Consider the following 71656-nt stretch of genomic DNA (forward strand, 5'->3'; position numbering starts at 1 on the left):
GCACTTTTCTGCATATGGAGAATAAAACTCTCCAAAAAAGCTACTTTTTATGAAATTCGCCAATTTTAAAATTCTATGCTCTCTGCATGAGGCCCAAAATATGAAGACACCCTACATGAGTGATTATTTTAGCATATATATTAGAACTGAATTATGTTCGTGTTCACTTTTATTCCCTCTTTGTGTTAGACTAAAGTAATAACTTACAACAGGTTGAGAAACATGCAGTATATAAAAACTTTAAAGCCAATACATTTGAGCACTGCTAAATTATAATTCCCCGTAAAGTCCTGTGCATTTAGCAGGAGGTTGCTGCCCTCTAGTGGTAAATAGCAAAAATTTGCCAGTATAAAAGACCCAGCTGACTCAATTAAATGTAGAACAATTAAACCCTTTTTATAAACTATTTTTAACTACATAATAGACTACTGCTGCGGTGCATTATCTTAAAGTGCGATCACACCTAAAAATTAACTTTAAAGCAAACCTATGAAAAACTGATTGTGTGAAAAACTAAATTACCCAAATTAAATGTACTTCATTACAAAACTCAACATTGTTTTAGGCAGGGGTAATGTACTCCAGAGCTACCAATATCCCTACTTCAGCACAGGTGATTCAATCAGTGGCTCAGTCAGACTGAGGCACCTGTGCTGAAGCTGGGATATCCTTAAAGCCTGACACGGGCATGGGGTGTGTTTCAGATTTACTTTGTATTTGCGAGGCGACACTTACCTCTCTCCTTAGTAGGGGAAGCGATATTATTATACAGGAGTCAGTGTATATAAAAAAGGAAAATATTGCTCTGCTTAAGTCAGTTTTAAGGCTTAATGTACAGTCACCTAGCCAAGAGGTACGCAAACGGGGGTGTGCAAGATTTTCCAAGGAGAGACGCTGGGCCCACGCTCTTCCGAGGCAATTAAATGCCGGGGGAATCGCGTGAGGCCTCTGCAACTTCCCTTAGGTGAAGTGTTGCCATGGCAACGCAGCATCAAATGATGCATGACCCCACAGAGTCATTTGACGCCGAAGACAAGGTAAGGAGGTGGGGGGAGGGGGAGAGCAAGAAAGAGCAGACAGGGGGTGCAGACTGAAAAGTTCTCTAGATCAGGAGTGTGGAGAAGTAAATAAGGTTTCTACAGGCTTTTTGCCTCTGACTAGATAATTTGGATAAGTTTTATACAGACTATAAAACCTGGAACCAAACTTTTGTAGCCATGCCATCTGCTTCCCTCCTGGTACAATCAGGCTGCCGGTAGTTGATATGGGGTTTTCCCCCCTCCGAGGAGCTGCACTTGAGTGACAGCGGGAGGCAGTGACATCCAGCCTGGGCATGACCAATCATGAGCCAGACCTGGTGCCCTACCCCTGGCAGTACTACTCCAAATTCAGTAGTGCCTCTACCCACGAGAGGCAGGTCACACAGCCAAGAGCTGAGTATTGGGCCTTCTCTGGTCCTCTTCCCTTCGGTGGAGAGAGCATGGACCATACCTCTGCTAGAGGGGCAGGGAAGAGCTAGGACTGCTGTGGGTGCCCTTGGCTTGTAGTGAAGGTCCAGGGACCATCCTTCAGTGGTAGCGGAGAGTGACTGTTTTGGGCAGAACCTGCCATGTACTGTGTTGCACAGAGACAGTTTGCATATACCTCCGGCCTGGTTTGTGATCTTGGGGGGCGAAGAGGTAAATCGGTTCTACCATGGGAGATAATCTTCAGTTCCCTTGAGCCTACAGAGGCACTGCACTGGCTAATGAATACATAGGGTATGAACCCCAGTCCTGTGTCTCCACTACCATCGGCGGACAACTCAGCCCTTCAGTTACCAGCAGGTATCATGCACCCCACGATCCGTAATGGCCAAATCTCCCACCGGGTGGGGGAAACACGGTTACACTTTGAATAGACAAATGTGTGGGATTAGCAATATTAAAATGAACAGCTGTGTTGAATGAATCCCTATGGTGGAAGAGATTAAACAAAAACACAAGAATGACAGAACAAAATTTCAGTACTGTACAAAAGTGCTTTATGGATATCAAAATGTTTCAAAAAAGTATCAGGCCATAGAAAAAAAATACAAATTTAAATGTTACAAAAAATGTCGCATCAGGAAGCCAAAATATTTCCTAGCAATATCAACATGTGTAGGAGCATTATACAAGTTATGATCTTGGTTTGGGTCAGTCTCAACCATATATAGCTCTCCTCCATGCAAGTCCTCGAAATTGGGTTTAAAGGTTGCAGGGTCAAAGGCCGCCCATAAAGTATATCTATAATCGATGGTGCGGATGGAATAGCCCATGATTTTAATATCTTTCAGATCGGGCAGATCGGAGTTCCACTGAGGAATGTCGGAAGGTCGGGGGTAACAGCTATATGCAACAGATTCCACAATGTCACAGTCATTGGCATCCGAGATATTGAAGTGCGAAGCAATGCTCCGCCCCTCCGTGCAGAGCGCCGTACCAAACGAGGGCTGTGGGCACGCAGGAGGGGCGGGGAGCCCGGCCAGTTCAGCGATGGTGGAAAACAGAGAAACCAATTCAACAACAATTTTCCTGGATTTTCCTGTGCAGAAAAAAAAATAAAATAAATTGGACTTGTCATTCAGATTTGGCTTTCCAACAATACTATTTACATCTTGAGGCCTTGTATAGTAGTCTTTAAAATGGACTCACTTTGGTCATAACTGTTGGTATGCGATTTCTTACCAACACACAACTGCTTGGATAAGTAGTATTGGAGCACAAGGATTATGCATGTAGAATACCTTTACAAATTTGCTTTAAAACCCCCATAAGTAGGAATTGCTGACAGGTTTCAAGTGTGACAATCACAGATACAATACTATAAAAATGGTTTTTAAGATTTACAAAAAAAAAAAAAAAAAAAAAAAAAAGTGTATGTGGCGAGCACGCACGTTCTAAATGAAACTTGTGTTGTCACTGAAATTGTATTTTGATGGAATGAAAGGCTTGAGTATAATTACAATTTCAGCAACACAACAGAAAGAAGAACACACACACACACACACACACACACACACACACTTTTTGGTATGCTTGACATCCACACCCGAACTACAACTCCCAGCAGGCAGCCAACGAATTACAATGATGTCACTTCCGGTACTGCGCATGCGAAGTCACTCACTCCGTTATCAGTTCCGTTCAGAGTTATTTCCCCTATGAGATTTTTGCAGGCGCAGTGCCAAAGAAGTTTCACTTCAAAAGTGAAGTGCAAATCTAGCACCGAGTCATACATTGCAGAGCAAAGGCGTTTAAAAGCAGAGAAGGGTTGATTTAATACAGGTTGAGAAAAAGTAGAACGATACAGATACAATTAGAAGACTATAATCTTATAATGCAGGAGTAACCAACTTCCGTCAGTCAAGGGACCACCAACAGGTCAGGTTAAGGATATCCCTGCGTCAGCACAGGTGGCTCAGTCTTCAATTGAGCCACCTGTGCTGAAGCAGGGATATCCCCAATACATAGCCTGTTGGTGGCCACTCCTGCTATAATGGAAGAGTGTTGGGGAGAAAGTTTGCTATAGAAGATGTTACACCTCACCTGGAAGTCTCCTCCCTGGGTTGTAGCTAAAAGGGTCCCTGTACGTAAAAACAGACTGCTCTGGTTGAGGAATAGTATCAGTCACTCCTGGTACATAGAACATCAGGGGCACCCGAGTAGCTACGTCGAAGTTGCTGTACTTTGCCCATTCTCCATGCTCTCCCAATGACCACCCTGGGAGAAATAAGCAAGGAGGGTAAGAACATAATAAATGCATAGTATGTATGGTAAGAATGTGCCACTAAAGGTTTACCATGATCGGAAGCGAACACAATGATGGTATTATTAGAAAGCGCGAGGTGATCCAATGTACTCAACAACTCTCCAATCTGGGTGTCTAGGTAAGAAACGGAGGCAAAATAACTCTGGCGCATCAGAAGCTGCAAAAAAACAAGCAAAACCCCACGCCATTAGTGACGTTACACCATCAAGTGTTAAAAAACAAGCTATATTTTATGTGCAAATATATATGGTAAAGAGAAGAAATACAAGAGTACTTCAGTTTAAAGGGCTGTTTACTTTAGCAGATTCTGCCCATGCTTATTTAACCATGAAAAACAAGACCACATTCAACAAAACAGGCAACATGCAAAGAACAGTTAAAATAAATATTTTTCTTAACATAGGACTATACAACTATCAGGTCATTTAACTAATTACACTCACCTCCCTAAAGCTTTGAGAGGGGAGGAAAAAAAAAAAAAAAAAAACATCTCAAAAGGATTTGAAAATGACCCAAAGTGGCATTTCCTGACTCAATTTACAATTAAGAGCCGCGTGAGCTTGTGCTGTTATAACTGTATGCACTAGTCATACACCTTAAAGCATTCACTCGCAGTTCAGGAATGCCCTTCCCATGAACATGTTGCAGTCTGTAAACACCAAAGACAGAATAGAGAGAGTGTTGAAAGAGCCATTAGGAGTACCTGGAAATGCGTCGGAATAGGACCATATGGAACGCTGATATTTAATGCTTGCACATCCTCCCGCTCACGAATATCCATCCATGGATTGTAAGCAACAGTAGGTAGTTTCTTCGGAACGTCCGGGTCAGATGCCAACGAAATGTTTTCTATGGGATATAACTTTAGGAACTCCTTAAAAAAATTAAATAATAATAATATTTAACACATACAACAATAGACTAAGATGATCATTACAGTTAATTGTGCTTCTAAAATGGTTCCTTATTAATAGAATAGATGGTTTATAAACAAGGAACATCCAAAAAGGCCCTGGCACCATTTGACTTTGTATTAAAGAAAACCAGGTAACGTGTACCCGGGCAAAATCAATTATTGTACCCGGCCGGGTACCCAGTTATCCGGATGGCATTTACCTGCAAGGTGAGGAAGACCGTGGCAACATGTGGATGCCGCAGCAGTTCTGGTGGCAGCAACAGAATCCGTGTTCAGCCGGTGGGAGCAGCAGGAATACAGCACACAGCTGATACCAGTGTGAGCTGGGGAACCATGTGGCAGGAGTGTTCCTATTGGATAGTCGGCTCCTCCCCGGCTATCCAACAGGAATGCTCCGATCACATGGTTCTCCGGCTCCCACTGGTGTCAGCTGTGTGCGGTCTTCCTGCTGCTCCTGCTGGCTGAATGTTGACTTCTGTTGCTGCTCTCAGATGTCACTGCGGTCTTCCTCACCGTCTACACCTTCCGCTGCCTGCAAGTGATGAAGTATTTTAATTTAGTGACAATACCCGGCACTGGGCCAGCCCCCTGCTGCCGGGTTCGGGTAATGTCCAGGTAGCTGAAGTGCCGGGTACCAGGTAATTTCCGGGGGACACACGCACACACTAAAGTAAAGTAAACTTTCTTACTTTAGGAAATCTGAATGGGATATGTGGCTTATGATAGCCAACAGCGAGGAAAAAGGGGGCGTCCTGCCGTTTCACAGTCTGCAACAGTCTGATGGCTTCTTGCGTGCTTTGTATATCAGGTAAGGTTCCCTCGGGGACCTCTGAGACATCCACGGGACAAACCAGGTTGGCATGAAGGTCACCAGCTTTACCCTTACAAGTCTACGAAAAGCAAACATCACACGGTAATCAGGATATAATATGGCAGAAAGACAATCATATACACTGGATGGAAAATCCTCACCTTCGTGTTCTCGTACTTTTCAGAAGAGGGGTGGAATGCACGAGTTGACCAACTGTATGGATAGTCATCGCTATGATTCGATGAAATACCTGGGACGGAAGAGGAGGGTAAGAAGAATTATATGGGACTGGTTTAAAAAGCATCACATCTTCGGTATGCTGATTCAACACAATCATGTCAGTGACTGCTGCAGTATAATGGATTACCTGCAAACCCACTTATTTCACACAGCTAACAGCAAACAGCAAACATTGGTTGCCAAGATTTCATTGTTATAGAAACACCATTGAATTTACCCTTCTAGGTTTTTGCCACCATTTACAAAAAAAACATTTCTACAAAGAAAATAGTATAATTTCAGTTACATAGTAGATGAGGTTGAAACAATAATAAAAAAAAAGCGACATCCATCAAGTTCAACCTATACTAAATGTGATCAATTTTCATAGGAAAACAAAAACACTGCACGCCAAGGTGGCAAACAGCTGGTCACTAACAACCCAGTGTTTAGGATTTAGAATGAATTGGGAACGTAAGGTAATGTGTGTCCTGTTTTCAAGTCTCACAGTTTAGGGTTTAAGTGGGGGGTTAGTACATGCTCAAAAAAATAAAATTATTGAGTAGCAAATTTACTATATTTGGGGCCACAAGACATTTTCTGGTGCAAGAACACCTTACTGTCAATTTCTGCATGTCCTCCTCCCTAGCAAAAGCCGAAGAAGAAACCACATCACATGAATAAGTTGCTACAGGAAGTTCGAAGTCTCCCAAATCAGTGAAACGACTCAATCCAACGTTAGGCTGGGAAAAAGTCCAGGCCAGAATAGCGATAAGTGGGGTAACAGCAACTCCCCTTTATGTGATACCAGTGGGCATTTAGTAAGGTTTTCCTCAGCCATGTTCGTGACCATTTTCCCCCGACCTCTGGCCGACATGGAACTGGCTAAAAATGTGACCATAACACTTGATTGACCACTGTCCCTTCCCCAGCTGCCAAGGTAAAGGACAAACTTTTATAAAGAACAGAAAGATTTACAAGAACCTTTTTTTCAGCCACGTGGGACCAAAGTGCGAACATCCTTGCAATGTAGTTTTCAAAGAAGGTGCTAAACACCACATCAAATCGCTCACATTTACCTGGGTGGAACACTTTCCCGACAGACATGGTGACATAACCGTGTTCTTTAAAGTACTGAGGCATGGTTGAGAAGTTCCCTGCATGCTGCCTCCAGTAGGAATTAAAGTCAAAAAGCCGAGTCGTGTCGGGCCTTCGGCCGGTTAGGAAGGACACCCTGCTCGGAGCACACACCGCTTGCTACAACAAAGAACAGGACAGCAAGGATGTTATGGTGACTCATCACAGAAGATGACACCCATGGCAGGCTCAATTTGTTCATTTTCTGCAAAATATCAAGTTCTGTAACACAGTGTCACCTCAGCCATTAAGCAGTAATAAGGACACAGCCACTTTTTAAATTGCTAGCTTTGTTGGTGACACCATCCGTCTTTTTTTTTAACTATATTATTATTCTCCATTTCAAATCAAATCATAATTTTATTTTTATTGCACAGCGCCTGGGAGTGAAGATTGACTCTGCAGGTGGCTTACCTGTGCATAAGCGTTAGTAAATAGCACACTTTTAGACGCCAGCTGATCAATGTTCGGGGATTTCACCACGCTGTCACCATAACAGCCAAGACTCGGGCGCAGATCATCAACAATTAAGAGAAGTACATTGAGACCACCTGAATTCACAAATGCAAGTACCTTTTGTTACAATACAGGCAGATATGGAGCTAGCGGACAAGGGTCTTAAAAAAAAAAAAAGTGCTAGATTGTATATTTAAAAAACAGTGAAACAAAGATCTCCTAATCTTACATAGCAAGAAAAAAAAATGTTCTCATTTTGAATAGAAACAGATTAAAAATATGTATACAGGCATACCCCAGTTTAAGGACACTCACTTTAAGTACGCGAGTAAGGACAAATCGCCCAATAACAAACCTCAGCTCACGCATGCGCCTGTCAGCACGTCCTGAACAGCAATACCGGCTCCCTACCTGTACCAGAGCCTGTTACAAATGCGTTATTTACATCAGTTATGTACGTATTGGACGATTGCAGTACAGTACATGCATCGATAAGTGGGGAAAAGGTAGTGCTTCACTTAAAGTACATTTTCGCTTTACATACATGCTCTGGACCTATTACGTACGTTAATGTGGGGTATGCCTGTACTGTACATTAGTGCAGGGGTGTTCAACTCCAAACCTGAAGCCCCAGTCAGGTTTTCAGGATATCCCAGCTTCAGCACAGGTGGCTCAATCAGTGGCTCTGTCAAAACCACCTGTGCTGAAGCAGGGACATCCTGAACAACTGACCTGTTGGAGGAGAGCACACCCCTGCATTAGGGTTTCATCATGACAGGTACTGTAACCAACGCAATTGTATTTGCGCACACACACACAACTTTAAAAAAAAATCACCAGTGTACAGTTACCACAAACCAATGAGATCAGCTTTTTGATTTTAAAAAAAAGAGACTGTCCTTTTATATTGCTCCAGCAACAGAGAAAGGGCAAAGCAGAATATTATGTTAATTAGCTACTCCATACATGAATTAAATACAATAGAAATAGCCTGCTCAGGTGCTTGCTCACACTGGCCACACACATTGCCGCATTGTGTTTCATCGTGGCCAGCGTGAGCGCACCCGCCCAGCGTCACCCTGGACAAGGCCTAAATAAAGCTTGTCCTATTATATCAATTGTTAGTCCAAATTTAAAAATAAAAAAAAAAGTGGTTATCACCCAATACTGAAGTACTCATTTACCCAGCAATATTACTCAATAAAGAAACACTGCAGCTACATAAAAATCAAACCAACTGATAATTATTTAGCAATCAGCTTCCTAAGCATAATAAACCCGCACAGTAATAACCAACATCATAATAAGGGGCAACATGACCTGGCTGAGACTCCTTTCTCTGATCGTGCTGTTCACATGTAGCAAACCCAGCAACAAAGCAGCAAGTGACAAGCAGACTAACGATGGGGATTCCTGGGGTGAACCCTCTCAGCAGCGTCCAGGCCATGCTTGTTTTAATAACTTCATGCAGCAACACTCCCAGGAGGGCCTGTCTCTGCCAGCCACACTCTCTCACTGCTCAGCTGATACAAAGCATGGGACCGCTGCTTATTTATAACCTGCTTCCTGCAGCACACATGTGACTTTCCCTCTTACTGGTTCAATGTAACAGGATCTTGATTGGATCTTGTATGTGACCCAGTGATTGGTTAGTTGATCTGGACCAGAGCTTTTGCAGTTTATGTGTGGTAGTAATTATTGGGCAGGGTCTTTTAAAGTCAGGGTTTAGTTATTGAAAGCATCCCAGGGTTCTGTGACATTAAAGCCACAGATACAGACTGTTCTGCAGATATGTCTTAGGAATCTGTTGGTTTCAAACGCAGGGTGGCTGTAATAGAGTGTTCTTCAGGGCTTGTGCTGAATAAGTATATGTCCAGCAGCCCATATACTGTAGAATTATATAAAATGAAATATAATATTGTTATATGCAGCCCCACATACACTGCAGAACGGTATAGAAAATAATTTTTATATGTACAGCCCCACATACACTGCAGAACTATATAAAATATAATATTGTTATATGCAGCCCCACATACACTGCAGAACTGTATAGAGAATAATGTTTATATATGACGCCCCACATACACTGCAGAACTATATACAATATAATAGTGTTATATGCAGCCCCACATACACTGCAGAACTGTATAGAGAATAATGTTTATAGATGACGCCCCACATACACTGCAGAACTATATACAATATAATAGTGTTATATGCAGCCCCACATACACTGCAGAATGGTATACAATATATGTTCAGCACTATATACACTGCAGAACTATATAATATTAACAACATTACATATTAGAATAATAATTGTATAACTCTTATTAACTCATTCCATCCCCTTCCAGGGGTACCATGCTGGTTCTGCAGTAGTGATGATAATAGAGGCGCAGCAGTGGTATGGCCAGTCTGTTTGCAAAGGAAGGCTTGCGCATTGTTTGGTGTATTTACGGCCGCGGGATGCTGGGAGTTGTAGTCCGGAAGTTGCCGTGCTGTGTCCGCTCCGTACAGAGAGCAGAGGCCGGCGGGTGACAGCATGAACCTCAGGGGTCTCTTTCAGGACTTTAACCCCAGGTGAGGGGGCGGGAGGGGGTCTGCGCCGGCTGCACAGATCCTGCCGGAATAGGGGAGGCCGGGGAGATGAGGCCTAGGAGAGGGGGAGAGAGGATAGGAGAGGCCGAGGAGATGAGGCCTAGGAGAGGGGGGATAGGGGAGACCGGGGAGATGAGGCCTGCGGGAGGCTGGGGAGATGAGGCCTAGGAGAGGGGGGGATAGGGGAGATGAGGCCGAGAAGAGGGGGAGGATAGGAGAGAATGGAGCAGACCAGTGAGATGGGTTGTCTTTAAGCAGCATTCCTCATTGCCATTTTTATTTAGTATTTTTTCCTCATCTTGCCTTTTTTTCAACTCTGTTTTTATTTTTAAATCTGATGCTTCGTAGTGGAGATAACGTGTTTTCAAACATTAAGTGTCCGGGAGGTTAAAATGGAGCTCCCCATAGAGCCCAGTGAAGTCTAAAGGTTATATAAGGTGAAAGAACAAGCGCAAAAAAACGGTGAACTGGAAGGATACGTAATAGTCCAACTACGTAGATTTCCTTGATGGGTGCCGCACCGGACCGCAAATGGGTTCGTTCAGAGCCACTTGTGTGGTTTGAGGAAGGAGGTTCCAAATGCACACAAGCTCATCAAAATGGGAAATATATAGAGAAAAAGTGGAAAAAACACAATAGTATAATACTGTATAAAACAGTCAAGGTAAGAAAGTAATGCACTCACATTGGGCGAGGTTAAGCGAGCATTTCGGTTGTTAAGTAAACCACACTGATGTTCAGGAATCTCCGCTGGCAGGATATATCTGGTGGTGTAGACCTTCTCCAATAGCAGGACTCGCAGCGTTAGTGCAGGATCCTCAGCAGCAGGATATTCCTTTGGTTGAAAGAGATAGTTGGGAAATCCACGTTATGTGAGCTGCTAGCCAGAAGGATTTCCCAACTAACTCTTTCAACCAAAGGAATATCCTGCTGCTGAGGATCCTGCACTAACGCTGCGAGTCCTGCTATTGGAGAAGGTCTACACCACCAGATATATCCTGCCAGCGGAGATTCCTGAACATCAGTGGGGTTTACTTAACAACCGAAATGCTCGCTTAACCTCGCCCAATGTGAGTGCATTACTTTCTTTCCTTGACTGTTTTGTACAGTATTATACTATTGGGTTTGTTACCCTTTTTCTCTATATATTTCCCATTTTGATGAGCTTGTGCGCATTTGGAACGTCCTTCCTCAGTCTAAAGGTTACCATGGTAACATCTGACTAAAAAAGAGCAGGGCATTCTAAGGGGGACAAGATACTCATTATATGTGTTTAACTCATAGGCGTGTGGGGAGATTGCTGCTTTAAACCGTGTGTATATATATGTATAACTGTATTTATGTAGCTGCAACAATGTATGCAGCACTTTACAAAATACAATACAGGGTAAATAAATCACAAACAATGGATGTACGGGCAACAGGTAAATGACAGCATAAGGCAAAGGGAACCCTTCCCCAAAGACCTTCCGATCTAAGTGATGTGATGGAAGACTTACAGACACCGTAGGAGTAAAAATTCATTATTAGAAGTGCAGTCAGGTGAGGTCGAGTGCATCTAGAGTTTGGGGTGGAGGCGCAGAAAGTTTAATGATGTGCTTCTTTTAAGAGGTGGGTTATCAGCTGGGCTTTAAATGTGGAAAGTGGAGGTGCTTGATGAATAGTAAGTGGACGAGCGTTCCATATGTAGGGAGAGATTAGTGAGAGAGGTTTAAGACGGGGGAGGGCTGCAGAGTAAAAAGGTGTAGAGATAAGACAACCTTGGCTTGAGAGTGAGACCAGTAGGGGTGTAACAAGAGATCTGAGTTAAGATATATGGAGGTGTAAAGCCTTAAAAGAAAGGAGGAGGATTTTGACGTTTATATAGAAGTTTATAGCAAGCCAATAGAGAGTGTTCAGGGGTCTAAAGCAGATACGCACCTAGATGGATGGATTGTAAAGGAGAGCGGTTTGAGGCATGTAGGCCAGATACTATTTTTTTGTAGTTATCAATACAGGAGAGAATAAGGGCATTCATTCATTAGTGTTTTAGTAGTAAAACATTGGAAGGGGCGTATCTATTCTCTGATGTGACAGGTTAACACTTTAGACCCAGGCTAGCCTGTAATACATTGCTCTGCAATATGTTGCTTGCCACTTGGGATGATTGTAAACATTCATGCTTTGAGATGTCCATATTGTATAATTTATTTCTAAATCAAACCTGTAAATCAGAATGAACAAATCACTGTATATTAGCATGTATACAGTGTAACATTTTTCTCCCGTTTGCCATTTTGCAGTAAATTTCTGATCTACGCGTGCTCGTTGCTGTTTTCCGTTCTCCTGTCCCTGCGTCTGGATGGTATTATTCAGTGGAGTTACTGGGCAGTGTTTGCGCCAGTATGGCTCTGGAAGCTAATGGTCATTATAGGGGCCACAGTGGGCACCGGTGTGTGGGCACGAAACCCTCAATACAGGTATGATGCAGAAATTACTACAACATAACCCATCAGCATAGATTTAGAAAGGCTGAATATACACAGATTACCATAAAACAGATATTTTCTGTTTTGTCAGGTAACAGCAGATTTATAATTTTTTCCGTGTCCACCTTTGCTTCTACAGGCAATTCTGTCATTACGTCTTGGAAGCCCAGATGTTTGTGGCACTTTGTGTAACATTAGACTTTTTGCCACTCCGTTACGCTCAGAACGTTTTTACTTCGACATACATACTCCTTTGTCCGTTTTCTAAATGTGAGCGTTTGAAATAACATTACAGGTATATCCTTTTATAAATGTACATTACTCCTCTCTGCAGCATATTGTATTGTGCCAACTGGTTTAGGGAACAAGGAAGTCGTACAGGTTGGCCCACTGCATGTAAGTGGTTCAGATGTACCGTGTACCATGTTGATGCAGTTCTACATTTTAACAAGTCTGCTGCTTTTCTGTGCTGATTACTAACGACTCAATCTTTGTTCTTTTCTGTCTTCATACTATAGGGCAGAAGGTGAAACCTGTGTGGAGTTTAAAGCGATGCTCATTGCAGTTGGAATCCACTTGTTGCTGCTTATGTTTGAAGTTCTTGTCTGCGACAGAATTGAAAGAGAGAACCACTATTTTTGGCTGTTGGTCTTCATGCCATTGTTCTTTGTGTCTCCAGTGTCCGTAGCAGCTTGTGTGTGGGGCTTTCGGCACGACAGATCTTTGGAGGTAAGTAAAGCGGATCTATTCTCGAAAGGTGGAAGCCGCAATCGCACCCAATTTGGCTATTGCGTTTTTCGCAGAGTTAAAACCACGAAGTCCTCCGGGGGTGAACTGTGCTGTTCTTCACTACGGGTACTCCCTCATTCCAAAGATACTTACCGGTTTAGTTACTAGTCCCCCTCGTGGACATTTAAACTTCATGTTGGACTGCGGGAATCGCAAGATCCGACGGCCAGTTTTGATTTCCCTAAAGGGGAGAAAAAAGCAGGCAACTTAATCATTAAGTATCCTGGGAATTGAGGGAACCCTGGAGATAGAAATAGCACGGCTCAGCTCGAGGGCATAAAAAGGTGAGGCGGGATTGCTGCTTTTACTGCTCCTATTTAATTGTCTGTGAAGACATCAGCCCCATATACCAGAAGAACGCAGAAAAATAGGACTAGAATCTTCTCCAACACGAGACGACAACGGCATGGTATATTGAGTAATGGTCAAAGAGTGAGAACTTACAGGAGAAATCTCAGTGCTCAGACGGCCCTTCTTTGCCTTTTCACTCTTACCCTGAAGAAGTTACTCTGTGCATTTTTAATGTGACAATGGCCTTTTGCCTAAAATCTGTAGGTTGGGGCAGTTTTCATGCGTTTTTGTTTTTTTATTTGGGTTCCTAGACATGTAGATTCTCTGTATCATCAAACACATTGAAACACTTTTTGTTTTCAATATCTTTAACCTGGCCTGTTGGTGGCCCTTGAGGACTGGAGTTGGCCAGCCCTGATGTATTCTATTTTGAGAGAGGGGTTGTCACCTATGGCCCAACTGAGAGCACGTGACCTGTATACGGGACCAAGGTTAATACTTCGCTTGCAAGCGGTCCCACTTATCACCTCCACAAAGGTTCCTCAAATGAGTAACATCTCCCCTTTATATAACATTATATAAAAATACTGTGCTTAGGTTACAGAAAAACAGATCATAAGAACATACAGTTACAATAAATGCAGAACAGTTTCTCAAAATATAAAGGATCAAATATCAAATAGAAATCCCTATACTGTACCTTACCCAAGTGCCATAGGTTTTCTCCCAGAGAGGTCACTGGCGCAGGAAGATGAGATATCACGTATTTGGTCCCAAATACATCTTTGGTGAAATCTAATTTTCATAATCTTTTCCCAGACTTAAACACATTCTTTCCTCGTGGAAACAGAATAAGCTCATCCCCCATCGTAAATCGGCTGTTAGATTGACAGTTCTATAATAGCATAACAACAAAAAAAACCTTTTACAAACAAAGTTAAACTCTTCAATATCTAAATGTACTTATTATGCAGAGGAGATGGCGTTGCATGATATTCTCATTTTTAATAAACACACTCTTGGGTTGAATACTTTCTTAGCTACGCCTTTTTACCGTTTTAAAATTTGAAAGGTAATTTTAGCCATTATCTTTTAATATAAGCAAGTGAAAAGAGTAACAAAAACCCACTCTCATATTCCTCCTCTTGTAAGTAAGCACATCTGAGAATCGCAGCGTATTCTTCCTGAGTCCTGCACTCGTAGTGTAACCAGAGAAAGATGATATATCATTATCCATCATCCCTTTGTCAATCCACTGCTGGATCAAGGCCTTCCCAATGGTCTTATAGGTACTGCGGTGGCAAGCCACTCTTCTCCACGTTGCTCCAACAAATGTATATATTGCGATAATTGGAACAAGTGGTCCCCTGGAACTGAAATGCGGTGCTCCAAGCAACACATGGATACCCCAGTTCTGAGATATTTAATTTTGAAATTCCTTTTCTTGTTCTGGAGAAACAATTTGGCCATTGGGGCAGTCTTAGCAAGGCTCTGGCAGTCAGTTGAAAGATGAGATTCCATCTCCCAATTGGGTGACCCTGTTACTGATAAAGGTCTAAAAAAAAATCAAAAACGAATAGACAATGCCGTTCTGTCGCTAACGAAATGGTTTTATTTGTGCAAGCTATCGAGATTCTTCCGGCGGTGTTACAATGGATAAAGCAAGAAAGGTTTTTACTTAAAAACAGTGCATCCTAGAATGTATCTGACTGAGGCCTATCCCTCCCCTTGTGCAGTATGCGATTTATGACTTACGGTGTTAAAAGGCCTGTGTGTGTGTGTGTGTGTGTGTGTGTGTGTGTGTGTGTGTGTGTGTGTGTGTGTGTGTGTGTGTGTGTGTGTGTGTGTGTGTGTGTGTGTATATATATAAATTATAAAGCGCCCACAGTGTATACAGCGCTTTACAAAAGGTGTGCGTGGGAGTGTATACCAATGGTGTGGGTAGGTGTTGAAATGTAAGAGGGTGTTGCATTACTATTAATGTGTGTAGATACTATGTGGTCCCTATTGATAAATAGGGATAGAATTACATTGTACATATGTATGTGTAAGAGACAGCTGTGTGCTCATTCATATAGCGCAGTATGTATAGACATGGACCCTATATAAAGAAGTTTGCCAAAGAGCACATAAATGATCCACAAGACTTCTGGAACAGTGTTCTCTGGACAGAAGAGTAGAACTTCTTGGTCTCAATGAGAAATGTTATGTTTGGGGAAAACCAAACGCTGTGTTCGAACAGAAGAACCTCATTCCAACCGTCAAGTATAGTGGTGGGAGTGTGACGGTTTAGGGCTGCTTTGCTGCCTCAGGACCTGGACTACTTTCCATCATTGACACAACCATGAATTCTGCATTGTATCAGATGAGAATGTCAGGCCATCCGTACATAAGCTGAAGCCAAAGTGGGTCAGGATTTGAAACAGTTCTGTAAGGAGGAATGGGCCAAAATAGTTACAGGAAACACTTAGTTGAAGTCATTGCTACTCAAGGTGGCGCCACCAGGTGCTGAATCTAAAGGTTCACATACTTTTTCACACGTGGATATTGAATGTTGCATCATTTGTGGATAAATAAATGTTGACAAAGTATCATGGTTTTTGTGTCATTTGTTTGATCATATTATCTTTATTATTAGGATTTAGATTAAAATCTAATTACATTTTAAGTTTGAAAAATGAGAAAATCCTAAGGGGTTCACAAACATTTTTTCGCCACTGTAACGATTTCCCTTTTTTTTTTTTTTGCAGTTGGAAATCTTGTGCTCTGTAAATATCTTGCAGTTCATATTCATTGCACTAAGGCTTGACGGCATCATCAAGTGGCCATGGCTTGTAAGTCTTCCCTTTCTATTCTGCTCAAGGTGTTTATGGGGTTTATACAATGTTATCAGTAATAATCTCAATTACAACTGAAATATTTGCACTGCCATTAAATAACTATTGCACAAACTGAAATGACAAAGTTACCGTCCTAATATTTAACTTTACACGGGCGGGCTTTTGTGTCGGACGTTTAACCCCGTTGTTCCTGTTTGTTTAGGTGGTGTGTGTCCCGTTGTGGATCTTGATGTCCTTTCTGTGCTTGGTAGTGCTGTACTACATCGTGTGGTCTGTTCTGTTCTTACGCTCTATGGATGTAATCGCAGAGCAAAGAAGAACACACATTACTATGGCAGTCAGCTGGATGGCTATCGTGGTGCCATTGCTCACTTTTGAGGTATAGCCCAAGCTTTCTTTTCTACGTATACCTTTATTTATATAGCGCATCCATGTACATAGCACTTTGTTTCAGTAAAACATGGGACATAATATAAGGGTCTTGGCTCCTTCGGGATGCCTACTTACAGTGTACAGGCGAATAAGATAATAGCCAGGTTCTTGGATCAGGATATGCTGTTCGTGGAAATTTCTTAGAGCCTCCCAGCTCTCACCTGGCTGGGGTAGTGGGGCGAGAGCTGGGAGGCTCTAAGAAATTTCCACGAACAGCATATCCTGATCCAAGAACCTGGCTATTATCTTATTCGCCTGTACACTGTAAGTAGGCATCCTGAAGGAGCCAAGACCCCTACCCTTATCAAGATTATATGACAATATTGCACTATATTCTTTTTCTTCCTTTTTGAGGTGATCCTGATATATACGCTCCCTCTTGATCCTGGACAAATCTATACGCTTAAAGCGAATCCTAAACAGTTCCCACCAGAGGTTGAGATTTTATCTATCGCCTAACATTTACCTATTCTCAATTTCACTTCCCTCTATTTGGGATTTTTATTTATACTCTGTTGGTGAACTAAATCACTTTGATCTATTTAGTTCAAGTGGGTTTGAGCGCCTGTCAAATCACTTTGGTGTCTGCACATAATAATATAACACATCATGGAAATAAATGCTTCCGACATAAAGGTAACATTACGAAAAGAAGTCCCTGTTCCCAAAGAGCTTGCGATCGAAGTGGTAAGTAGGGAGAACTTGGACACAGTAGGAGAAACATTGAATATTTTACAACTGCCCTTCAAATCCATATTAAACCCGTATTTTCATGGGAAGATTCCACGAGTCTTGCAAAGTATTTAATGTAATTTTTGTCAATGTTTCATTCCCTCAGAGTTTTTGTATTTTTTTTTTTGTGGATATAAGCGACATGAAAACTATCGATTTTTTTTTTTTTAAATCTCTTTATTGGGTTTCCAAACATTATATTAAACAACAATATAACATTATAATACAATGCATGACATTGAAATACAGAAAATAAACATTTTACTCTAAATAGTTTTTTAGTATTTCACATCATACTGTTAATCTCCAAGTTATACGCAATAACACAATAATAAATAAATAAAACCAGACATAAATGTTTTCCTACAATTATATTTACAGCGATAATCATACACTTTCCAATCATAACTGGTTATGAGGTGATCCAATTGTCATCTCGCACTATCTAGAAAACGACATTTTTAATGCGTGCTGCTTCCACGTGCCTAATATCCCATGAGCTATTCTGCAATAAGAACGCCTACTGTTGGTAGTTAGGACAAGCGGGGCGTCATGCTGGCCACTTTGTCTCTTTACATTGGTAATCTTAACCCTAGTACTTACCAAAGTAAAGTACCACACACCAGTACCACTCAGCAGGGTTAGTGGCTGAGTATGTGGCAAACCTGTTCACGTCTAGAAACCATCTTTTTGGCGTGCCTTATATATACACTGTGTGACCCCTGAGCTATCTCTATCACAATGATGGTACGTTACTGCAGCAGTTAGTTTGTCTATAATGTGGCATGTAAGTAATTCCTATGTAATGTCCGTTACTTCTTTGCAGCTGTAATATAATATATATATAATATATATTATATTACAACCTTGAGGAAGGTTCCGTTTGCAGGAACCGAAATGTTGTTTTTTTGTGTTTCAATACACCTTTTTTGAAATTTCAACCCGTGTGTGCTGTCTCTCCTTACTGGACCATCATCTGGATATATATATATATATATATATATATATATATATATCCCAAATAAAGCACTCTGATCATGAAAAAGATATATATGGAATAAAAAAGGTTTATTAATCATGGACTGTGAAAACAAATAAAACACAATAAAAAACATACATATAAAAACAATACCAGACAGGGTAGATGCAATCTCAGATCCCAAATATCATATGATTCCATATATATCTTTTTCATGACCAGAGTGCTTTATTTGGGATTTCCTTCTTTTTGTGTATGTTTCTATTTCTCTTCCCATAGCACCGCCACTTTCCCTTATTTTGGGTTTATTTGTGGTTTTTGATCATAATTATAGTTTTTAGGTTTTGATGCGGTTATATGTGTGGTTTTATATATATATATATATATATATATATATATATACACGATACCGGTTGCAACACGACATCAAGGGACAGCACGCAGGTATGTAAATCATAAATTTTCTATATTTGATAAAAGACACAAAAAACGACGTTTCGGTCCCCCAGTGGGACCTTTGCACCACCTTGAGAAAGGTCCCACTGGGGGACCGACATGTCGGTTTTTGTGTCTTCTATCAAATATAGAAAATTTATGATTTACTTACCTGCGTGCTGTCCCTTGATGTCGTGTTGCAACCGGTATCGTATGGTCTGTTATTGCTTTATGGGATAAGCACCAAAACTTATTTATATATTATATATATATATATATATATATATATATATATATATATATTACATAACCCACATAAAAGCTGGTCGAACAAACAGAAATAATTTTTAGGGCGGGTTTACCGCAGAGCACAGATTGTATTTATATAAATCATTGAAAAAGTGAATGTCGATAACTTAAAGCTGTAAATTTAATATTTCTTTTTTTTTAATAAATAATATTTCTTTTATAGATATTACTTGTTCACCGTCTGGATGATCATAATGTATTCTCCTATATCCCCATATTTGTCCCTCTGTGGCTTTCATTAATAACTTTGATGGCGACAACATTTGGACAGAAAGGAGGTAATCACTGTAAGTATTGTACTAAAATAATGTCCTATATTAAAGTGCTGATATTTTGTAACTGAAAGTTACTCTCAAAATGATGGCGCCGCCAGAAGTCGTGTCTGCAGTGGGCCACATTTTGATAGGGCAACGGTGCTCATCGTCAGTCCTCAAGACCCCCCCCCCCCCTGATTAATCCACCAATGCTGAAGCAGGGATATCCTCAAAACCTGACCCTTTTTTGGGTGGGGGGGGGGGTCCTGCGGACTGGAGTTGAGCCCCAGAGGATTAATGCTGCAGGAGATCCCATATGGAAGAATGGCCACCCGCAGCGTGATCACGGCACACAACGTCTCCGGTGCGCAGACTTTTGCTTCATCGCCCACGGTGCCAGAGGCGGTGAGCCTTGCTACATCTGTGTATTGGTGTAATCCTGACGCACAAGGAAACACGTGAATCTGACAAACGCAGATCAAGAGTTACTCGCCCACGATTGTTCGATATATTCACATTCTGTTTGTATATTAAAGAGTATCAGAAAGATTTCCCCCTCTATTGAGCACTCAATCCTATATATGGTCTAGAGTTTGGACCAAAAATAGCCCTGCAGTATAATTCTGCAAAAATAACTGGTAAGTTTCCCAGAATTACCGTGGAAATCAAAAATAATAAAATTTTATTAATTCTACATAGAAGTTAAAAACACATATACATTATTAAAAATCCCCATACATATCTACCATACTCACGCTATTGTGCGACCTAACACTCATCTGCCACATTAGCATGGGGATTTTTAATAATGTATATGTGTTTTTAACTTCTATGTAGAATTAATAAAATGTTATTATTTTTTATTTCCGCGGTGATTCTGGGAAACTTACCAGTTATTTTTGCAGAATTATACTGCAGGGCTATTTTCGGTCCAAACTCTAGACCATATATAGGATTGAGTGCTCAATAGAGGGGGGAATCTTTCTGATCATCCTTTTGATCAACACTGTTAATACCATAACATTATCCTCCAGAGCACCTATCACTTTACTTCATTGTATTACCTATGGTGATGCGGTCTCACTCACTTATTTTCTGTATATTAAAGAGACATGACAAGGCGGCAGTTTTAAAAACATATATATAGGGTTGAAGCAGGGGGTCTTCGGAGCGGAACCCCGTTAATTTCAGCTATGGGAACCCCCTGCTTCCGGACATACTTGGCTCTGAATTAGGTGCCGGTACCTGCTCTCTGCTACCAGGGTTCACACTGTGTCCTCTGTTCAGAGCTCTCAAGACCTGCGGGCCAATAGGAAGCCGTCACATCATCGGTGAGACTTCCTATTGGCCCATGAGACGCGGGAGCATCAAACTTGAAAGTTCTGCTTGCTGAGCCGGAGCAGCCACCGGCACCAACTTCAGAGGTAAGTATCTCCGGAAGTAGGGGGTCCCCAGAGCTGAAATTAATGGGGTTCAGCTCCAGAGACCATGCATTACTTCTATATTTTTAAAAAATATATAATTTCCAGCTTGGATTGCTCCTTTAAACAGAGCAGTACTACTTACAGTCTTACTTTACAGATATAGGGATAACATGTAATAATAAAGTAGATGAGGGGGTACTGGCTAGGAGATATAGATCTATCGTAGCGTCAAAACGAAGAGACATTACGGATCTTCCTGCGCTCCTCGTTGCGATTCTGTTTGTATATGTTATAGGAATTTTCCTAGATGAGATTTCAGCACTTCGTCGATTGTGTGACAATGTTTGCGTGTGACATCACAATTATGAAGTCATAAGCATGTCATATTTTTTTTTTAAATCTGGCACATACTGTAAATAACGAACGTGTAATATTATACAGGGTGGTTTGGGATTCGCAAAGACTTCTGCCAGTTCCTATTAGAGATCTTCCCTTTCTTGCGAGAATATGGAAACATCTCTTACGATATTCATCACGAGGACAGCGAAGAAGCCGAAGAAACGCCCATCCCAGAACCTCCGAAGGTCGCGCCGATGTTTCGTAAAAAGGCCGGCGTTGTCATCACGCAGAGTCCAGGAAAGTATGTGGTTCCGCCTCCCAAGTTAAACATAGACATGCCGGATTAAGGAGAATTTACACGGCTCGCAGACTGGTTCACGGAAGGATTCGATGTTCTCGTGCAGAACCGATTTGAAGGGAAAAGCAGCTCATCCCTGCAATATGAGACCTTAAACGCTACTGACCTCATTTCCTTTTTAATTTCCTTTGTAGCCCTGTTTTGCAGCCTACAAATACTCATTGCAGTGTTTTTTATTTTGGTGGGGTTTTTTTTACATGAACCCCAATTATTTCACTTGGTTTGAGATTATGTAGCATTCATTTCAATCATTTCATCCTTGTTTTCCTTGAAGTATAGATATTTTAATGTCAATTGTTTGAATGCCCTTTTGCATCTCTGTATAGTGCAGCTATTGTATGTAGGAAAAGATCATGTGCTAGAAACGTTAGCACGTGAGTTCGGAGACATGTTTTGCATCTTATACCACTACGAACACTACAGTGTTTCTCCTTCATTCTGATCTCCGGCACAATATTGGTACATTTCCTTTGATCAATGATGTTTGAGCAACGTGGGTAGTCTTCTTTATAGATGGGGTGCTCAAATCCAGTCCTCAAGACCCCAACCCCCCAACAGGTCAGGTTTTCAGGATATCCCAGCTTCAGCACAGGTGCTGAATCAGGGACTGATTGTGCCACCTGTGCTGAAGCAGGGACTGATTGAGCCACCTATGCTGAAGCTGGAATATACTGAAAACAAGACCCTCCAACAGGTCAGGAGAACTGGAGTTGAGAACCCCTGCTTTAAAGCATGGGGCATACCTAATTTGCAGGGTTTTTTTCTCTAGATGTTAATCCATGCTTGTTTGTATAGTATTTATATGAACATTTTAGCAGTGTAATATATTCTGTTCAAAGTTATATTTCTGTACAGTATAAATTGATAAATACAAAGTATTTTTTTTTAAGTAAAGTTTGTAAAAATGCATATACATTATTTTTATTTTGTAAAAGTCATTTATTATTTACATTTTAAATGCAAGCATGTGGATGCTCCAGTGAAATGTAAAATCAAATAAGCCAGTAGGTATTTTGTTCCACACTGATAATCCAAGAATCACTTTTTAAGGAAAATGTTATATTTGACATAATGCATTGAAATAATTGATAAAACATTTTTAGGCTATAATAAAAATTAAGTTGTAACTCGGTTAATAATGAGAATTTTGATCTGTTATGTGTTCAGTAAATTATTTTGGTGCCTATATAATGGGATGGTGTTTTGACTGAATTAATAAGGTTAAATCTATCACATTTGTAACACACAGCTGTTTTATCCTGGGACACAAATTGACTTCTAAAGCAGGGGTGCTCAACTCCAGTCTTCAAGCCCCTCCCCCTCCCCCCAACAGGTGGCTCACTCAGAGACTCAGTCTTCGATAGAAGGACCCCCCTAAACCTAGTCTCTTGCGTTTCTAGCATGTACTAGAAAATAAAAGATATACTGCTTTCAGGGTGGCTGTATACAGGGGCGAGAACAAGTTTGTGAACCTGTAAGAGACATGTGCAAAGGTGCAACCAGGGAGACAGATTTGGGGAAATTAAACCATGGTTTTTATTCAGCCCGTCACTTTAAACAATGCAGGAAACACAAAATAAATAAACATCCTATCCATTTGTAAGGGCTGACTCACTTTCCCAGTCCCTGTCTGAAGGGCTGGGAGGCTAGGCCTCTTTCCAACCTATAACCCAAAAGTCCAAAGAAGCTACCTGTAAGGGAGCCCTTTATTTCAGTCTCTAGATCTGGGTTGGTGTCCCTTGAGGGGCCAGCCTCTAGCGGGTTCCAGGGTCCACTGTGTCCTGTAATAGAGGTATGGGTCTTGATGTCAGCACACAGTCCTTCTGTGCTCAGGAGTTCAAACAGGAGGTTTTTCTACAAGTCTGATTAGCCAGGTGGAGACTGGTTAATTGTCTTTAGCTGCAATTAACCATCTCCCTGCTGGAAGTATGTAAGTATGTATGTCTTTTTATTTATATAGCACCATTAATGTACATAGCGCTGCACAGTAGTAATACACGTGACAAAATAAAATAACAGATCATGGGAATATGTGCTTCAGGCACAAAAGTAAAATTTCTGAAGAGAAGCCCCTGCTTCGAAGAGCTTACAATCTAATTGGTAGGTAGGGAGAATGTACAGAGACAGTAGGAGGGCATTCTGGTAAGTGCGTCTGCTGGAGGCCAAGCTTTATGTACGGTATCATGTGTATAGTATTAGCCACAGTGCTACTCATATGCTTCTTTAAGCAAGTGGGTCTTAAGATGGGTCTTAAAGATGGATATTGAGGAGGGCATTCCAGAGGTGTAGGGCAGTCAGTGAGAAAGGTTTAAGGCAAGAGAGAGCTTTAGATATAAAGGGGGTAGAGAGAAGGCATCCTTGAGCAGAACGCAAGAGTCGGGATGGTGCATAGCGAGAAATTAGGGCTGAGATGTAGGGAGGGGCAGAAGAGTGTAACGCTTTAAAAGTGAGGAGGAGAATTGAGTGCGAGATGCATGATTTGATAGGAAGACAGGAGAGTGATTTGAGCAAGGGAGACGCTGAGACAGATTTAGGAAAGAGTAGAGTGATTCTGGCAGCAGCGTTTAGGATAGATTGTAGGGGAGACAGGAGAGGGCAGGAAGACCGGACAGCAGGAGGCTCCAGTAATCGAGATGGGAGAGAATGAGGGCCTGAGTCAGAGTTTTAGCAGTCGAGCAACAGAGGAAAAGACATATGTTTGTAATATTGCAGAGGAAAAAGTGACAGGTTTTAGAAACGTAAGTGCGTCTGCAAGGGGCCAAAGTTAATGTAAGAGGTGTTAATTATCAGCCATCGAGCTACTCATATGCTTCCTTAAGCAGGTGGGGTTTAAAGGTGGATAAGAGAGGGTGCTAGTCATATTGAGGGGAAGGGCATTCCAGAGGTGTGGGGCACTTGAGCTGTATGCAAATCACTCATCAGTGATTGCTACAGTGTCGCAACGGAACTGTGAAATGTGTAAAGATCCTCCTCTGGGGTTGTTTGGGATTCCTCCACTGTGCAGACCACGTGATGGCGTCAGTGATGTCATCCCTACGCGTTTCGTCACAGCGTGTGACTTCATCAGGGGTTGGGCTAGCTGCATGCTGAACACTGTTTTATAGCCTGTAAATGTCTTAACAGGTGATTATTAACCATGTGAGTGGTATAATCAGTGGAATTGGGAAGAAGGTTTTTGCAACTAAACAGAGGCTGCTGAGTATTTAAAAATCACAGTGTTCATACGTGTATAATAAAACTTTAAACATGACATGATAAAATTGTTAAAATTATTTCACCACATTTGTGTAAGAGCTTGCTGAAGGCAGCCTTAAACTTACATACATATACATATATATATATATATATATATATATATATATATATATATATATATACACACACACACACACATAATGTGAATGTACACATTCTATAAGTGGGTGAGTATTCATTAAAACCATAAATAATTCAAATTGACATGGAATATGTAACCGTAAGAACTAATACCAGATTAATAACTTTGAGAGATATTTGACATTTGTAGGCAAAAGAGCAGTACATAATGACATAGCAGGAAAACAAGAATGCTAGTGTCCAGACACTCATTTAGCCGCCTACGTTCCAGAGTATCCAGCTCATAGATCCAAAAAGATTAATTCTTACACAGGGATTTGAATCTATCACCCCCTAGTAACGTGGGTGGAATTTGTTCTAACCCCATTATTTGACGTGTTGTGGGATCTTTGTTGTGTACAGCTGCAGAGTGTCTAGAAACAGTGTGTGATTAACACTTATATTGCATTGCGCCTGTATTTAAAAAAAAAAATACGTGCACCCATGGTTCTCCTGGTACATACCATGTATTGTGGTCCACAGGCACGATACAACATGTGGGTGATATAAGTGCTAAGGCAGTTTATTCTACCTTTAACCACGTGCCCTTTATTTGTGAATGAGGTGAAGCTATTCACATCTTTGAGATGTTTACATGTTGTACATCTGCTTCTACCGCATTTGTAGTTGCCAGGTAGAGACAACAGAGATGTGGAAGAAGAATATTTTAGAAAAGACTAGTTTTGATTGAAGAAGGTTATCGTGGGAAAACTATGGAATTTCCATCATTATCATTGGGGTTCACCAACTTTCTTGTCATATATATATATAATTTGCAACATGATAAAGATAAGAATATAGGATGCAGCAATACTTATGAAAAAGGTGTTTCAGCTAAATGTGGAAATGTTGGCTTACAATTTCCTAGCAAACCAAATCCTTTATGATGTCAGTCATGTAAAACCTACCTATTGTGATGTTCTAGAATTTTTCATTGATGTCCACTGCAAGCTAACATTTAGTATGCTCCCAGGAAATCATAAGCATTAGAGATTCTGAGCGATGACCAGCTATGATAACAGTAATCCATGTGGACAAGGACATTTTGAACAGGAGTCTTCCAACGAAGAAACACCATGCGGCTCAGATCAGACACGAATGGTTAACTCACTAAACTCAACATTTTCTTCAGTATCTCCAGGATGTGCTCAGACAGGAGTGGGGTACTCTGATCTCCAGTCTGCAATAGAAGAAAGGACTTTCCAAGCTCTTACAGAAGAAAGTGCCGTAGATAACAATGAATTTTTGTCCCTTACCTTTCCAAAAAAGCTCTGGAAAATTGTGGAAAGCGAGCAGTTCAAGTCCATTTGGTGGGATGATGGTGGCACCTGTGTTGTTATTGATGAGAAACTGTTCAAAAGAGAGGTTCTGGAAAGAAGAGGTCCTTTCAGAATTTTTGAAACCGATTGTATGAAGAGTTTCATTCGCCAGCTTAATCTTTACGGCTTCAGCAAAGTACGACAAGAGTTTCAAAGATCTGCCTCTCTTACTGAATTTCTAGCTGAAGAGAAAGCAGTCACAGAGTATAGCAAGGTAAAAAATGATTTTATTAAAATATGTGTTTTTAAAAAGCACGGACAGGGTTTGCTACAATCTACCTTAAATATAAAACAATAATTCCAAATGCCACAAATTGGGTTGTTTTGTTTCGTAGACTGTCATTACAAGGCCACACTCAATGTTGAAGATGTATTCATATTAAGTTGTGCATTGAAATCTATTTTCATTTACAAACGTACAACCAGGGAAAAATGGGGAGGGGGGGGGGAAGGAGAAGGGGACCCTCGCTACTGCCTAGACTCAGGTGCTACAATCAGGGGAAATCAATGAACAGCTAATGGAAAGAACCCCTATGTTGAGAGCATTCTGAACGGCTGGTGAACTGATATAACTGGACCAGGGGCCTGGAGATAAAGGTAAGTAGGATAAACTAATTGTAATGATGTATACATTAAAATGAACTTTATTAGGAGGTATCCTCAATTAAAATATAGATCAGTGAATACACCTCTGTGTGAGGTATGCCTCACACAGATGTGCATTCACTGATCTATATTTTAATTGAGGATACCTCCTAATAAAGTTCATTTTAATGTATACATAATTACAATTAGTTTAGCCTACTTACCTTTATCTCCAGGCCCCTGGTCCAGTTATATCAGTTCACCAGCCGTTCAGAGTGCTCTCAACATAGGGGTTCTTTCCTTTCATTTACATACGTGCAGCTATTTTTATTGCATGGATAAATGTCTTTGTATGAACCCACACCAATATTTTCCAAAAGGTACGACATCTTAGCCTTGTAACATGTAAGTGAAGAGATCAAAATATGGAAACAAAAGCATGAATTCTGGTTGACGTGGGGAAACCTGGTGGTTCATAGTGCAAATATGCAATAAACTAACCTCAGATTTTAAGTGTATTTGCACAGTACTAAATAGCAACATCCAAGCTTCATTGGACCTTATTATTAGAAAATAAATATATTATATGATTCACTTTTATAGTGAACACTTGTTTAAAAGGAGCTTGGTCTCCCTGGTTTCTTATGACAAAGTGTGTATTAAACATGTTATTGTGTTTTTAGTTACAGTTCTACCGCAACTCAAATTTTAGAAGAGATTATCCCCAACTGTTAGGACGAATGAAGAGAAGAGTTGGAATAAAAAAAGAGTTGGGTAAATGTGGTAGCCCTCAAAACTGGGAAAGCTCTGAAACTGAAGCGCAGAACAGCACCCTGGAAAACTTTAGCAGTGAGCAGCAAAATCCCGAAGAAACAACAACAACCAGCGAAAGACCCTCCAGTTCAACAGCGCGAATCAGAAGTGGCTACACAGCATCACCAACTTCAGGGAGACCGTCAGAGAATGGTGCAGTGCAGCAAAATGCCAGGTTAAATGTACTGGCTCCATTCCACCCAGCACCACATAATTGCCATAACCATGTTAACGCCCATGGAATAGATGCCACTACAACCACTTCTTCCACCTCTCTGTATCACGTTATACCTCCAGTACCAAATAACCCATTTAGTCCTGTGATGGGGCCTCCTCCTTTCCAAACCATGTACCCAGATTTCACAGCCATGCAGGCTCATCTGACAAGTTTGCTCCCATTTTGTAACCCCTGGCTTTCAATGCCTATGATTGCAGCGGCATCTGCAATTTCCATGTCTCGATCTTTCCATCATCGAGCAGCTCCATCATACCATCATTGCCCCAACTGCAACTGCTCTGTTAGGAGCTCGTCGCCTGCAACAGGGGGAGCGAATCCGCCAGAATACATGGGATTCCATAGATGAACTTAGATCATCTTCCACATCGTATACAATTACCAGCCAAATAAAGTATTTTTTTCTCATTATTCCATTTTTCCCATCTCACTCTAAAGCATGTATCTTTAATGTTGGTTTTACAATCAGGCATACACACCTTTTTGAAGATGGTTTGGTCTATGTTTTATAAATATAATGTATTGTAGCAGTTTCTTTAACTTCTCACGGCCGGAGTGATTCAGGCCCTGGGTAATTTTAATAAGGGGCAGCTTCACCTGTGTGATAAAATGCAGAACTTGTTCCTGCTCTACTGTCTTCATTCATTTTCACTACATCTTGCTGTTAGAAACCCCACAATTATATGCTATTACTAATCTGATGACCAAATCCTTCACTCAAAGGTAAAGCAATGCATTGCCAAACAATGTGATACCTCCCCCTCTAGCAGCAGAGATGGGTCTTAGCTGCCTTCAACTTCATGCTTCTATGTAAATATAATTAGAAAATTATAGAAGCATAATTAGTCAAAATCTGTATTTCTTCTATTGATGGAATTGCAGTTACTGAAAGCCTCATATCACAATTTCTGTCCAGATGCAGCCCCCACATTTTGTGTTTTGCTGTCAAAAGGGGGTCATTTACAGATTGGGGTTTAATACGGATTACATTGTATTTTAGGTCTTGTAACATGTGCTGATCTAGCAGATCTTAAAGGTTATTAATGAAACATTACTCTTTGTTTTCACCCCGGCCTGTAATGCCCCATCTTTGCACTCTCCTGCCCTCTCTTTGCACTTCCTGCCTTACTGAGTCTGCTCCTCTCTGTGCACACTACACTCCTTCATCTCCTACTCCTCTCATTGGTCTCCTCTCCTTGCTGTCTCTCTGTTTCCTCTTACTCACCTTGCTGGCTCTCCTCTTCTCTCTTCGCACTCCCTCCTGCCCCATGTACACACTGCTCTCCAATCCCTCCTCCTCGTCATCCATCTGTCTCCTCCGCTCCTTGCTGTCTCTCTCTCTCTCTCTCTCCTCCCCTCCATGCTGTAACAGCTGAACCTTTCTACGGAAATATACCTATGAGATATTATTTATATATATATACATTTTAAAATTGTATCTAATACGGAAGAATTTACAGTGCCTCTGATCTCAGACATGCTATTAGAGAAGGTTGGGGTTCCTTACAATGCATCTGATCTCAGACGCGCTATTACAGAGGGTCGGGGTTCCTTACAATTTATCTGATCTCAGATGCGCTATTAGAGAGGGTTGGGGTTCCTCAGAATTTCACATAGGTTTCCTTAACCAAAAAAAAGGTTGGAAACCACTGATCCAGTTACTGAGATATTTAATTTTGAAATTCCGTTACAAAATGTTTTGCCCTGAAGAAACAGTGTGGCTACTGGGGTCCTAGTCTGGCAGCCAATGTAATTATTTCTTTATTTATAAAATGTTTTACCAGGAAGTAATACATTGCGAGTATGTCCTGGGCACAGAGATATAATGCCGTGACATCATTGTGAGATGGCATTGCAGCTTCTGATTGGCCGATTCCACAGCTATCTTTGTTTTTCTTGGCAAGTACTGGAAACAGTTTTTTTTTTTTTAAAGGTTAATATCTCAGCAATCTGGAGCGTTAAGGGCTACAGTGCAGCTGCGGAGAACTCATGGGTTCACATAAGAGGTTATACAGTCGATATCTGTAAACAAATCCCCTAATACAGGGGTGAGCATACTTTTTACACCTAGCCCCCCTTTTCATCCGTGATGTTAGTTGGCCCCTCTGCTTGATGTAATCCAAATGACATGATTTTTTTTTTATTAATGGGTATAACATTTTTTAAACTGTAAAACTCCATTACCATGGAGGTTCTTCTGTTCGAACGCAGTGTTTGGTTTTCTCCAAACATAATGTTTCTCATTGAGGCCAAGAAGCTCTACCTTTGACTTGTCTGTCCAGAGAACATAGTTCCAGAACTCTTGTGGATCATCTATGTGCTCTTTGGCGAACTTCAGACGGGCAGCAATATTCTTTTAAGAGAGTAGTGGTTTCCTCCTGGCTATCCTTCCATGAACACCATTCTGTTTCAGTCTTTTTCCGATAGTCGAGTCATGAACACTCACTTTAGCTAAGACGAGAGTGACCTGCAGATCCTAGGATGTTACTCTGGGGTTCTTTGTGACGACCTGGATAATTTGCCTGTTTATTCTTGGAGAAATTTTGGCAGGACCGACTGCTTCTGGGTAGAGTGACTGTGGTCTTGAACTTTCTCCATTTGTAGACTGTCTGAGAGTGGATTGGTGGAGCCCCAAATCTTTAGAAATTGTTTTGCAATTGTTTCTATACTGGGGATTAGCATCAATAACTGCTCTTCTGCTTTTGAGATTTCTTTTGCTCATGGCATGACGTGTTTCCACATACCAGAATAATTAAGAAGAAACTCACAAAGTTTTCCATCTTTATATAGTGTGGGGCCTCCGAAACTCGCACCTGAAGATCTACCTTATTATTTAGATACCTGATTCTAATTTTCCCCTTTAATTTTGTCGATAAAACCAGGCTTTCACTTACATTTGCACATACCTGACTCTTAATTACTCATTTTTTGTCCAATTCATACATCATTGTGTTTCAAAAGACATGTAATTGGTTAATATAAACCCTAGTGGATATTTAAGAAAAGACTGGTTTTGATTAAAGAAGGTTATCATGGAAAAACGTGAGAATTTCAGTAATTATCATTGTGGTTCACAAACATTTTCTCGCATATATATATTGTGGCAGGAAGGCCTGACGGCTGAGTCAGTAAGACTCTTAGACAGTGGTTTAAGCTGTAATTGCAGTAGTTATTCTGACAATAACAACCAAACATTAGGCACACTGTCCCTTTAAGAAAACCAAATCATAAAATAAAACCGTACTCCTCTTTGGGAGACTGACTACACAGCATTCCCTCTATAATTGGCTAGCCAGCTAAGCTGGTTATCAGCATAAAACACAATTATGTTTAGAGATATAATAAAAACAGCAATATCAAAGTTCTTATCTGATAGGTTGTGGAAACTCGGTCCCAGGAGAGTCTAGGAAATCCCTCTGGATACAACCGCCTTCACAGGACAGCTCTGCTCCCTCAGCAGTCTATGGAATGCAGTTCCTTGAAGACAAGCTCCGCATCCAGCAGTCTTGTTCAGTTTCACAAAGTCTTGTCCTTGGTGTGCATCCCAGGGAGGACCAGCAGGCCCTGTGTCCAGTGGGCCTTGGAAACTGTACCAACCAGCTCTTCCTCCTGGTTGGGGAGAAGTCTCTCTACGCTCCTGGGGAAAAACAAGCTCTCTTTGTGGCAGCTTCATTCCTGCCTTTAAACCCCTGTTCATTCAGGTCATCTTAATTAGCTCCACCAGCATCTAGCTTCTCCAGGGGAGAAGTGAAATACAAATCACACACCGCCTTAACCCTGATGAAGCAGATGAAAAATCTGAGAAACACGTTTTTTTTTTTTTGGCCAACTGGAGCATCCATAGTCCCTAGTGACATCACCAGGACAATATCCGGAAGTTCTGAGGCTAATGGAGAGAGCAGCTGATGACGGATAGAGGTGTGCCAAGATCGGGATGCAGGACTGAGGAGCCAGGTTTTGCTCTACATATTTACAGTTACATGGGCACATTTGTGAGTGTCCATTTTTGAGTTTTTATTGTGCTGATGTATACTTTATGAAGACATACTTCACCATAGGAGGTTCTTTTCTGCGCTCCTCTCTCTGTAGCTATATATATATATATATATATATATGTATTCATATGATATACATATATATAATGGCGAACGGCTCCCTTTATGTAGTGCTGCCATTTGCCCAGGCTCTTCGCGACACAGTCTTCTAGGGTTTAATTTGTAGAAAAGGGGGACAAACACGTGTATACACACAAGGGGCACTCAGCCCTCAACCTTCAGCGCTTTATTTCTCCATTAGTGACACTAAACATTTTAAACACTGTCACTTTAAGAACAAAAGAAATCATAAAAGGAAACATCTACTCCTGTCAAGAGTCTAACTCACATGCATATCCCTATCTGCAATATTGGCTGGCTAAGCCAGTTACCAAATTTAAATAACACACAGAGATAACATTGAGTCCTTAACTGTCAGATGGGGACAGCGTCCCAGTAGATCCTCAGTTGCTGCAACTTGTGGAAGGGGGGGGGGCGTCTACCCCAAACTGGATCCTGGGGAGCAGTTTCCTCCCAGCCTCCAGGCTCTAAGAGAGAGACTCAAGCAGCAAAACTTAACTGCAATATATTTCTGTTCCTTAATTAGGAGTGCAGGTGAGGGAAACCAGAACAATTGTAAAGTCTAGTATGGATTTCCTATACACCAGCCTTAGTGACTGTGAATCTGTGGAGCGGATCACTTCCATACTAAGTCTGCACTTTCTACTATAAATAAGACAGAAAGCTGCCCACTATCCTGGGACTATGTCACAATATATACACACATATATACTGCAGCATGATAAGTTAAAAATACAGGATGCAGCAATACTTATGAAGAAGGTGTTTCAGCTAAATGTGGAGATGTTGGCTTACAATTTCCTAGCAAACTATATATATATATATATATATATATATATATATATATATATATATATATATATATATATACTGCAACATTATAAAGATAAGAATATAGGATGCAGCAATACTTATGAAAAAGGTGTTTCAGTTAAATGTGGAGATGTTGGCTTACAATTTCCTAGCAAACCAAATCCTTTATGATGTCACAGTCATGCAAAACCTACCTATTGTGATGTTCTAGAATGTTTCATTGATGTCCACTGCAAGCTAACATTCAGTATGCTCTCAGGAATTCATAAGCATTAGAGATTTTGAATGATGACCAGCTATGATAACAGTAATCCATGTGGACAAGGACATTTTGAACAAGAGTCTTCCAACGAAGAAACACCATGCGGCTCAGATCAGACACGAATGGTTAACTCACTAAACTCAACATTTTCTTCAGTATCTCCAGGATGTGCTCAGACAGGAGTGGGGGACTCTGATCTCCAGTCTGCAATAGAAGAAAGGACTTTCCAAGCTCTTACAGAAGAAAGTGCCGTAGATAACAATGAATTTTTGTCCCTTACCTTTCCAAAAAAGCTCTGGAAAATTGTGGAAAGCGAGCAGTTCAAGTCCATTTGGTGGGACGATGGTGGCACCTGTGTTGTGATTTTTGAGGAGCTGTTCAAAAGAGAGGTGCTGGAAAGAAGAGGTCCTTTCAGACTTTTTGAAACCGATTGTATGAAGAGTTTCATTCGCCAGCTTAATCTTTACGGCTTCAGCAAAGTACGACAAGAGTTTCAAAGATCTGCCTCTCTTTCTAAATTTCTAGCTGAAGAGAAAGCAGTCACAGAGTATAGCAAGGTAAAAAATGATTTTATTAAAATATGTGTTTTTAAAAAGCAAAGACAGGGTTTGCTACAATCTACCTTAAACATATAACAACAATTCCAAATGCCACAAATTGGGTTGTTTTGTTTCGTAGACTGTGTCATTACAAGGCCACTCTCATGAATAAATGTCTTTGTATGAACCCACACCAATATTTTCCAAAAGGTGCGACATCTTACCCTTGTAACATGAAGTGAATATATCAAAATATGGAAACAACAGCATGAATTCTGGAAACATGGTGGTGCATAGTGCAAATATGCAATAAACTAACCTCGGATTTTAAGTGTATTTGCACAGTATTAAATAGCTTCCAATCTTCTTTGGCTTTCCTTGTTATTAGAAGGAACATATATTGTCTGATTCACTTTTATAGTGAACACTTGTTAAAGCTGCAGTTCAGTCAATATCCTGCATGTGTGTTTTTTTTAATAAATCAGTTCTGTAGTAAGAAAAAATACTTTTAGCATTTTCTGTTTTTAAAAAACAACTTTGAAAGACCAATTTTCTTGTATTCTATTTTAACAGCCATTTACTACGGCACTGCCCCTTCATGTCCTGTCACAAGCTCTGGCACACCCCTTTGTCAGCCCTGCCCTCCCTCTAGCACTTGTCAGTGCAGGAGTGCTCATGAATATTCATGCGCTTCCACTGACAGACAAGCAGAATATAAACAGATCCCTTCACTAATTATGTCACCAAATTTCAACCTATCAATACATGGAGAACGAATTGACTGACAGCTATACAGTTCTTTAGGTAATTAGAGATTGCACACATAAAACTATTGAAGTAAAAAAAAAAAGACTGAACTGCAGCTTTAAAAGGAGCTTGGTTGCCCTGGTTTCTTATGACAAAGTTTGTATTAAACATGTTATTGTGTTTTTAGTTACAGTTCTACCACAACTCAAATTTTAGAAGAGATTATCCCCAACTGTTAGGACGAATGAAGAGAAGAGTTGGAATAAAAAAAGAGTTGGGTAAATGTAGTAGCCCTCAAAACTGGGAAAGCTCTGAAACTGAAGCGCAGAACAGCATCCTGGAAAACTTTAGCAGTGAACAGCAAAATCCCGAAGGAACAACAACAACCAGCGAAAGACCCTCCAGTTCAACAGCGCGAATCAGAAGTGGCTACACAGCATCACCAACTTCAGGGAGACCGTCAGAGAATGGTGCAGTGCAGCAAAATGCCAGGTTAAATGTACTGGCTCCATTCCACCCAGCACCACATAATTGCCATAACCATGTTAACGCCCATGGAATAGATGCCACTACAACCACTTCTTCCACCTCTCTGTATCACGTTATACCTCCAGTACCAAATAACCCATTTAGTCCTGTGATGGGGCCTCCTCCTTTCCAAACCATGTACCCAGATTTCACAGCCATGCAGGCTCATCTGACAAGTTTGCTCCCATTTTGTAACCCCTGGCTTTCGATGCCTATGATTGCAGCGGCATCTGCTTTTTCTATGTCTCGATCTTTCCATCATCGAGCAGCTCCATCATACCATCATTGCCCCAACTGCAACTGCTCTGTTAGGAGCTCATCGCCTGCAACAGGGGGAGCGAATCCACCAGAATACATGGGATTCCATAGATGAACTTAGATCATCTTCCAGATCGTATACAATTACCAGCCAAATAAAGTTAATTTCCTTAATTTTTGCTGCTGTTTTTTTGTTCATATTATTTGAAACAAGGGATCCCATTTACTTAAACTGAGACACTTCAAGCTACATGGATCATCCAGTTGAGTGTTTTTCAACCAGGCTTCCTAGGTGCCATTGGGTTCCCCGTTCACTGTTAGAGAGGGTTGGGGTTCCTTACAATGCATCTGATGTCAGACGCGCTATTAGAGAGGGTTTGGGTTCCTTACAATACATCTGATCTCAGTCGCGCTATTAGAGAGGGTTAGGTTTCCTTACAATGCATCTGATCTCAGACGCGCTATTAGAGAGGGTTGGGGTTCCTTACAATGCATCTAACATAAGACGTGCTATTAGAAATTTGTCCCTGAGGAAGCTCCTTTGCTGGAGGGAAAAGCGCGTTGGACGCGCAATGTTGTCAGTCTCCTACTTGGAGCTGTTTTTATGTAGTGCTCTGTAGTCTCCTGACTCTATCTATGTAGACCTAATATTGGATATTTTTACCAACAGTCAGTGAGCTAGCTTTCCTGCTTTTATATGACATGATAATTTGGAGTGTGTTGTACAGTGATTCACTGACCAAAATGCTGTGAGCACTAGCTTCACTATGCTGTAAATCATTCTCCTCCATTACCACACTATCAACTGCACTATTATATCCACTGGATGGTAATACACCATTAACTATTATCCTAAGTGCCCTGTGGTCTACATGTTTAAGCAGGACTGCTGAATCTCTATTATACAATCACTCACTGAGTAGGTTACATTTATATATTTACCTGGTCTCATAGGTGCCTCAGAGGGGTTTATACCCTGACTATTAGCATCCTCTGTCTTGTAATCTCAACTACAATAAGTTGTTTGAGACTATTCCTACGCACATTTATTGACACGGATGCTTGGTACTGTTAATTTAATTTATTTTTATTCACAATACACAGCGTTTTGGTAACATATGTTTTATGTAAATATATTAAAAGTTAAATTTTAGATAATGTAGGAGTGCAGTATAGTGAATTCTTTTAGGAGACACATTCATTTTGTGTTCTCCTTCCCCCCTTTTTCTGATTCACTTTTCAGTTCACAGTTTGCACCCACATTTTTGATTACCATAATTTATTCACTTATTACTTTTTCAATTGGTGTGGTTTTGTGATCACTCCCTAACCCTCGCGTTTTCTTCCTTACAATGCATCTGATGTCAGACGCGCTATTAGAGAGGGTTGGGGTTCCTTACAATGCATCTGATCTCAGACTCGCTATTAGAGAGGGTTGAAGTTCCTTCAGAATTTCGCATAGGTTTTCTCACCCCCCAAAAAGTTGAAACCACTGATCCAGTTACTGAGATATTACATTTTTAAATTCCCTTCCAAAATGTTTTGTCCTGGAGAAACAGTGTGGCTACTGAGATCCTAGTCTGGCAGCCAATGGAATGCTGTGACATCATTTTGAGATGGCATTGCAGCTTCTGATTGGCTGACTCCACAGCTATCTTTGTTTTTCTTGGTAAGTACTGGAATTTGGTTTTTTTTAAAGATGTATACCTCCGCAATGGGTTCACATGAGAGGTAGTCCTGATTAGTTTGAAGGTGTACGGTCGATATGTATATATATATATATATATATATATATATATATATATATATATATATATATATATATATATAAAAACAAATCCCTTAGTAAATGGCATTAAAGTTGAAGGGCCACTATTATAATAATTACAGATAGCTTCGGTATGGATAGATTATTTATATTATTACTACTTGCTTTGGTTTAGACGCTCTGACATGTTGGACATAATTGTTTCCCTTGTAGATCTGCTCACGCTGGATGGAGGTACTTCCAGGCAATTCCAATGGAAGTCCTACTGTATGAAGCTATGCAGCTTACTGCACACACAAAATTGTTCTGTTTCATAGGGACAGCTGGTGTTACAGGGCCCAAAAATATTGATTTTACCCCTTAAAGCCCAAAGTCCAAGCTGCCGGTTTTTATTTTATTTTTTTCCCTTTAATATGTGCATCAATACAATCCACACAATGAGTAATTAGCTAACTTGCTGTTCAATCCGTTCTCCTGTGATCGATCAGCGAAGATTCGACTCGGGGGTTCACTTAATGGCTGTCAGTGCATCAGAAGTGGACCAAAATGCAAAGTTCTGTGGGGAAGATCATGTGACCAGGTAGTCACTAGATACAATTGGTGCACTGCTAGAGAGAGGGCAGGGCTCAAAAAGGGGCATGCTAGAGCCTGTTTCAGAAGATGAAGGGGATGTGACTTTGTAAATGGTTGCTATAGAAACAAAAAATGCTCGTTAAATTATAATACATTAAAAATGTAATTCAGAGTGGTTTTTAAAAAAATGATACAAGTATTTTCCCATAGTACAGAACTGATGTATTGAAAACACACATAGGATATTGCTTGGACTGCAGCTTTAAATAGGTACATAGGGCATTCAATCTGTGAATATGTGAGGTCTCTACAATTTACTGATTGTGAATTTGACTGATTTCTATTTGTATTCTTCGTTTATTCCTCCTTTCATTTTACCTAATTAGAATTGTTGCTGTTCTTTATGTATATTTTATTCATTTTTCTGTTTATAAATATGGGGGGGGGGGGAATCAATGACCGTCTGTTCAAAAGATTGCAAGTGTACTGTACATTTGAAAAGGTTTTTACCATCTTAAATTATAACAGGCATTATCATGCATACAAAATATAGGCCAGTCATCTCTTCATATTAATTATGTGGACATATACTTATCCTCTTAATATCATAATATAACCAGAGGCAGTACTTGTTGAACAATAGATTAACAGCAGCAAAAGAACAGAGGCTCAACAGACCAGAGCCAAAAGCAATTGATTTGATTTCCTCCTCCCTGTGCACAAGAAAATGGTTCTGTAGAAAATGAAAGATTAAACAATAGCATGAAAAATGTCGTTACTGTATCTTCTCTCAAAAATTTGGAGTGCTTGTCATTTTTCAATAAGATTATTTTAGCATATAGCTACTGCAGTTTTAGCATGTAGATATCTGGGTTTATCAATATAATTGTATATCTAACACAGTGGTTTCCAACCATTTTTGGTTAAGGAACCTTATTTGAAATTCTGAGGAACCCCCAACACTCTCTAATAGCACGTTTGAGATCAGAGGCATTGAAAGGAACCCCAACCTTCCCTAATAGTGTGTCTGAGATCAGATGCCTTGTAAGGAACCCCAACCCTCTCTAATAGTGTGTCTGAGATCAGATGCATTGAAAGGAACCCCGACCCTCTCTAATAGCATGTAGTTTCCACGAGGCGCGGTGATGCGGAGCACAGCCAAGCAGTAAAGGATTGCGCAGGATTCCAGCAGTGTTGGTAAAAAAACTTCTTTATTAAAGCATCACTGAGCGCTGAATAGGCGTGAAACGCGTAAGAGAAAGACCCCTTATTTCCTATGCCTGTCTGCACCATGATGCTTTAATAAAGAAGTTTTTTACCAACACTGCTGGAATCCTGCGCAATCCTTTACTGCTTGGCTGTGCTCCGCATCACCGCGCCTCGTGGAAACTACATGATCTACCCATCACCGCAGATGCACGCCCATCAGAAGAAAACAGGAACGTCTTATGTGAGGTACTGATGATTACCATATTACTGGGAGGTATATTACAGGTGTTCATAGGCGGTTTTGGACCTTGTCCTTATTGGGAGTGATGTGGTGGAGCTCATCATTCTCCATTTACAACACTCACTAGGACTTTATATATGTCTAATTTGTACGCCAACCTGATACCTTAGTACCCACTTGAGTGTGACTTTACCTGTCTGATTTTTTTCTTTAATCAAGATATTTGGACTGATTATATCAATATTTATGACCTAAAGTCATTAGAGCAGTATTATTGAACTTTGTTCTATTACCCTCTCCAATAGCGTGTCTGAGATCAGATGCATTGTAAGGAATCCCAACGTTCTCTAATAGCGCGTCTGAGATCAGATGCATTGTAAGGAATCCCCAACCCTCTCTAATAGCACATCTGAGATCCCATGCATTGTAAGGAATCCCCAACCCTCTCTAATAGCGCGTCTGAGATCAGATGCATTGTAAGGAATCCCCAACGTTCTCTAATAGCGCGTCTGAGATCAGATGCATTGTAAGGAATCCCCAACTTCTCTAATAGCGTGTCTGAGATCAGATGCATTGTAGATTCTTCTGTATTTGGTACCATTTTAAAATGACTTGAACATTATAGGGAACCTTAGTATTAGTGAATAGTATTCACTTATTATAATGCTTAATTTTTCTGGGGGGGGGGAGACTATATTATGATGTCACAACATGTCTCACAGTTGCTATTATGATGTTCTCGAACACTGACTTAAGCTGATTTTAACCAGGAACAACCAACGTATTGTTCTCCATTACCTATAAAGCAGCAATTATCTAACAGACTGAACGGAAGTCGGCAGCGTTGTATAACTCTACATTGCTACAGGGCAGGGACAATGCTTTCGTGCTAAAGGAAAGGAACCTGAAGTTCCTTGCTAGGTCAGCATTCCAAGGGGTAATTTATGTCACTCGTGTTTGTTTTACCTGTTATAAATAAGAGCACAATTCTCTTCTTATTTCTGTAAATATATGCGTTTAGAGAAAGTTGCTAGGTTATAGATTATGCTCATGGGATTGGGAAAAACAAGACATATTTGTATACCTACAGGCAAAGGCTGGGTTTTACAAGAAATTAAGATTTAGTCCAATCTCTCACTTCTATGACTCCATGTGTTGGTCTGTGGTGCATTGTATTCTCTTGGGATACAGTGTTGATGGTGAATGTAGCCCAGGAGTGGTCAACTCAAGTCCTCAAGGACCACCAACAAGTCAGGTATTCAGGATATCCCAGCTTCAGCACAGGTAGCTCAATCAGTGGCTCAGTCTTCGGCTTGTTGGTGGCCCTTGAGGACTGCAGTTGGCCACCCCAAATGTAGCCTAACTTAAGATCACATTTGTATTTCAAAAATCGGTCGATTCAGGGGGGCTGTGTCAGAATACAAACGCTTTAGTTCAGGCTTCACCAGGCACAGGCCTTGAGAGCAAGGACAGATTTTCAGGACATACCTAAGCAAGTTGTCTTAGCGATAATTAAAATTAGGTTAATTAACTGTTAGCTAAAGAAACCCTGGTCACCTGACCTAGTTGCACTTGGGGAGCTCTGCTTTAAGTAATAAAGCAATTACAAATGAAACACAGACGTTTATTTAACTAGGATAACATCCATCATAAAAATACTTGTATGTATTGCTCGTAGACTTATCTTGCAGACTTCCTAGGAAATTGTGAAACCCAACTTATATGTCTTTGTCAAACTCTGTTTTGCAGCTCTTGCGTCATGAAAACTAAAACAGAATGGGGGAAACTTTATATGGGAAGCATGAAAAGGAAGCTGAGTGTTCTCAGCTTGGCTCGGGATCTGAAGACAGGTCCTACTGTAGTAAAGGAGATGAAGGTGCAAGGGAGACAACAATGTAATGTGACTAACAGCAGCAGCAGTGTACAGCAGACAGACGTGACGTCTACTTTGTTAACTGATATTGGAAAGAAAGCATTACTTCAGAGAATGGCCAGTTCCCAAAAATGTATAGCCGGTTCTAACCAATTAAGAAGCAATCCATCATTTACTGTGATAAAAAGAGCCGCAGAACACAGAAAAGCTAACTGCAGTGGAACGTCGAGCTGGAACACTTGTTTTGACCCATATAAACCCACCAGACAGATCTCTGAGAACAACGGTTCAGTATATATGCGGAATGCATTTCATTCTTGTCATCTTTTCTCGCCTATTGCCTCACCAGCCCCAACAAATGTGCTCCCTATTTGCCCAACTATGTATCAAGATCCAGCAGTCATGAAAGCGCTTCAGTTCTCGATGATGTCATATTGCAATCCTTGGTGTTTACCTTTGATGACACCCCCAGTTAGTTGTATGATATCTGCCTCATCCCATCCATGCAGGGTACCACGGCCTTGCCTCCACCATCATCCCTACTTGTATCAGAACAGAATAAGGAGGTCACCAAAACGCAGAAAATCTTACAAATCTTGGGATTGTTAAGAAGGTCTCATTTATGACATACACCATTTTTATGTCTTACTATGGAGTCTAAAAATAAAACTGTGTGTAGAACCCTGATATGAATCATTAGTTCCTTTACACTGGAGTCAAATAATATTTTGACGTTGTGATCAAGTTGTAAAATGGTTAGTAAAATATTAGGGTGCAACTCAAGCTTTTATGGTACCAAAATACCCCAGAAACTACATTCATCTGATGATGGAGCTTTGCTCCCCAAGCAAAACAGATTTTCCTTTTTGTTTTGCGACCGTGGGGGAGGGGATACTGCCTGACAACTATTGGATCTATCCTTGCGATCCCATTTTTTGGGGGGGAGGTTTGCTATATCATGTATGGAGAAGGACACAGACATCCTAAAACGTAGGATACCAAAGACAATGAATTTATGAGCATATGCCGATGTCTTCCATAGGTCTCCAAAATCCTTTGTGTTTACTGATATGTCATATAGTTAAACCACAGGCGAGGATTCTGGGTAATGACATGTAAATAAGCACACTCAGTGTGTCAGCCATAGCAACCAGAAATAAAACTGATTTCTGCTTTAAAACGATATAACCCTTTAAAAATGTTTCTGGAAAAGTGATATTTAAAAAAAAATCAAAAAGGTTCCCACAACTTCCTCATGTATGTAAGCAATGCATGACACACTGGCTGTAGCGCAGTACATAAACAGGGGCAACACAGGAGCAGGTTCGACTGAAAGAAATTGGATATATTTGTTACTAAATATTTCTTCAATGTCAAAATAAATATTTTAATATTACCTTTACTATATCTTATTACAAGTGAAATAGGGGCGACTTTTCTAAGTCCTCCTTTGAGAGGGGCTATTTTATTAAACATTGGCTGAAGAACACAGTAACATTTCTCATCAAGTGTTGAAAAAAAGCCTCCAAACACAGATACTATTAGCAGTAACAATAATAAATAGTAATAATAACCTGGCCAATAATGCCCTGGGTGGGTTCATTCAGGTCCTACGCCCATGGCATTAATGGCCAGGTAATGTCTCCTGTCCTTCGGGATAATGAAAGATATCATTTCAAAAAATATTGAAAACAGGATCCAATTTTTTTTTTTTTTTAATGCCCAGATTTCCTGTATTTCTCTTTTCAACCAGAAAATGCTGTGAAATTCATCACTGTCAATTCTCTTCATTAATACTGAGTTTGTATGGCGGTTCCTTATTTATGCTCAATCTCTATTTCAGTGGCTCAAAAATTGGGGGGCTAAGAAGTATACATTCATTTTAGGTATAAAATATTTAAACAATCTAAACTTTTGGCAGATAATAGGCTTCTTGGCATGGATTTCAGACGCAATAGTGGTATAACTATTTGTACAACCCCCTCCTTGCAGGATTTAGCAAGAAGGACCCAAATTTACAAAGCAGTGTCAAGCCGTAAAGCCCCGTAAGCCTAATAACCTCCATTACATTGGTTGTGAGGTGTGTAAGGCTTCGGCCCTACTGCCTTTGCTGCACGCGCGCCTGCGAGGCTGGTGGCGCATTCAGCCGCGTTCCCATGTCTGCTGTGAGCTGCATGGGGAAAGACGGGGGGGCGTGACGTCACCCGACAAGTTCGCCCTCATTGGCTGAACCGCTGGGGGGTTTGGCCTAGCGCTCTGTCGCTAGGTCCAATCAGAATTTTAATGGGAGTCTGAAAAACGCGCAGTGCAGTGGCCCCCAGTTGCAGCGGGCCCAGCCCCATTGAGGGGCAGCTCTTGGCAGTAGCCAGTGGGGACCAAGCCTTAGGGCTGGGACCTGCTGCTCCCGGCGGCGCGGGTGGCCGCGTGATGGTTCCCCACCAGCAGGGGAATCCTCCCGTGCCGGTCCCAGTCCCCCCTCGCTGCTGGCTCACTACGCACTGTGACGCGTCAGCCGCCAGGGGATGCAAGAAAATTGTGATCCCGAGCGGTGACGCGTCACATGGTGCGCTGATGAGTCAATCAGCGGTGGGAGCGGGATCTGTCAGGAAGCAAGGTAGGGTGTGTGTTGTTGCTTACCTTCTAGCAGCAGCTCCCTCCTGCAGCCCGAACCCGTGGAGGGAGGGGGGGAGTAGCGGGTCCCTCCGCTCAAGCCACGCCCCCCCCCTCCCACTCCCGCCCCGACTCCCGCTCCCTACAGACCGCATATCACGGTCTGTGTCTGTCAGCGCCCCGCCTGTCTGCAGTGCCGGCGCACTGACTGAAGAAGCGGGGCCTTAGCCTTAGAGGCTTAACACAGTTGATTATAGCCCATGATATTTAATTAAATAGGTAAAATGTTAGTTCCATTAAATTACCAGAATGCAATGGTAGGAAAGTAACAGTATGCTTGAGACATCATTCTGTTTGTCACTGCCATGAGAGTCGTCATTTAATGTTAGCTGAGAAATAGCTTGGTGAAGCCATACTATTTAAAGCAAGGGTGTCCAACTCCAGTCTCAAGGGCCACCAACAGGTCAGGTTTTCAGCATATCCCTGCTTCAGCACAGGTGGCTCAGTCAACGACAGAAGCAGAGATATCCTGGAAACCTGACCTGTTGGTGGCCCTTGAGTACTGGAGTTGGCCATCCTTGCTTTAAATAGTATGGCTTCACCAAGCTATTTCTCAGCTAACATTAAATGACGACTCTCATGGCAGTGACAAACAGAATGATGTCACAAGCATACTGTTACTTTTCTACCATTGCATTCTAGAATTCTACCACAGGCAATACAAGAGCTCTGCTTGTCCGTAGGAAAAAACGTCCTCACGCTTTGTGGTCTTGAAGTTCTCCATGGGGATGGTATACGGATGCTGACGACCGTTTCAAAAGAGAGGACAAACTCAAAGATGCATCACTAGCTCTGTGTAGTCAAGTAGAACCCAAATCATCTCATCAGAGAGGTCAGTGAAAGTCCTTGCATCTGTTCCAGTATTACTCCGATGTCCACGGGTAGGAGCTCCAATGGATGTTGTGGACAAGTCTACTGATAACTGCGAAAGTACAGAAGATGGCGGAAAAAATCTGTTACGTTTCCCCTTTCCCAATAAGCTTTGGGAAATTGTAGAGAATAATGAGTTTAAGTCTATCCGATGGAATGAGAAAGGAGACTGCGTGGTGATTGAGGAAGACCTTTTTAAGATAGAGGTTCTGGAGAGAAAAGTGCCCCTAAAGATTTTTGAAACGGACAACCTGAAGAGTTTTACCCGGCAGCTAAACCTTTATGGATTCAGTAAAATCCGTCAGAATCAGAAATCAGCGTCTGTGTTTCAGGTAAAGTAGTTCCAATTATTATTATACCTAACACATGTAGAGTCCCACAAACACCATCAGTTTAGCTAAAATTCCCTCCAGGTTACAATCCGATTGGTGATCAATTGTTTATAGCAGGGGTGTGCAAACTATTCACGCTGTGCCCACCCTTCCTGATCCCCCGAGTGCTCGCGCCCTCTACCTTGCTTTCCAGTGTGCGGGATTCATGTGACGTCACGCCATGCCCCTGCAGCGTCATTTGATGCAGAGTTGCCAAGGCGACGGGTCATATGACGTCACGTCACATGGTCCCGCGGCGCCATTTGTCATCGAGGATTTGTTTTATCCTTTTGTAATATAATTGGCAAATGGCACTGGGTTTTTGTATGCCTGTCTCTAAATCTATTTAAATATTACAATAATAATAATAATAATATGAATCTCAACAAAAAGTTGAATTTGATGAACATACTTTTTTTCAGTCTAATCTGTTGTTACTATATATGTAATTATAAATATATAATTATAGATTTCATATTCTGTTTTGCATTTCTTTCAGTTATATCACAATGCAAATTTTAAGCGAGGTTTCCCCCTTTTAATCGGAAGGATGAAGCGAAAAGTTAACATCAAAAGCAATATTGGGACCACCACCTCTCCACAAAGGCACACGTTTCCACGTGGCATCAAGAGAAGAAGAAACATCAAAGCATCTGCCAGGAAACCTACCTTTGAATTGAAAAATAAAATAAACACCTCTTACTCTGCTTCCCCAACCTGGCCAGTTCAATTTGACCAGAAGAACCAAAATGACACCCATTATACAAGCAATGAAAACCTAGATAGAGGTTCTCCAAATTCAATTTGTGAATTTTTACCAGCCATCTCGACTACAGGGTTCCAACAGGTTATGGATCGGCGTTCTGCATACGCTCACTTTGCTTCCATGAACGACCAGCTTACGGCACTCATGTCTTTCTTCAACCCCTGGTTTTCATTAATATCGGCAGCAACCTCTGTCCAGATGACGGATTTGGAACATCACCAGTTTTTTCCCACCCATCAACGCTGTCCTACTTGCAGCTGCGGTGGAGGCAACGACACATCTGTGTGTTATGCGTTCGGAGATTCGGAATCCACAGAACTTTCACACCAAGAGTAATTACAGATCAAGGCTTTTCCCATATAAAGTGTATAGTGGGTGCACCATGAAATAAAGATTCCTTTGGTAAATAAAACATGTAGTGACCGTTGGTGATTATCAGATAACCAGGCTAGATGTATATGATGTATATGATGGTAGAGGTAGCTGGCATCACAAAATAAAGGTGAAGCCCAGTTAGCTACCCCTAAAACCGTGTAACCGCGCTGGCTGAGTAATGTGGATTTCAGCCAAATGTATTTTAATGTCTGGGGAGGGAATGTAAAAACACTTATGTATAAATATCTTGTCTCTAAAAACACTTTACTCCCTGTGTAGCCATTCCCCCAGTTTAGAGAACCAGTATTGTTATATTAAAGTGTCAGCCCTGCAAAATGTATATGATGTTATGTGACTGTATCCTTTCTATGGAAGGAGACTCAGCAATTCACTTCACTGAGACTGTCCATAGAAAGAATATTATCAGGACAAAAGGTGGGGAACGGCTGAGGTGTCAGGGCTTATGGGGAGTGGTGAAAGGCAGTTGATCAATTCAGGGAATAGGGCGCTCAGCGGAGTACAGCCCATTCCCAGCGGGAGGTAGATGACTGGATAACAGAGTCAGTTGCCGGGTCTGAGCCCCGCAGACTGTTTCTGTATGCCAGTTTGAATTCGCTGCTCTCCAAGCAACCTTGTACCTTAAGCCAGCCCCCTCCTCTGATAGCCTCAGCTGGGCGAGCCTCCGTTAAGTCCTCTACCGGTTTGCGCTGTGATTGACTGGCGCTCTTGCCCAATGTTAACGATAGGTCAGGGGAGCTAAGTAAGGAGCCAGCGCTCACAGCATAACTAGTTCAGAGTCCCGGTAAGAGATGTGTGTTAGTGGGATTCTGAGAGGGTTCCCACGGAGCTGACAGAGTGAAGCTGACGGCAGATTCAAAGTTGCCAATGTGCCAAAAGCACTTTGGATGCCAGGAGAAGCAGACAGGGTAAACCTACTGAAGCAGGTCCCTGCACCTAGTCGAGGCTAGAGACTTCCCCCAGGTCCACAGTGTGGTGAGTGTATGTGATATTGTGTATTTTGTGTAGTTGCTGGTTATGCCAGAATAAACCCTGTTTATTCAATTACTATGTCCTTGGTGATCATGATCCCTGAAGATTTTGGTGTTACAAGTACTGGTCTCCCGTGACAATGTAGACCACGGTAACGAAGGAATGCCAAACTAGGGAGAGTACCACCGTTAACCATAACATTTTATTCATCCTCTTTGCACATATCTTCAAGAAAATCCATGTGTAAATTGATGTATTTAGCCCTCTATTAATGTTATTATATTCATTTACTTGGAGAGAGAAGAATAATCCATCGTTTAAAGGTGCACTCCTGGAGACACGTTGCCAGACGTTACTCCACACGGCGATCACATTATTGAAATCGGAAGAGTGACGTGCATCAACCACCCCGTTAAAAATACATTCACAATGATCACATCGGGGTGTTTTAAAAGAGAACTCACTAGAGTGAAAAACATTGATAACGAAACGTTTACAAAAGGTGTGCCAGGTAGTGTTAGGACCTGCAGATTGGTCATGCCGTGAAGTGGCTGCAGGCTTATAACCTTTTGGCCAAAGGGTTTAACTAAATGACCCTTACTCATGAGCTGATAAGCACTGTGGTATTGTACTATATGTTGTGTCATTTTGTATGTTGCGCTGGCCTTTCTGTTTTTGTTTACAAAAGGTTTGTTCCAGATCATCACTGCATCATGTTTACAACTTTATTACGTCGCTCTTGCAGTGTTAAAAATACTTTTGTATTATATCGGATTCAGTCCCTGTTCAATATTCGGAGAAGCAAACCTCCCCCTGTAGAAGAAGAGCTTATCTCCATTCAAATTAATCAGACTAACATCCTCTCCAGCTTGGGAAAGTAGCTTCACTACATATCGCATTAGGACAGGAGTGGGCAAGCAACGGGTCAAGTTTTAAGGATATCCCTGCTTCAGTACAGGTGGTTCAATAAGTGGCTCAGTTGAAGTCATTGCCTGGCCAACTCCAGTCCTCAAAGGCCGCCAACAGATCAGGGTTTATGGATATCCCAGCATCAACACAGGTGGCTCAATCAGTTGCTCAGTCTTCGACTGAGTCATTGATTGAGCCACCTGTGCTGAAGCAGGGATATCCTAAAAGCCTGACCTGTTGGTGGCCCTTGAGGACTGCAGTTGCCCATCCCTACATTAGGGCCTTGGTCCCACAAACAGTCGGCCTGAAAAAAATAGACCTGACCAATGTTGTATTTGTTGCAAGCCTTGGGTTACAGTTTCCAAAGTTCTGTTAGCGTCGTTCTTTTCCAATCTTGATGTTTGGCCACCACAGTGGGCTGAGTAATCCATATCCGAGTCAAAGTTAGAATTAGACTATTTCCATTGCAAAATGTGTCCTGAAACAGATTCCTACAACTTGCAATGGAAACATGACGTGTTTCAAGGGATGAGTTCATCGGGTATGTTCACTTCCCACACGTCCTTGCCACCTCTTGCAGGAATCGGTTCTCGTAACCATCTTGCATTGGAAACGACGGTCAGATATTTGTGTTCCAGGCCTGTCAACAGTGCTTTATTCTCAAGATCTAGAACCTCTTCAGAGGATACGTTATCCATACACTGCCATGTCTCACCGATGTCCACAAGCCCTGTGCAAAGAGTAGACAAGGTGACCTCACTCTACTGTACATATCACTGTCAAATATATTTAGCAAAGCATTACCACTCTGCCAGAAAAATGGTTAATCAACAACTCTATAAATATAATGTGTATTATAATATACTGTATGGGTTATCAGGTGGGGCAGAATATAAAAGAATAAGGCAAAGGCGGGAAAAAATAATAATACTGTGGTTATAATAATTTGAACCCTGCTTTCTCTTTTACACAACTGTAGACGACAGTTCACAATTCCTGGTAAAATACTAGGGTACATACATTACATGTTCCATATAGGCATGTGCACATAGCATTAAAGTATCTGGAAACAAATAAATAGAAAACACCACAAAAAATACAAAGTTATCAAAATGTATTATATTCAAAAAAACACACACACACACACACACACACACACACACACACACACACACACACACACACACACACACACACACACACACACACACACACACACACACACACACACACACACACACAAAATGATATAAACATGCAGTGAACATCTAGATCTCAGCATTATCAGTGCAGGGAGGTGGGGATCTCATGTGACCTATTTCACCTACAGTATTACAATAATACAGTCACTGCCTCTTTTACACAACAAACCTTACATTGAAAGGTACACGCATTTTATTTTTGCTCAATATGTGTCCATCTCTGTAGACGTTTTCTGTACAAAGTTGTTTAAATTAAAACAATAGCCCATCACAATAAAATACCTACCTGCAATAACTCCCCTGCCAAACTGTTCCCCTGTGTCTAATAAATCTTGCACCTGTGCAGGGGACATGCCAGCCCTGTCCTGCAGGATGTCTCTCCATCCTTCACCCTCCCAGTCCTTCACAGCTATATGAATGGCTAGGGTGCTGTTCTGGTATTCAGCCAGCAGAGGGCGCCAGCGCGTCTCCAGGGTTTTCAGCCCGTTTAGAAGCAGCCCAGCATAGGGCTGGCGGAAGGAGAGGCAGCCCAGCCGCATGTGTCAGCCTGCAATGGCACAAACAGCACATTATATACATACTGTGGCACTCAGTGAGCATGGCAAGGGTTGCACGCTGTCCATGTCTCCATAGGGTGCGTTTACAAACCAGTGGGTGGCGAACTGCACCGAATATTCGCAGCTCTGAGGCCGATCTGTGTCTGTTCTCCGTCCGGGAGAGGTGGAAAACTACAACTCCCAGCAGCCTTTGCTGCCCAGTGTTCAAAATGGCTGCAACTTTATTGAGACAACAGCCACATATTTGATTTGCTAGGTGTGGCTTATAGCTAATTTTCACCAGCCCTGGGGTGTTATCATTGCCATATAGAAGAAATTATATATATATTTATTTTTATTATTTTTTTTTTTCTGGAAGCTCCTTTAATTCTACCAATTTGTTTTACTTTATTTTGTTATTTTCCAAGGAAAACGTAGGTTTGCCAGGTGTCCAGTATTGAACCGGACTGTCCAGTATTTGGACACTGTCCAGTAAAAAATGAGAGGTAATACTGAACATCTATGTGTCCGGTATTACCTCTCTGGACTTAATGACCTGACCGGTTTGGGGGGGGGGGGGATTGGGGGGGAGTCGGGAGAGAGAGCAGGGCTGTTGCTAGGGGCCTGGGCAGCTCCCTCCATCCTGATTGGCTGTTGCTGGGTATTGCAGCCAATCAGGAGGAGGTGTCAGGCAGTAGCCAGGGGGTAGGGCCAAGGAGAGGAGGAAACAGTATGGAGCAGAGAAATGTGTGTGTTGAGCGCGTCACACCTTTAACCATTGTGTCCAGTATTTTTGGAGAAGCCACATGGCAACCCTAGGTAAAAAGGGTACAGAAAATAAAAGGGGAAGAGGGGAAAGGTACAGAAATAAATAAGGGAAATTAGACTTTTAGTTAATGGCGAACGCCTACATTTTGTTTCAATATATATGTTGGGTGTATTTGTGCCTTGGTTGCGTGTGTATGAAATGTTGAAGCTCTAGCTCAGGGGGGCGCAAACTTTTTTCCCTGCGCCCCCCTGACGGCTGTCCCCTCGCTCCCGCGCCCCCCCCAACCCCAACTTACCCGCGCTCCGGCGTAATGACGTCACGTTGCCATAGCAACGTGACGTCACATGACCTCGCAGCGTCATTTTGACGCCGCGTTGCCATGGCGCCGCAGTGAGGAAGCCGCCGGAGCCACGGTAAGTTAGGTTTACAGAGGCCCTGCAGCTCCCCCGGCACTTAATTTAAGTGCCTTCGGGAAGCGCGCGGGGCCTCTGTAAACCCCGCGCCCCCCGTCGGCAGTGTCGCGCCCCCCCTGGGGGTCGCGCCCCACAGTTTGCGCACCGCTGCTCTAGCTAATGAAATATCTCTGAGCTGTGGATATGGCGCACTTCTCTGAGATACATAACAGTTTTTTTATATGGAAGAATTACTTAATACATCTCTTACTCTAATGAGACTCCCTTCTTTCCGCCACCAGGTGAAGTTACCCGCCTTGCAACCTGGTTTGAATAAAGGGGTGTGAAAGAGGGACTTCATGTTTGATATAAAAGAGGTAAGACTTATTTTTGGTTTGAACTTATTCTAAATGGATACTGAATAGGGAGTGGGTAGGAGGTAGTAATGTCTTTAATGACCCCTTTGCCTGTTTGGGGAGCCACAGAAGGGAGTGTGTGTGGTGAGGTTTAGCGAATTCATTCTCAATGTCATCCCATCTAATTGTATTGGGGGCATGTCATAACGCTAGTTGAGTACCTTGCGCTGCTTGGTAAGGGTTACAAGAAAAGCATTCAACATACACGTTATATAAACGAAACAAACAGGAAATATGAAAAACATACACTGTTTTAGAATAGCGTCAAACGTCCGAAACCTGACCAGTATGAGAAACTTAAAGACCAATTTGATATAATTCTTAAACCCCACTTCAAATTAATCAGTTCCCAACTAATCCATAGTCCGCTAATTGCTGTATTGAAGGATAGTCTTCCGGAAAGGCTGCTACCATTGGAGTCACATTTAAAAAAAATGTAGGCATCGAATTATTTAAAATTGCTCTCCGCTTCTCCATCTCTAGTACGAAATTCACTTTGTCTGTAGTGCAGAGTAAATGAGTATTTCTGTTGTAACGGGTTTTCTGAACCGGTCTGACCCACCCAATCTCACATTGGCCCCTGTGGTCTAACCAGTCCCCATTACAGTGTAGTAGTGTCTGGTGGTGCACCTGTTGGCTACAGGACTCCTGAGTCTCCCGCATTATGGTGTATGGGGAGGACCCGTCCAGACAGGCAGCTGAGGTAGTGTGCTGAGTCCTACCTAGATCCAGTGCAGCGCCTCCACCTCATCAGGGTCCCTGCGTCCGCATGGGGATGGTCCTGGTGAGGAACTCCTCTGTGGTGCTCCTCTCTGTGCAATTACTCCACACATGCACACGAGAGGGTTGGTAATCAAGAGCATCTTTATTGCTTGAGGTGGGCTAGCTGCCCCTCGCAGTAGTCTCTTTAGCCACACATAATCATTAGTGCTTCCCTTTGAAAGGTATGTCCTTGTCTTAATTGGTGGGTTCCCTATCTCCCCTTCAAGGTGATATCCCTGTGCCAGGTCCCTGGTCACAGTCTTATAAGCTGTCTCCTCCCAAGCCTGCACTCAGACTTGCTCCTTGTCTCATAGTTCTTACATCAGCCACCAACAGCTTTTCTCTGTCTGCTTTGTGCTGCCAGACTCACAGCTCTGCATCAGACTACCGCAACAATGTTGCAGATCTCCATGTGCCTCTTACTGACAGAGGCAGCACAGCAACAGGAACTCACTGTAACAACTCAGCAACAACTAACTTTTGATCAGTGCTGTGCCTTATGTATACTCTGGAGGCTGACACACCTCTGACATCACTAACCATGGAGTCAGAGCCTGTGACCACTCCCATCCATACATAGGGCACCTCACCAGGGTGTGAGGGCAAACCTCCATAATTACTGCTGGCATGCCCACAACTTACCAGGCCTTACTGTCAGCAGGAGAGATGACTGTAGCCATTTTACATGACCGCTACATTCTCCCCCTGGTGAATCCCACCGTCCCTGGCTGGGACCTAAATTTGAAGTACCTTTTTCCAGGAAGCACTGTAAAATGGAACACACATTAGTCACAACATTACAGTACATCTCTTCAACATACATAATAACAGATACATCCTAACATTAGATGATAACAACCCGGATTACTCCCTGATGGGGTATCCATTATTGGTACTACCATACCCTCTTACGGTGGCTTGTGCACAGCATGGTCCACTGGGCTTAAAGCAGCAATGCTGTAACCCTCTGGGTGACACTTCTCATCTAACCCGCCAGGATCCCAATCTTCTTCCCCTGATCCTTCCTCCTCATCAGTACCATATCCCCTATCCTCACCAGTGGAACCCATCTTAAACTCAATTTCTCCCTCCATAAGGGGTTCAGGGACATACGGGTACTCCAACCCGTGGGACGCCTTGTATTTGGCAATAATGGCCCTCTCGGCCCGGCTGCTCCTAGTCAGCTCTGCGTTCCCTGCCCTCCCTGGCAACACCCATGACAGGGGCTCATCAGGGTCTACTGGGTCTGATAGGATGTCATGACCCATGGGCTCTATTGAGTCCCCTTCCTCTGCATCCCCCCAAGAGGATATCCCCGCGGTTCTTTCCGAGCGAGGCTTGGACCATAGGTATGATCCCGGTACCTTTTCCTTTGCCGAATCGGTTACATTAGGCACCCACCGGTCCATCGATGCCATACCCAGTTGCCCTCCACCCCTGGAACCCCCCTCTGAAGCGTAACTGTTCAGTCTCTCCCCAGTCCGTTCCTCACCGGTTCCCTGGGACCCTCCCGACATTCCCAAACTGGACGTGGACCCACGGGAAAAGGTGACTGGGACAGGGGCTTTATCTAGGGCATGGGTTTGGGCGTAGGGACAGGTAATGGGCATCCGCGGGGTTCCGACCCGCTCTCTGCCTTCGGATAGTCCCGTATCATTGTGCGGACGTGCCGCTGGTTGGGCCTCACCCGTCTCAGCTCTCCTCGCAGCCTGCCAGCTCTGTGTTGACACAGGTGATCGGGAAGCACTGCCCGATCGCCGAGGCGTTGTGGTTCTCTCTCTGGTTGTTCCGCTACCTCCGCCGGAAGTGACGTCATCACCGGAACCGGATACTCCGCCATCTTGCGATGGATCCCCATGCGGGATCTCTTCCTCCACAACGACATCCGCCGCCGGAAGTGATGGTTCTGCTCTCCGCTCCGCTCGGGCCTGGGCTAGGCCTTCCTCCGCCGTTGCCACCACCGGCGCCTGGGAAATGTAAGGATGTATCTCACCGCTCCGTCGGCTCGGGATGGAATCCTCTCCTCCTTCCGCGCTGCAAGTCACCACGGCCGTGGGACTCCGCCGCTCCGGTTGTCTCCGCACAGGCGATTTCGGCACCTCGAGACTCCGCTCCGCTGCGACACAGGTAAGTGCTGGTTCTTTTGCAGCACCGCTGTAGTGGTCCGCCGGTAGGCGCATCACCACCGTTGTTAGGGTCGCTTGTTCCTCATCCGAGGAGCCGAACTCCGACTCGGGGAGTGGCACTCCCGCAGGGGACCGACGGTGAGGTTCCGGGTTCCCACCTCGGGTGTAGACCCCTCTCTCTTCAGGCTCCGTTCTGATCATTAGGAGCGATCCCCATTCTCCGGGATCAACTGGTTCGGTGCAGGCCGCACGCGGGGCTTCAGCCGTCAGCATGGCTGTGTCCGCCCCGCCTTGACTACCAGGGAGCATCCTGGCAATGAGTAGGGATATACCCCAATGTCCATCTCGCTCTTTGTTGTGCTGGTTACGGGAGACACTTTGCACAATGGTCTCTCCTGTTCACCAGCTCGCAACTGTGGGCCAGGAAGCTCACACCCAGCTCCTCCCTCAGACAACTCGGGTCTTGCCTGGTAGAGATAGAGACCCCTCCCCCTGGTGAATATTTGGGGAGGGTCCCACAAGTTAATTGGATGTCCTTTAATTGAGGCCGCACCTCTTTCAGTCCTAGAGGGCGCGGCCTCAGCTTTCGCGCCATACCCCCCATCAGGGCGGGGCTCACCTGTTGGCGCCGCTCTCGGCCAACTCCCTGCAATTTTTGCATTTGCAGAATTTTCTGCAACTGGCCCACGCGGTCTCCCAGGGAAGCGGGAACCGCCATTTTGGATCGCTCTGCCATCCATATTCGCAGCAGCTGCAACTTCATATTCCTCTATCTCACCCAATAGCCTCCCTAAGGACAGGGGGTCACCCCGCATCCAGGAGCACCGCATCTTAGCCACGACAGGATGGTCAGGTCTCGCTCCTCTCAGAATTCGATCACAAAAGTACGCCTCCACCTCAGTGGCCTTAATATAATCCCCCTTTCGCATCTCCCGTAAGGCGATTCCAATCCGCAGGAGGAACCCAGGTAGATCCTCTCCGTCTTTCTGACGAAGACTGAAGTACCGCTTCATCAATTGTCCCATGTCCTCTTTACCCGCACACACACCATGTGCGCTCTCTCCATTAGCCTCCGTCTGCCATTTTGGACTATCCGCACCGCGCGGATCCTCCATTCTTGCGGTCGCCATTTTCTCGCTGTACTTAACAGTATTGTACATGGGGCTCCTCTCTGCGGGGCAGCCACCACACCGGTACAATAAAGATTGCCCTGATGCACCACCACATGTGTACCTAATGTAGGCTGGACTCATGTATGCACTACCTCAGGCTAGGCTCACTCTCTCAGTGTCTGCTGTGACTCCTTCCTCCCAGTCTGTGCTCCCTATGGTAAGAGGTCTGGAATGGGCTAGAGTACTCTGGAGCATCCATGCAGTACTTGGGGCGTCTACCTGTCTTGGTTAGCCTAGCGCAGACCCTCTCCAGGATTCCTGACCTCGTTAACAGGCTATCCCTTCTGGCATCCTACCAACTAGCACTACCTCAAAGTGACTCGGTCAGCTATAGCCCGGCTCCAAACCCCTAACTCCTTTCAGGCCCCTAGGTCGTCCCTGCGAACTGACAATACCCCGTCAGCCCCTTGACCACCCCTAGGTCCGTCCCGTCGCAGCACAAAGTGGCAGCAGACACTTCTCCCTGTTTCCAAGTGACCTAGCAAAAGCCTGTCCTGTTGACAGGTCTCTCTCAGCAGCGCCTCCAAATGTAACGGGTTTTCTGAACCGGTCTGACCCACCCAATCTCACATTGGCCCCTGTGGTCTAACCAGTCCCCATTACAGTGTAGTAGTGTCTGGTGGTGCACCTGTTGGCTACAGGACTCCTGAGTCTCCCGCATGATGGTGTATGGGGAGGACCCGTCCAGACAGGCAGCTGAGGTAGTGTGCTGAGTCCTACCTAGATCCAGTGCAGCGCCTCCACCTCATCAGGGTCCCAGCGTCCGCATGGGGATGGTCCTGGTGAGGAACTCCTCTGTGGTGCTCCTCTCTGTGCAATTACTCCACACATGCACACGAGAGGGTTGGTAATCAAGAGCATCTTTATTGCTTGAGGTGGGCTAGCTGCCCCTTGCAGTAGTCTCTTTAGCCACACATAATCATTAGTGCTTCCCTTTGAAAGGTATGTCCTTGTCTTAATTGGTGGGTTCCCTATCTCCCCTTCAGGGAGATATGTCCCTGGTAACAGTCTTATAAGCTGTCTCCTCCCAAGCCTGCACTCAGACTTGCTCCTTGTCTCATAGTTCTTACATCAGCCACCAACAGCTTTTCTCTGTCTGCTTTGTGCTGCCAGACTCACAGCTCTGCATCAGACTACCGCAACAATGTTGCAGACCTCCATGTGCCTCTTACTGACAGAGGAAGCACAGCAACAGGAACTCACTCTAACAACTCAGCAACAACTAACTTTTGATCAGTGCTGTGCCTTATGTATACTCTGGAGGCTGACACACCTCTGACATCACTAACCATGGAGTCAGAGCCTGTGACCACTCCCATCCATACATAGGGCACCTCACCAGGGTGTGAGGGCAAACCTCCATAATTACTGCTGGCATGCCCACAACTTACCAGGCCTTACTGTCAGCAGGAGAGATGACTGTAGCCATTTTACATGACCGCTACACTGTATTAGGGGATACCTTTTTTTATTTGGATGAACAATAGATATTATGACAAGATATCCATAGTTCTCTCTCTTCCTCAGGTCAGCAATACTGATTTACCGAGATTCCATGAGTTTAACAACAATGTCAAAAAACAAGATAACAGTCTACGGTCGATGATGTAGGAAAGGAATGGCAGAGAGAATGGTGAATAAACAGACAGGGCAATAAATGGATTTTTTTTCAAATGTATTTATAAAAATGTTTTACAAGTAATACATTGACAGTTACCTCTCGTTTTCAAGTATGTCCTGGGCACAGAGGTATAACAATACATGGTTACATTAAATGAACAGAGGTTATACAGTCACTTCACAGACATTTCATGGACAGATTTGGAAAATTGGGTACAGGGGATAAAAGGGCTGGTGTGTTTCAGATTGAAATAGAGAAGCTTTAACATCACCAAACATCAGCAAATGGCAGCAGACGTTTCACACCCTTTAGCTGCTCTTCAGCTGCGCCAAAGGCTGTCTGACTTTGGGGTGACGCAGATGTACCCTGAAGGGGCTCAGAATGAATACAGTTGCGAATACACATTTCTTTGTCCTCTTGGCTCATTAATATTCCAGTGGGTGGGGTTGACGTTCCACAAAGTACAAGCAAATGTTAACCCTTAGCATGCTGGTCCTGTGCAGAGGGGTGCAGCTCTTGGGGAGCCCCATCAGGTGTCCGCCTTTGGGTCAACGCAGATGTACAGATGAAAGGGACAGTGAGAAATAGGACCATACATCCATGGTTATTGGAGGTTGACATCTATATTGCTGGCACATCAAAATATCTGTAACAATGCAGAAATTCATAGCACTCAATTACAAAAAAAACATTTTTTGTTTGTGTCCCTTTGAAAAATATATATTTTTTAAACTTATTTTCCTGGTGTTTGAAATGATTCCTCTTTTTTCATATAATTAGTAGTTTTGCTACCCAATAACAAAATGCATATTACATGGTATGAGACAATAACAGTCATGTTTATAACTCTAAATACTTTTCTTTCCTGTGAGTTTTGAATACATTGAACCTTAAGTAACACAGCTAGCTATGGAAGCCAGTGAATGGCGACACGTATGTATTGCAGAATGTTCATTTTCACGGAGTCAGAAATTGGGGAATTGGGCATAATTCCTCCCACGGTATGAATTGCTGCTTTTATGCTCCAATTGGACAAGGATCATGAAAGTAAGTAACAGTGTAAGGGGCTTTTGTTTTGATTAACATATCTGTTATGCAAGTGGACAAAGTGATGCCCGACACATCTAAATCACTCCTAAGAGCCCAAGAAACCACAGACAATCTACTCTGCAAGATCAACAAAGTCACTAAGAGATGAAATTCTAAAGCAGGGGCGGCCAACTCCAGTCCTCAAGGGCCACCAACAGGTCAGATTTCTAGGATATTCCTGCTTCAACACAGGTGGCTCTTTGACTGAGCCACTGATTGAGCCACCTGTGCTGAGGCAGAGATATCCTGAAAATCTGACCAGTTGGTGGCCCTTCAGGACTGAAGTTGGACACCCCAGATCTAAATTGTGTTGACAGATGGGACTAGTTGGAAGTATTGTTTAATGTACATTAATTAATTAATTAATGTACTGACTGCTTTCCTGTTTTAAAAAAAAAAAAATTATTATTCCTTTGCCCCTTGTTACTCCTCTGTAGATGTTTAACTTTGAGCACTATCTTGTTTTATTTTTCCCTTGTGCAACCAAAAATCACATAATTGTGACTTCCATGTGGCCAAATTTACACAATCCTGCCGTTTGCTATTTATGGGTAACATAAAGTTGTGATGACTGGGATTCAGAATGACAGTGTAGTTTTCGAACATTGTAAGCCTCTGTGCTTAACCCTTCAAATAGATTATTGCTTTTCATTGGTATGCACCATTATATAAGTGTAAACCGCCTCCTAAAGGGTTACAAGTCCGGTTACCATGTGTTGCTATGGGGATTCTGACAGCATGAAAGAGTATTTAAGAGAGAGAGAAGAATTGAGAAGTTTAGGTTCCTGGAGGACTCGAGGAGAGGAGCCTCGGGGAGAGGAGATGGAGATAGACTCATAAAGTAGTAGAACAGACCAGGCCCCTCTTTATTTATTATGTTTGCATTGTAAGCCTCTGTGCTTAACCCTTCAAATAGATTATTGCTTTTCATTGGTATGCACCATTATATAAGTGTAAACCGCCTCCTAAAGGGTTACAAGTCCGGTTACCATGTGTTGCTATGGGGATTCTGACAGCATGAAAGAGTATTTAAGAGAGAGAGAAGAATTGAGAAGTTTAGGTTCCTGGAGGACTCGAGGAGAGGAGCCTCGGGGAGAGGAGATGGAGATAGACTCATAAAGTAGTAGAACAGACCAGGCCCCTCTTTATTTATTATGTTGTAGAGAGGAACAATGCACTTTAAGTTCAGATCCCAGAAGAAGGCTAATGGTGTCCAGCAGGTCCCAGAGATATGAAAACGGCACGCCACAGAGGGCCTCGGAAAAGAGGGCTCCCAGGTGCCGGCAGATCAGCTCTAACTGCAGATCTGCAGTAATACTCGTCTTTGTCTATATGAAAGTAGCAGTTCCCAAACAGGCAAAAGGTACTGTTGGCAATTGAAAAGGACCTGCCAGGGTCCCCGTTAGGAGCCTAGTGTAACCGGGGTACTACAGCTGATTATTCTGAAGCAACAAAAAGATGGCCGGGTCCCATACACGTTAAGCAACTGAGATGATATACCTTCCTCTGAGTGTTAAGTGTGGGCACTCATGGAAGCACATTATACTACAACGTTGTTATGTGAGTGTGAGTGGTCCCCGTGCCTGGGTACACAAATAAAAGTTAGTCATACTACAAAAGTTCCTGGCGCCCATTATTTTTCATCCTTGCTGCCTCATCGCCCAGCCACCTGAATCAAGCACCCTGAGTCCAGGTAACCCGTGATGAGTAGCCAAACACAGTACAAGATGTAGTCTCCCTATAAGCCGGGCAGGGAGGGTTACAGAAGCTTACACAGTATTACACACACACTGTGCTAGTACGTGTCCTCCATTCAGTAGTAGCAGTAAAATATAAAAAGGTGTAGCACACTGTTGGGACATTTTTTTATTTTTGTATAATAAACCACCCAATTAACTGACTTACCTCAAGTTCACCGCCATCCTAGGGTAGGTCGTCCTTGCTAAAAAGGCCAACGTAGAATGTTGCTGGTTTGGGGTTTTGTGGCATTTTCCATGACCCGATGGCTTTATATTTTTGATTCAAGAGTTAGAAAACCCAAGATGAGTTTAGCGGGCCGATGTGTTGAGAGGCTCAGATGAGAATGTTTGAGAACTAATGGTGCAGTGTGAGATTACTAATGGGATATGGAGATAATTGCAAGGCCTTTATGCTCTCTGCATTATTGGAATTACTAAAGCAACAAAAAAACTGATTTCAACGCAATCAGAGTGGGGAGGAGCATTGTAGTGATGGAGAACAACAGAGACAGTAATCGGTGATATACAGTGTTATGCTTATACACAGTGTTATGGGGATATACAGTGTTATGGTGATATACAGTGTTATGCTGATATACCGTGTTATGCTGATACACAGTGTTATGGGGATATACAGTGTTATGCTGAGACACAGTGTTATGCTGAGACACAGTGTTATGCTGATACGCAGTGTTATGCTGATATACAGTGTTATGCTGATATACAGTGTTATGCTGATATACAGTGTTATGCTGATATACAGTGTTATGCTGATATACAGTGTTATGGTGATAGACAGTGTTATGCTGATATACAGTGTTATGCTGATATACAGTGTTATGCTGATATACAGTGTTATGCTGATATACAGTGTTATGCTGATATACAGTGTTATGCTGATAGACAGTGTTATGCTGATAGACAGTGTTATGCTGATAGACAGTGTTATGGGGATATACCGTGTTATGCTGATATACAGTGTTATGCTGATATACAGTGTTATGCTGATAGACAGTGTTATGCTGATAGACAGTGTTATGCTGATAGACAGTGTTATGGGGATATACAGTGTTATGCTGATATACAGTGTTATGCTGATATACAGTGTTATGCTGATATATAGTGTTATGCTGATAGACAGTGTTATGCTGATAGACAGTGTTATGCTGATAGACAGTGTTATGCTGATAGACAGTGTTATGCTGATAGACAGTGTTATGCTGATATATAGTGTTATGCTGATACACAGTGTTATGCTGATAGACAGTGTTATGCTGATAGACAGTGTTATGCTGATAGACAGTGTTATGCTGATACACAGTGTTATGCTGATATACAGTGTTATGCTGATATACAGTGTTATGCTGATATACAGTGTTATGCTGATATACCGTGTTATGCTGATATACAGTGTTATGCTGATAGACAGTGTTATGGTGATATACCGTGTTATGCTGATATACAGTGTTATGCTGATATACAGTGTTATGCTGATAGACAGTGTTATGGTGATATACAGTGTTATGGTGATATACAGTGTTATGGTGATATACCGTGTTATGCTGATACACAGTGTTATGCTGATATACAGTGTTATGCTGATATACAGTGTTATGTTGATAGACAGTGTTATGCTGATATACAGTGTTATGGTGATATACAGTGTTATGCTGATACACAGTGTTATGCTGATATACAGTGTTATGCTGATATACCGTGTTATGCTGATACACAGTGTTATGCTGATATACAGTGTTATGTTGATAGACAGTGTTATGCTGATATACAGTGTTATGCTGATACACAGTGTTATGGGGATATACAGTGTTATGGTGATATACAGTGTTATGCTGATATACCGTGTTATGCTGATACACAGTGTTATGGGGATATACAGTGTTATGCTGAGACACAGTGTTATGCTGATACGCAGTGTTATGCTGATATACAGTGTTATGCTGATATACAGTGTTATGCTGATATACAGTGTTATGCTGATATACAGTGTTATGCTGATAGACAGTGTTATGCTGATAGACAGTGTTATGCTGATAGACAGTGTTATGGGGATATACCGTGTTATGCTGATATACAGTGTTATGCTGATATACAGTGTTATGCTGATAGACAGTGTTATGCTGATAGACAGTGTTATGCTGATAGACAGTGTTATGGGGATATACAGTGTTATGCTGATATACAGTGTTATGCTGATATACAGTGTTATGCTGATAGACAGTGTTATGCTGATATACAGTGTTATGCTGATAGACAGTGTTATGGTGATATACCGTGTTATGCTGATATACAGTGTTATGCTGATATACAGTGTTATGTTGATAGACAGTGTTATGCTGATATACAGTGTTATGCTGATAGACAGTGTTATGGTGATATACAGTGTTATGGTGATATACAGTGTTATGGTGATATACCGTGTTATGCTGATACACAGTGTTATGCTGATATACAGTGTTATGCTGATATACAGTGTTATGCTGCTATACAGTGTTATGCTGATATACAGTGTTATGGTGATATACAGTGTTATGCTGATATACAGTGTTATGCTGATATACAGTGTTATGCTGATAGACAGTGTTATGCTGATAGACAGTGTTATGCTGATATACAGTGTTATGCTGATATACAGTGTTATGCTGATAGACAGTGTTATGCTGATAGACAGTGTTATGGTGATATACCGTGTTATGCTGATATACAGTGTTATGCTGATATACAGTGTTATGTTGATAGACAGTGTTATGCTGATATACAGTGTTATGCTGATAGACAGTGTTATGGTGATATACAGTGTTATGGTGATATACAGTGTTATGGTGATATACCGTGTTATGCTGATACACAGTGTTATGCTGATATACAGTGTTATGCTGATATACAGTGTTATGCTGCTATACAGTGTTATGCTGATATACAGTGTTATGGTGATATACAGTGTTATGCTGATATACAGTGTTATGCTGATATACAGTGTTATGCTGATACACAGTGTTATGCTGATATACAGTGTTATGTTGATAGACAGTGTTATGCTGATATACAGTGTTATGTTGATAGACAGTGTTATGCTGATATACAGTGTTATGCTGATACACAGTGTTATGGGGATATACAGTGTTATGGTGATATACAGTGTTATGCTGATATACCGTGTTATGCTGATACACAGTGTTATGGGGATATACAGTGTTATGCTGAGACACAGTGTTATGCTGATACGCAGTGTTATGCTGATACGCAGTGTTATGCTGATATGCAGTGTTATGCTGATATACAGTGTTATGCTGATATACAGTGTTATGCTGATATACAGTGTTATGCTGATATACAGTGTTATGCTGATAGACAGTGTTATGCTGATAGACAGTGTTATGCTGATAGACAGTGTTATGGGGATATACCGTGTTATGCTGATATACAGTGTTATGCTGATATACAGTGTTATGCTGATAGACAGTGTTATGCTGATAGACAGTGTTATGCTGATAGACAGTGTTATGCTGATAGACAGTGTTATGGGGATATACAGTGTTATGCTGATATACAGTGTTATGCTGATATACAGTGTTATGCTGATATATAGTGTTATGCTGATAGACAGTGTTATGCTGATAGACAGTGTTATGCTGATAGACAGTGTTATGCTGATAGACAGTGTTATGCTGATAGACAGTGTTATGCTGATACACAGTGTTATGGGGATATACAGTGTTATGGTGATATACAGTGTTATGCTGATATACCGTGTTATGCTGATACACAGTGTTATGGGGATATACAGTGTTATGCTGAGACACAGTGTTATGCTGATACGCAGTGTTATGCTGATACACAGTGTTATGCTGATATACAGTGTTATGCTGATATACAGTGTTATGCTGATATACAGTGTTATGCTGATATACAGTGTTATGCTGATAGACAGTGTTATGCTGATAGACAGTGTTATGCTGATAGACAGTGTTATGGGGATATACCGTGTTATGCTGATATACAGTGTTATGCTGATATACAGTGTTATGCTGATAGACAGTGTTATGCTGATAGACAGTGTTATGCTGATAGACAGTGTTATGCTGATAGACAGTGTTATGCTGATAGACAGTGTTATGCTGATAGACAGTGTTATGGGGATATACAGTGTGATATACCGTGTTATGCTGATACACAGTGTTATGCTGATATACAGTGTTATGCTGATATACAGTGTTATGCTGCTATACAGTGTTATGCTGATATACAGTGTTATGGTGATATACAGTGTTATGCTGATATACAGTGTTATGCTGATATACAGTGTTATGCTGATACACAGTGTTATGCTGATACACAGTGTTATGCTGATACACAGTGTTATGCTGATACGCAGTGTTATGCTGATATACAGTGTTATGCTGATAGACAGTGTTATGCTGATATACAGTGTTATGTTGATAGACAGTGTTATGCTGATATACAGTGTTATGTTGATAGACAGTGTTATGCTGATATACAGTGTTATGCTGATACACAGTGTTATGGGGATATACAGTGTTATGGTGATATACAGTGTTATGCTGATATACCGTGTTATGCTGATACACAGTGTTATGGGGATATACAGTGTTATGCTGAGACACAGTGTTATGCTGATACGCAGTGTTATGCTGATACGCAGTGTTATGCTGATATACAGTGTTATGCTGATATACAGTGTTATGCTGATATACAGTGTTATGCTGATATACAGTGTTATGCTGATATACAGTGTTATGCTGATAGACAGTGTTATGCTGATAGACAGTGTTATGCTGATAGACAGTGTTATGGGGATATACCGTGTTATGCTGATATACAGTGTTATGCTGATATACAGTGTTATGCTGATATACAGTGTTATGGTGATAGACAGTGTTATGGTGATATACAGTGTTATGGTGATATACAGTGTTATGCTGATAGACAGTGTTATGCTGATAGACAGTGTTATGCTGATAGACAGTGTTATGCTGATAGACAGTGTTATGCTGATAGACAGTGTTATGCTGATAGACAGTGTTATGCTGATAGACAGTGTTATGCTGATAGACAGTGTTATGCTGATATACAGTGTTATGCTGATATACAGTGTTATGGTGATATACCGTGTTATGCTGATATACAGTGTTATGCTGATATACAGTGTTATGCTGATATACAGTGTTATGCTGATAGACAGTGTTATGCTGATAGACAGTGTTATGGTGATATACCGTGTTATGCTGATATACAGTGTTATGCTGATATACAGTGTTATGTTGATAGACAGTGTTATGGTGATATACAGTGTTATGGTGATATACAGTGTTATGCTGATACACAGTGTTATGCTGATATACAGTGTTATGCTGATATACAGTGTTATGTTGATAGACAGTGTTATGCTGATATACAGTGTTATGGTGATATACAGTGTTATGCTGATACACAGTGTTATGCTGATATACAGTGTTATGCTGATATACCGTGTTATGCTGATACACAGTGTTATGCTGATATACAGTGTTATGCTGATATACAGTGTTATGTTGATAGACAGTGTTATGCTGATATACAGTGTTATGTTGATAGACAGTGTTATGCTGATATACAGTGTTATGCTGATAGACAGTGTTATGGTGATATACAGTGTTATGGTGATATACAGTGTTATGCTGATATACAGTGTTATGCTGATACACAGTGTTATGCTGATACACAGTGTTATGCTGATATACAGTGTTATGCTGATATACAGTGTTATGCTGCTATACAGTGTTATGCTGATATACAGTGTTATGGTGATATACAGTGTTATGCTGATATACAGTGTTATGCTGATATACAGTGTTATGCTGATACACAGTATTATGCTGATATACAGTGTTATGGTGATATACAGTGTTATGCTGATATACAGTGTTATGCTGATACACAGTGTTATGCTGATACACAGTGTTATGCTGATACACAGTGTTATGCTGATATACAGTGTTATGCTGATATATAGTGTTATGCTGATATACAGAGTTATGCTGATATACAGTGTTATGCTGATATACAGTGTTATGCTGATACACAGTGTTATGCTGATATACAGTGTTATGCTGATATACAGTGTTATGCTGATATACAGTGTTATGCATTCCTGGCCAATCTAACACTTCAAGAATTCTGCATATCCTAGCATGGATTTATTTTTAGCTATTGAAAGCTATTTTGTATTGTCAGCGTCTCTGGCCCTTCTTCCCCTGCACTCATTTTATTTGTGTTATTGTGGTAACTGAATTTGTAAAAATTAGTAAGCATCATTTCAACCCCACGGACAATGCACCTAATATTAACCAAGTTCGCAAGTGTTTCTCCTCCCAACAATACAAATGAATGAAACCACAAACCATTCTTGTCAACCAGTGACACTGGAGGTACATCTAGCAATTGACTTTAAAGCCCCTCAGTTGGATTTATGAAACTAATTAACACATAAAGATCCAGGTGTAATACTGATGAGGGCTTGCTGGTTCAATGGATTAGAGCCCAGAGTTTTCGCACATCCTGGCATGTACTAATGAGAAGCGCTATGTAAACTAATGGTGCTATATAAATAAAGACATTTATACATACATACATGTACTTGATGAACTGGCGCTGTTCATATCAGCACGTTAATACCTTGGGATTTAACCATGGTATTTCATTGGTGTCAGTTGTGGATAGGGTAGCCATGGGGCTTCTCCAAAACTACTGGACACAATGGTGAAAGGTGCAAAGCGCTCGAGACACACATACACACCTCTCTGCTCCATGCTGTTTCCTCCTCTCCTGGGCCCCACTCCCATGCTCCTGACAACTCCTCCTGATTGGGTGCATTACCCAGCAGCAGCAAATCAGGATGGAGAAAGCTGCCCAGCCTGCTAGCAACAGCCCTGCTCTCTCCCTGCTCTGCAAAATCTTGCGCCCCCCCCCCCCAAGCCAGTCAGGTCACTATATCCAGAGAGGTTATATCGAACACATACATGTCCAGCATTACCTCTCATTTTTTACTGCATCTACCCCTACTGCATCTACCTCTGCTACAGGCGTGCGTGACGCCACGCGAACGGTCGTGTAACGCCTGTATGCTCGCAGACCTGGCCAGTCCCCAGTACTGAGGTGGGTAAGGGTATAACACGCACCCACAGCAGTGAGGGCGTGCCCGGAGTGTGATAGTTGCGTTGCCGGACCTGGAGAGAGAAGGGTTAACCGTATACTTGCAAAGTCCGGGGAGCCAGAGGTCAGAGGGTTAATGTCCAAGAGCCAAGGGTCCAGGGCAGGAGAGAGCAGCGTAGTGATGTCCAAAGCAGAGTCCAGGGGTAGAGAGGTACACGTAGTAAAGCCAAGCCGAGATCAAACCAGGGAAATCCAAACAGGGGCAGGGGCAGGAACAGGGAGCTGGAACAGGGAGCTAAGCACAAGTTACTGCACACAGGAGCCACAGAGAGGCTATGCTGAGCAAAGACGGAGCGGGCAGACATGGGTAATAAAGGAGGAAGGACCAATGGAGGCAAGGGGAGGAGCGGAGGCCTGTCTGAGGGCACGCAGGGATAGGTCCAGGAGAGAGGCAGGGGTGTGATGGCTCGTAATGGCCTGCAGCCGATGCGGGGCGGCGCCAGCAGCACGGGAGGGCAGGTAAAGGGATCGGGTGCGCGCGCCTTCTGTAAGGCTGCCGTGCGCGCGCCCCGATCGCGTGCGCGCAGATATGGCGTGCGCCGTGGAGGAACGGCACTGCGTGGAGGAGGTAAGCTGCTGGGGGAGCGGAGAGGCAGGGCAGGAGGCTGCCGTGGGGCTAGAGGTGACGGGGACCCGCTGAGAAGCGCGTGTCCCCTGATCCGTTACAGGTCGCATGCCCACACTAACCATGGAAGCGGCCTTAGAATTATCTAACGGTGTCTGCTGATCAACAATCTTCTGAAGTATTGGAATCTTTCTGAACAAGAAATAAGTGGAATTACTATGTAACACCTTACACTAAGAACCCTTATCCTTAACCCCTTACCCTAACCTCTAAAATTAGGGCCTTACCGTGGCCGCGAATTGGCCGGTGGAGAGATGTCCCAGTAAATAGTGGCTAAACACCGGTGGAGATTTGGTTATGGCAAAACAGCCGTGAGCACATATCCTAGACCGCTAATCGGTGAGCTCCATGTCAGTGTTTCTGCACTAAATGTATTCTCACCCGACCGTCTTTGTGCATAGCAGAATATATACATATTTCCTTAGAAGATGATCAGTGTATATACAGATGCAGCAGACGTTCTTGCCAACGCAATGGGTTGCGTTACCACTGGCGCATTAATTACTAGTGCTATTGAATACAAGGTAAGGAGACAATATATGTTATTTACTGCTTAACTTTGTGGGTTAACTCAGGGGAGCGCAAACTTTTTTCCCTGCGCCCTCCTGCCGGCGGTCCCCTCACTCCCGCGCCCCCCCTAACCCCCACTTACCTGCGCTCCGGCGTCATGACGTCACATTGCCATAGCAACGTGACGTTACATGACCTCGCGGTGTCATTTTGACGCCGCAAAATGATGCCGCGTTGCCATGGCGACGCAGGAAGAAAGCCGCCGGAGCCTAGGTAAGTAAAGGTTTACAGAGGCCCTGCAACTCCCCGGCACTTAATTTAAGTGCCTTCAGGAAGCGCGCGGGGCCTCTGTAAACCCCATACCCCCCCGCCGGCAGTCTCGCGCCCCCCCCCAGTTTGCGCACCGCTGGGTTAACTCATGTTTACGGGAGTAATAGCGTCTACTAAATCTATAGTTTGGAGCTCATGGGTAACAATTGGCCAGTCAACGTTGGTGTAACAGTGGCAGGATAATTACACTCCTGCTACCCCTAGCTCTCTTCATGGAATCTACAGTGGTTGCTGGCACAGGATAATTACCTTTGATCTGTGTAAATGACCCGCAGTAAGTGGTTTAACTTCGGTACACTAATGAAACTGAACAGTAGGAAGTCTCACGGAGAGAAACAGCTATGATGCTACCTTGCGAAACCTGTAGAGCATTAACCGAGTTCATGTTTTCATGGGACGCTGTCCAAGATTACAACGTTTTATGTTGGCAAACTATTGGTGGCTGGTGTATAACAAAGACCAGATAAAAAAAAGGAGAAAGTATCTTTTATTTTACACAGAGGGAAGAGACGAGACGGGGAATAATGAACAATATTCTGATGCTGCAGTCGTATCTTTTCCAGGTTCATTTTAAAGTGGTAAGTGTATTTGTATTTGATAGAACATGCCTTTAGTACAATGTGATGGGCTGTCTCTGTTACCGTGCGGCTCGGCAGGTCTTAAACAGAAATACCGATTTATTTCTCCTTTTCTGGCATGGATAGCTAAATAATACTCGGAATTCTTGCTCAGAGCTCTTACAGACTTGTTTTTTTAACCACTTGAAAGCTGTCTGCCACCTGGATTGCATTGAAGGGGTTACGGTTGTTAGTATATTGTCTTATATTAAAGATTGAATGTGTCATTGAATTGGTTACTATGAATCTTAGAGAGTAATATATAGGCATTTCTAGAGTTCTTTACACTGCTATATATATATATAAAAAAAAAATGTTACTTAATATTAAAATATGCCAGATTCAGACTAATTTCCTTGCTTGCCTGAAATCGAGCAAACTATAAGCACAGAGCTAATTTTATTAATCAATACTGAGATGTTAGAAGTGATAACATATGTCTGCATTACCCTACTGTACAGTACAGTATAAATTGCCATGTAAACAATACAGTCTAGCCATTTATTTTCCTTTGAGTAGGTGTGTCCACTGTGAGCGGACTGTATTCTCACATGTATTTCTAACTCTGCTTCTGAAGCTGCTACCACAACACTGGTATGGTTCAAGTTAGTCGATACCGGGCTACGGGGTTGTCCATGGGTTTTGTGGTTGTTTTATACTAAGTTTTTCATAGTTGTATTATAGGAGCTAGTCATGGAGATTATTGCGCATACTGTAAGTCTTCCAGATCTCCCAAGTCTTTTATTCAAATGTCCTTTTGTATTGTCCCTGAGCTTTGAAGGTAAAGGAGTGGCCAACTCCAGCCCTCTAGGGCCACCAACAGGTCGGGTTTTCAGGATATCCCTGCTTCAGCACAGGTGGCTCAGTCAGTGGCTCAGTCAAAGGCTGAGCCACTGTTTGAGCCACCTGTGCTGAAGCAGGGACTGATTGAGCCACCTGTGCTGAAACAGGGATATACTAAAAACCTGACCTGTTGGTGGCCCTTGAGAACTGGAGTTGGCCACTCCTGTTTTAAGACCTCCCAAACTTCTTCAGAAAAGATCTTTAAAAGAAGACTTTTTATTGTTGAAAAAATAGGTACTTCAAAAGTTGCTAATGATGCCCTACAATAATGTACAATTTGGACAGTATTCGTGACTCTACTTAGTAGTGTAGGGTCGCATTTACGTCAATTGTCCTGTACAGTGCTAGAATATTTTTTCCGCTTGCAATGCATTTTGGTTCAGCAGCTGCAGAAATGATGAAGAAGAAGAAAAGATCTTAAGACAAACCGTGGATGAGAAAAGCAGGTTAGTCCAAAAAGTGTCAGAAGAATGTAATGAAGAATGATGGTGGCGTTTGTTAAACGGCTTCGCATTCTCCAGGTCCAGGAATGCATGGCGGATATTCAAAGGCTATCGCCAGGGTACCCTTATCTGCATTGTGCAGTTTATGAGCGCATGAAAGGAGGGTGGATCAGTTATTTATTTTTTTGGTTTTGCAAAAACCGTGTTCTGTACGATGGTAACGAGGTTATGGGGATCGTTTTATATTGTCCGGGCCATTTTCGGACAACAATCCCCATTGAGGTCAATTGGAAATTTCGGCGAAAAAACGGTCTGGGACATTTGGTCGCGGCTGGCGCTTTGCTGTGACTCCACCGCCGGAAGCTGCTGCCCCCGCCGCCGTCCACTTCGCCACCGGTCACTAAGTTAAGTAAATGCCCTAAACTAAAACCCCTTGCCGTAACCACTAAAATCATTAACTTAACCTCCTATCCTAAACCCGTTTAATGAACCCCCTACCCTAAAACCCTTAAATTAACCCCCTACCCTAACAGCTATACCCCTTAAATTAACCCCCTACCCTAACAGCTATACCCCTTAAATTAACCCCCTACCCTAACAGCTATACCCCTTAAATTAACCCCCTACCCTAACCAGTAATAAAATGTACCTTCGAAGTGGCCAGCGACGGATATTCCATTGGCGAATCGGCTGCGGCAAAGACACCGTCTGAGGCGAAACAGGTTCGACCAGATGTCTCATTCCGGAAGAAAACTGCCTGCACCGCCAATTCGGACACTATAGAGTTACCCCATAAGTCAGTCTGTGGGGACTATATCAATGTCTGCCACCTGCACAGACAGGACAAGATGTGAGCAAGAAAGTGCACATTTATCAAAGAGAAAACCCTGCTGTATCTTATAGAAAATATTCATTATAAATCTGATGCTGTTTTTTGCGCCAGTTTCACCCCACTTTTGCAACCAGGAAACATTGATATTTAGCCCCCCCAAAATAACCCACTCAGTGGCATGCCAATGTATAGTTCAGTTGCACAGTTGTTGAATGTAATACAAAAAAAACAGGTTGACATGAGAAAAGCAAAGGTAAAAGGCCATTTACATTTTTTTTCCCGTGGTAATGTTGCATTGATTATATCAATATCTTGTGTCATCCTAAAAAATGTCAAATAGTTTTGTGTCTTCCAAGAAATTTCAAGTCCATGGGATTTAAAGGCCGTTTTGGGTGTGTTAACCCGGCAACGGAGCTTGATCAATCTGGGGCTCCGTTTGTAAGAATTCCAGTTCATTGACATTATTATATTGTAATTGGGTTTGAATCCGGTGTATAAAGACAAAATGCCCCGCATACAGTGTGATATTGTCTGATTTGCAACGATTCTTTCTTTCATACATATTATATACAATATGATATTCTAATGGTTGTTAATTAGCATCTTTTGATAG

General features: G+C 42.4%; 5 protein-coding genes and 1 long non-coding RNA gene across 7 annotated transcripts; 4 read left to right on the forward strand and 2 right to left on the reverse strand.

Annotated features, from left to right (window-relative positions):
* Positions 1-2006: 2006 nt before the first annotated feature.
* IDS (iduronate 2-sulfatase) lies at positions 2007-8890 on the reverse strand. Its single transcript, XM_075573285.1, has 9 exons — positions 8652-8890; positions 7290-7426; positions 6818-6995; positions 5681-5769; positions 5398-5598; positions 4496-4666; positions 3823-3949; positions 3570-3743; positions 2007-2565 (listed from the first exon to the last, which is right to left on the reverse strand). The coding sequence occupies exons 1-9, from the start codon at positions 8776-8778 to the stop codon at positions 2087-2089; spliced, it is 1683 nt and encodes a 560-aa protein (XP_075429400.1). The 5' UTR covers positions 8779-8890; the 3' UTR covers positions 2007-2086.
* Positions 8891-9810: 920 nt separating this feature from the next.
* On the forward strand, positions 9811-24060 carry TMEM185A (transmembrane protein 185A). The gene is made up of 7 exons (XM_075573286.1): positions 9811-9917; positions 12218-12394; positions 12922-13132; positions 16234-16317; positions 16526-16702; positions 19374-19497; positions 21330-24060. Exons 1-7 carry the CDS (start codon positions 9880-9882, stop codon positions 21572-21574), a joined length of 1056 nt encoding a protein of 351 aa, XP_075429401.1. The 5' UTR covers positions 9811-9879; the 3' UTR covers positions 21575-24060.
* A 1762-nt stretch (positions 24061-25822) lies between these two features.
* Positions 25823-28278, forward strand: LOC142467705 (heat shock transcription factor, Y-linked-like). Its single transcript, XM_075573626.1, has 2 exons — positions 25823-26493; positions 27548-28278. Exons 1-2 carry the CDS (start codon positions 25963-25965, stop codon positions 28259-28261), a joined length of 1245 nt encoding a protein of 414 aa, XP_075429741.1. The 5' UTR covers positions 25823-25962; the 3' UTR covers positions 28262-28278.
* Positions 28279-33171: 4893 nt separating this feature from the next.
* LOC142467706 (heat shock transcription factor, Y-linked-like) lies at positions 33172-35325 on the forward strand. Its single transcript, XM_075573627.1, has 2 exons — positions 33172-33659; positions 34576-35325. Exons 1-2 carry the CDS (start codon positions 33225-33227, stop codon positions 35287-35289), a joined length of 1149 nt encoding a protein of 382 aa, XP_075429742.1. The 5' UTR covers positions 33172-33224; the 3' UTR covers positions 35290-35325.
* Positions 35326-47063: 11738 nt separating this feature from the next.
* Positions 47064-49742, reverse strand: LOC142467510 (protein EOLA1-like). The gene is made up of 3 exons (XM_075573287.1): positions 49640-49742; positions 49278-49538; positions 47064-48519 (listed from the first exon to the last, which is right to left on the reverse strand). Exons 2-3 carry the CDS (start codon positions 49528-49530, stop codon positions 48311-48313), a joined length of 462 nt encoding a protein of 153 aa, XP_075429402.1. The 5' UTR covers positions 49531-49538; positions 49640-49742; the 3' UTR covers positions 47064-48310.
* On the forward strand, positions 49475-56816 carry LOC142467511 (uncharacterized). 2 transcript variants are annotated; one of them, XR_012788411.1, is made up of 3 exons: positions 49475-49625; positions 50991-51065; positions 56692-56816. It is a non-coding gene; the product is annotated as an uncharacterized LOC142467511 (long non-coding RNA). The 2 variants fall into 2 exon arrangements; XR_012788412.1 differs by lacking the exon at positions 49475-49625 and adding an exon at positions 50238-50346.
* Positions 56817-71656: the final 14840 nt, after the last annotated feature.

Source organism: Ascaphus truei, chromosome 16 (assembly GCF_040206685.1).
Source record: "Ascaphus truei isolate aAscTru1 chromosome 16, aAscTru1.hap1, whole genome shotgun sequence".
Lineage (NCBI taxonomy): Eukaryota > Metazoa > Chordata > Amphibia > Anura > Ascaphidae > Ascaphus > Ascaphus truei.

Bases quoted from the DNA above. Each gene is read 5' to 3' on its own strand.
- TMEM185A (XM_075573286.1), top strand. From the start codon at position 9,880: ATGAACCTCAGGGGTCTCTTTCAGGACTTTAACCCCAG. The intron at 9,918-12,217 runs GTGAGGGGGCGG...GCCATTTTGCAG, and splicing joins TTTCAGGACTTTAACCCCAG to TAAATTTCTGATCTACGCGT. The intron at 16,703-19,373 runs GTATAGCCCAAG...TTTCTTTTATAG, and splicing joins TGCCATTGCTCACTTTTGAG to ATATTACTTGTTCACCGTCT.
- LOC142467705 (XM_075573626.1), top strand. From the start codon at position 25,963: ATGACCAGCTATGATAACAGTAATCCATGTGGACAAGGACATTTTGAA. The intron at 26,494-27,547 runs GTAAAAAATGAT...TTGTGTTTTTAG, and splicing joins CAGTCACAGAGTATAGCAAG to TTACAGTTCTACCGCAACTC.
- LOC142467510 (XM_075573287.1), bottom strand. From the start codon at position 49,530: ATGCGGCTGGGCTGCCTCTCCTTCCGCCAGCCCTATGCTGGGCTGCTT. The intron at 48,520-49,277 runs GTAGGTATTTTA...CTCTTTGCACAG, and splicing joins TGGCAGGGGAGTTATTGCAG to GGCTTGTGGACATCGGTGAG.
- LOC142467706 (XM_075573627.1), top strand. From the start codon at position 33,225: ATGGTTAACTCACTAAACTCAACATTTTCTTCAGTATCTCCAGGATGT. The intron at 33,660-34,575 runs GTAAAAAATGAT...TTGTGTTTTTAG, and splicing joins CAGTCACAGAGTATAGCAAG to TTACAGTTCTACCACAACTC.
- IDS (XM_075573285.1), bottom strand. From the start codon at position 8,778: ATGGCCTGGACGCTGCTGAGAGGGTTCACCCCAGGAATCCCCATCGTT. The intron at 3,950-4,495 runs GTACTCCTAATG...GTTTTTTTGCAG, and splicing joins CTATTCCGACGCATTTCCAG to CTTCTGATGCGCCAGAGTTA. The intron at 3,744-3,822 runs GTAAACCTTTAG...TATTTCTCCCAG, and splicing joins TGTGTTCGCTTCCGATCATG to GGTGGTCATTGGGAGAGCAT.